Here is a 55,002-nt window from a genome sequence, read left to right as displayed (position 1 = left end):
GCCCGCCTATTTTATCGACTTAAGAAAGGTGTTCAATCACTACTAGGGTGTTTAAAAAAATATATAAAATAAAAAAAATATACAGAGAAAAGGTGATAATATGATAATTTAATTATATAATAAAAAATAATAAGATATTTAATTTAATTATATAATAATAAAAAAATAAAAAATATATTAGATCTAAAGAGAAAAGGTGATAATGATGATTTATATATAAAAAATAATTTTCAAAAAAAAAAATTGAAGTTAAATTCCTCGCTAATCTAACATTGAAAAAAAAATCCAAAGCAAAGATTTATAAGATTTAACAAAGTTTCTTCAAATTCTCTTTATATGATATCTTCTCTTATCATATCATGTAAAAACTCATTCCCATAATCATTATATAGATATCTTATGCATAACATCAATTCATTTATTAATTCATTAAAATCTCTCATAATTCATTCATAGTTAATTATGTTGATCCTTGTCTTTCTATTATTATTATACTATGAAATTGTCCTGATCGATGCATGGAGGAATTTAACACAAAAGAGTTTGATTTACAATATTTAGGTAAGGTTACATAATTAAGCATATCTAAAAGGAAATTATTACAATGACATAATAATGAAATTACATAGTTTATATACCTTGCAAAATAAAAGGTAATAACTAAAATCAGTATATTTTATGGAATGAGATAGACTTGCAAATAATATAGTATTTTAAAAGTAAAATTAGATATTAAGTTATTATTTTATAGTTGTATTTTCAAAATTAACACAATCTACTAAATAATTGTAATGATTTTAAATTTTCACCATTATATTAGAAATTTATTAAATCATATATATACTTCAAATCAATCAATCACTGCTAAATTATTGCAACCAAGATTTGTATCAATTTCTTTAATCAACATTCGTAAATGTGACTAAATATCTTATTCACTACTATAACTATCATTTATATAATTTACTAGATAATTTTAATTTATTTATTCAGTTATTATATGTAAAAATAACAAAAAAATCTTATTCGTTATTATAATCATCATTTACATAATTCACTAAATAATTATAATTCATCTCCTTAGTCACCATATGTAAAAATGACTAAATATCATTTTTACTGTTATAAACATCATCTATGTAATTCATTAAATAATTATAATTCATCTTTTTAGTCATTATCAACATGGTTAACTAAGTATCAAAATATTTTACATGTATGTTAATATATCACTTAATATTAATATCGTTTCCTTAGCTACCGTCAAAACAGTAAACTAAGTTTTCGAACATTTTACATGTTTCTCAATATATATTGATATTATTTTCTTAGTTACCGTCAACACGGTAAACTAAGTCTCAAAATATTTTTACATGTCTGCCAATATATATCAGTTAATATTAATATCATTTACTTAGCTACCATCAATACGGTAAAGTAAATTTCAGAACATTATATCAATATATATATCGATTTATATTGATGTTATCTCCTTAGCTATTGTCGACACAACAAACCAAATTTTAGAACAATTTTATATGTCTATCGACATATATCATCTAATATTAATATCGTTTTCTAAGCACCCGTCAATATAATAAACTAAGTTTCAGAATATTCTATCAATATATATTGATGTTATCTCCTTAGCTATTTTCATCACAATCAACTAAATTTTAGAACATTTTTATATGTCTATCAACATATATCATCTAATATTAATATTATTTTCTAAGCAATAGTTAATATAATAAACTAAGTTTCAGAATATTTTATGTATCTTTCAATATATATTGATTTTATTTCCTTAGCAATCATTAACACGATAAACTAAGTCTTGGAATATTTTTACATGTCTGTCAATAAAATCAACAAGTATGAGTGGGCATATATTTTTACATAATTAAATTCAAACCTTTATTTCATATCTAATTTATAAATTTTCACTCCAAACCAATTCATTCATAAATTTTCTTTCACACCATAATTCCCACAATTTTTATTTATAAGTTCAATCATAAGTAATAAAACATTTATGATAAACAATAAATATATAATAAATAATAAGATTTAAATAGAATAAAGTGTTACACACCTAACTATTTCTCTGGTAAATTTAATCATTATATTATTAAATAACTCTTGATACTTCTTCTAATTTCAAAAAGAAAATACAACCTTAATGAATACATCTTCCAAAACGACTTATATCCATAACAAACTACTTTCTATTTATTACTAATAAATTTTATTTTTCCTTGACAATATACTAAACACACAAATATCATATATTTTATCTATAAATCCTATCTTCATGAAATCTCACAACTCATAACCATGCAAAATCATATTTAAACCTTCCATTTATAATTTCTAACAAGGAAACTCACAAATTTCTTAATATATGAAATTAATTATTCTTTTTCAACCATTACTATTTTACTAATACTACAAGATTAATCACATTTGATAAAATTTATTACCAATTATCTAATTTTCTACCAATTATCTGTCATCAAAGTCATGATTTGTTTTTTTGTTTTTTTTTTTCAGTTAGCAATGCCTAATTATTACTTTTTTAGGTTAATTTTTTTTTAACGTCCGCGGCATATCACGGTATGGAGGAACGTTTACTGAAAGCATATTCCGTGAGTTATAGAGCACAAAGGTACAAAATAGAAGATAAGGCTTTCTAAAAAGTAAAGAGTAAAAGACTTTAAATGTTTAGAGAGAGAGAGAGAAGGAGTGTTATTCGTCGGTTTTAACTAAAGTTTCGGCTGTTTTTGTGTTGTGCAGGCAGCAAGTGGACATTGTTTAGAGCTTAGATGCATAGAAAGGAAAAGATCGGTCTCTTTTCTATTATAAATAGTCTTTACTTGTTCTGTCTTTGTATCTCGACCTCACTCTCTCATTCATCCCTTTCTTTATCTCTCTCTTCTTGTCTCTTTCTCGTCAAATCTTACTTGCCTAGACTCAGGTATTCCATTGTTCCCACCTGTGCTTCTCCAAAATCTGAACTTTTTTTTTTCTTGGCATCACATCAGTGTCCTCGCTTACTCCATTATTTCCATCTGGGCTGCTCCAAAATCTAAACTTTTTTTTTGGCATCACATATCACTGTCCTCTGTTTCTACGTGCATCTTATTGCTTTTATCACCCGCCATTTTTTTTTTTTTTATATACGAGGGTTTTCTATATTAAAACTTTGATTTTATTGGCCAAACTTTAGTGGGTTGCGGTCAGATTTTGGGATTATCGCTCTATTTTTTTTTTATCTATTCGTGTTTGTTTAACTTTTAATGTTGCTTTCTCTTTTTTTTTGCGTGCTTGATTGAAACAGAGAGTTCTTTTATGGCAAATACTAGGAATTTAGAGAAGTTGGCATCGATTGATGCTCAGCTTAGGCTTTTGGTCCCTGGAAAAGTTAGCGAAGATGACAAATTGATTGAGTATGATGCTCTGCTTTTGGATCGGTTTCTTGACATTCTTCAAGATTTACACGGAGAGGATCTCAAGGAAACGGTGAATATTATTGAACTTGACCTCCCATTTGTTTTTGTTTCTATCTTATCTTGATCATTATGTGCTCAAACTTGATTTCTCCATCTTGCAAAAGACTTGATGCTCCTTTGAATATGTTTTAAATTTGCGATATCTATTGATTTTTTTTTTGGGTTTTGCTGGGATTTTGAATTATTTAGCTTTCGTGTTGTGTATGATCGTACATAGTTACATCAGAATTTTCACGTACGTGCTTTTTGGGCCTTGCTATACGACATGATGAGTGATGTTTATGTACCAAGGTATATTAATTTACAGAACTTCTAATGTGTTCTACTTAGGTCCAAGAGTGCTATGAGCTTTCTGCTGAGTATGAAGGGAAGCATGATCCCAAGAAGTTGGAGGAGCTTGGAAGTGTCTTGACTAGTTTGGATCCTGGGGACTCCATTGTTATTGCGAAGTCTTTCTCCCACATGCTTAACTTGGCCAACTTAGCCGAGGAAGTTCAAATTGCGTATCGGCGACGGAACAAGTTAAAGAAGGGAGACTTTGCTGATGAGAACAATGCTACTACAGAATCAGATATTGAAGAAACTCTCAAGAGACTTGTTAGTGAAATGAAGAAGTCTCCTGAAGAAGTTTTTGATGCTTTGAAGAATCAGACTGTAGATCTTGTCTTGACTGCTCATCCTACGCAATCAGTCCGTAGATCTTTGCTTCAAAAGCATGCAAGGTTTGTTCTTTATCTTATTGTTGTGTTTTGTATTTCAGTTCTTGTTCTTTCTCACCGAGGGTTTAATTGTAGTTGTAGTGCATGTCTTCTTTTACTGTTCCTCAGTCGAATTAAACACAGCATCTGGGGTTTGCTTTGCTAATAATGGCGTCCTATATTACTTATTCTCGTTGTCCAGGTTACGGAATTGTTTGGCCCAGTTGTATGCCAAAGACATCACTCCTAATGAAAAGCAGGAGCTTGATGAGGCTTTGCAGCGAGAGGTAAATGCTTTCTTAAAGTCTGTTTTGATTTATCCGAAGTACAGGTTATTCTACACAGTTTATAAATCTTCCTTTCTGTTCATGTTATGTTCACCTGAAACCTGAAATTAGGATTTTCTTAGATGGGAGGAATGGTTTTGAAGGCCAGCAGATCTTTGCATGTTTGCAACGAGCAGTGCTTTATTTACTCCAACATACATAAGAATACATGCCCAAATGGCATTTTTCTAAATGTTTCTAAATGATGAAAGAACATATTCTTATTTCTGTTTATTTATATGGATATGAGTTTAAGCATTATTTTGCATATGTTTTTAACATTGATGTACATAAACTGGCCATAAATTTATCAAATTCCTGGACAAACTTTTTTGTACCTATCACGTGCTTCCTTTTTTCCCCCCTGACTATCTGGCTTCAGAAAGTGACTTTTTGTTGTTTTGAAGTTTTCCATAAGATCTAAGAAATAATTTGCAGCGTGTTCCTACAGATGCACACATACAGATCAATTATGTTTCACAAATTTATTGAAGCAATAGGATTGCTGATCTTCTTTTCCCTTTCATTCATTTTTTCCCCTCTGTGTAGATTCAAGCTGCTTTTCGTACAGATGAGATTCGAAGAACCCCTCCAACTCCCCAAGATGAGATGAGGGCTGGAATGAGCTACTTCCATGAGACAATCTGGAAGGGTGTCCCAAAGTTCTTGCGCCGTGTTGATACTGCTTTGAAAAACATTGGGATTAATGAAAGAGTTCCTTACAATGCTCCTCTTATTCAATTCTCTTCCTGGATGGGTGGTGATCGTGATGGTATGATCTTTCTCCTTCTATGAAATTGTTTCCATTCTCCGTGGGAATATTTAAGTTCTTTATATGAAGTCAAGTCTGTAAATCTCTCTTGCTTGTTGCTCAATGTTTCCTTGATATGAAAGTGCAGGTAATCCAAGGGTGACTCCTGAGGTTACAAGGGATGTTTGCTTGTTGGCAAGAATGATGGCAGCTAACTTGTACTACTCCCAAATAGAGGATCTGATGTTTGAGGTTTTTAGTGTCTGGAAATAATTTGTTGTAGCTTCATTGTTTATGAAGAGACCTTTTCTAACTTCTTACCTGTTGTTGTTATCATGCTAATTTCCTCTCAATGTTTTCCTTGGCAGTTGTCAATGTGGCGCTGCAGTGACGAGCTCCGTGTTCGTGCAGATGTACTCCATAGATCCTCAAAGAGAGATGCAAAACACTACATAGGTAACATTTGGAATGTCATTTATGAGTGAATTCTTATTTCCATTTCACATGAATATGTTAGTGAGCTTTCTTGTTATGTAACTGAGCGAAAAGAATTAATATAAACAGTCATAATGCTTTATATTTATCAGCAAAACATGTTTTCTATTCTTTTTATCTTCACTTCATTTGGAGATCAACAGGCTATGGGTTGCATGAATGATAGCTTCGCTATCCCATAAAACCTTCAACCCCATTGGCCAACCAATTTTGACGATGAGATATGCTTAACAAACATGGTCCTGATATTTTGTTAAGAGTAATGCCTTGTAGTTTTCCCCTGCTTCTAAGACAAGGGCATTTAGTATCCTCAATGAAGGGAATCCTACTAAAATTCTTAAGCATACTTTTGTATTTATCAAATGGAACTTTCTCTTATTTCTGTAATTTTGATTCTTATTCCACAGCAGTCTTTTACCATAAATTAGCTATATTATTGATTCCATAATCATTCACATCATTCTTGCTGCAGAGTTTTGGAAACAGATTCCTCCAAATGAACCCTATCGTGTGATTCTTGGTGAGCTGAGGGATAAGCTGTATCAGACACGTGAACGCTCTCGTCAATTGCTATCTCATGGGATCTCTGAAATTCCAGAGGAAGCAACTTTCACAAATGTTGAGCAGGTATCATATCTTTGGTTTCCTTTCTTTAATCCTTTTAATTGCAAGTGTATAATCATGTAGTCATCCCTGTTTGCATTTTGGTTTCTGTGTAGTATTCTGGTCTATCTGTTGCATACAACAGAAGACTATGAAAACCTAATCATAGTGCCCAACCTCAATCTCTTACTTATTGAAATTCTCTCCAAGCTGGACTTTTGGTCAAAATCAATAAAAACCTTGCATGGTCAGCTTGCCTATTAAGAGCCAAACCTGTCTTCAAATGATAAGGGAGCATTTTATTTTAGTTTGATATGATGTTGACTGATTGTGTTGTCAGAGTATCCTGTAGTGCATTATCAAGGCATACCAGGAACCATAAATTGGTTGTTTGCATGCATAGTGGTCATGAATGTAGAATCCATTAACTAAATCCAATCATGATGGGATTGAGGATTTGTTGTGTGTAGTTATATATGTAAACAACACAGCACTTATTGGGTTCTTAATTTTATGTAGTTCTTGGAACCTTTGGAGCTCTGTTATAGATCACTGTGCTCTTGTGGTGACCGACCAATTGCTGATGGAAGCCTCCTTGATTTCTTGAGGCAAGTCTCCACCTTTGGACTTTCATTGGTGAGACTTGACATTAGACAAGAGTCTGATCGTCACACTGATGTCTTAGATGCCATTACCAAGCACTTGGAAATCGGTTCCTACCGAGAGTGGTCAGAAGAACAAAGGCAGCAATGGCTTTTATCCGAACTTAGTGGCAAGCGCCCATTGTTTGGTCCTGATCTTCCCAAAACTGAAGAAATTGCTGATGTTTTGGACACTTTTCATGTCATAGCTGAACTGCCAGCTGATGGTTTTGGAGCATATATCATCTCAATGGCAACTGCAGCATCAGATGTGCTTGCTGTTGAGCTCCTGCAACGAGAATGCCATGTAAAACAACCATTAAGAGTTGTTCCGCTGTTTGAGAAGCTTGCAGATCTAGAAGCCGCCCCTGCTGCTTTGTCTCGGCTTTTCTCAATAGAGTGGTACAGAGATCATATCAATGGAAAACAAGAGGTCATGATTGGATATTCTGATTCTGGTAAAGATGCAGGAAGATTCTCTGCAGCCTGGCAATTGTACAAGGCTCAAGAGGAACTTATAAAGGTAGCTAAGCAGTATGGCGTGAAGCTAACAATGTTCCATGGTCGTGGTGGGACTGTTGGAAGAGGAGGTGGTCCTACTCATCTTGCTATATTATCTCAGCCACCAGACACCATTCACGGTTCACTTCGTGTCACTGTTCAAGGTGAAGTTATTGAGCAATCTTTTGGAGAGGAGCACTTGTGCTTTAGAACGCTTCAGCGTTTTGCAGCTGCCACTCTTGAGCATGGTATGCACCCCCCAGTCTCACCAAAACCAGAATGGCGAGCTCTGATGGATGAAATGGCAGTTGTTGCTACAGAGGAGTATCGTTCTATAGTTTTCAAAGAACCAAGATTTGTCGAGTATTTCCGTCTTGTAAGTAAAACATGTACCATGTTGTTAATAAGGTCATTTGAGTTGTTGAAGACTATATAAATAATGCTTATTTTTGTTATGATTGTAGGCCACACCAGAGTTGGAGTATGGGAGGATGAACATTGGAAGTCGTCCGTCTAAGCGAAAACCTAGTGGGGGCATTGAATCTCTACGTGCAATACCATGGATCTTTGCCTGGACACAAACAAGATTCCACCTTCCAGTATGGCTAGGATTTGGAGCAGCATTTAAACATGTCATTCAGAAGGACATTAGAAATCTCCACATGCTGCAAGAGATGTACAATGAATGGCCTTTCTTCAGGGTCACCATTGATTTGGTTGAAATGGTGTTCGCCAAGGGAGACCCTGGAATAGCTGCCTTGAATGACAAACTCCTTGTTTCCAAGGAGCTATGGCCATTTGGTGAGAAGTTGAGGGCCAACTATAAGGAAACCAAGAGCCTCCTTCTTCAGGTCAGTCACCAGGATAAATTTCTTCTTAATCTTTTCAGTGTGTGTGACAAATTAAAAGGAATATTTAGAAAAGATGAACACCGGACATCTTGCCATCCTTTTCTGTATTTTTCTAATATCTCATTCAAATTTGTTTGTTCACTGAGCCTTTCAATCATTCCTTTATTCTAATACAAAGTAGAATGTTGAATCAATCTCTACCAGAACTCAATGCGCACTGGAATTAACATCCCCTGTATTTGTCCTGCACCCAATCACAAATTTGTCCTGAATAGATACTAGCAGTTGTCAATTTAAAGCAGTAGAAAAGCCTAATGCTTTCATCTTCTTTTCAGATTGCTGGACACAAGGATCTTCTTGAAGGAGACCCATACTTGAAACAAAGACTGCGGCTGCGTGATTCATACATCACAACCCTCAATGTTTGCCAGGCTTACACCCTGAAACGGATCCGTGATCCAAACTACAGCGTTACACCACGACCACACCTATCAAAGGAAATAATGGAGTCAAGCAAACCAGCTGATGAATTGGTGAAACTGAACCCTACTAGTGACTATGCACCTGGTTTGGAGGACACTCTCATCTTGACCATGAAGGGTATCGCTGCCGGCATGCAGAACACTGGTTAGAAAACCCAGTAGGTGGTTCCGGGCTGTTTTCTTTTCGTTTCCTTCCTTCCACAGATGGATTTTGCCCAATATATATATTACTTAATGCCAGCGGGCAATGTTGCCCATCGTATGATCATGTATTATAATTTTGCTGCACTTGAATATCTTTTGAGGCCAATGGTATATGTTCTGGCCACTCAATGAGCTATGGTTTAATGCAAAATACAATATATATATATATATATATATATATATATATGCTTTAAATGCAATATGTTCTATTCGGCTATTTGTTGCCTGATTCCAGATTCCATGATACACTGCGAGTGATGATATAAAGAATTTTTGGTGATGGTGCTTGATCTGAGAATCTAACTTACTGTTGGATCCGTTGAGCTTAAATTAATCTTCTTCCACATGGAAAAGTGATAAAGTCGGAGTATGGGTACAATTATGCCATTATCTCCATTGATGTACTATCCTTGATCCAACTTTTGTTAAAGCAGAAAAGCATTCCTCATGATAAGAAAAGAAAGAATGGACAAGTGTTCTTCGATCTACAAAGGTGAACATGGTGAAAGTTCCTCCTATCCTAACTTACATTTTGTAAAAGACTTCGCAAGAAGTCTCCCTTTAGGCTCGAGCCCTTCCCCTTCAATTAAAAGAGAGAGCGATTGTAGATTATATTGTTATACAACAAACTAAAATATTTTAGTTATGTAATTCCAATTATTTCCTTTCTTAGTCCTTGAAATCTTTACTTATTTTCAGTTTGGTAATTAAACTTAGTTTCTTTTCTATTTCATCTTTATAAATTTTGTTTCCATTCAAAAAATTATAAATGCATATACAAATTATTGTGGATTAAAATAATATAATAATATTATATTTTTTTACCAATCTCAGCGAAAATCATTAGATCAAACAGTGGAGGTGATGTAGTGATTTTATAAGATTTACAAATTATTATCAAATTAATCGGAGATGGTTAGATCTTTTTATATTTTATAATATGATAAAATAATGAAATTATCTTCAAAAACATAACTTACTTAAAATGTATTTGTGAGTTTTTTAAATTTTTATTTTTTTAAACATAAAAAATAACTAAATTACTTTTTAAAAAATTATTTAACTGATGTTGATGATGAGATATTTTATATTTTCATCTTAGTTTTTTTTTTTTATATATATACACACACAATCAAGATAATTAATGATAATTTGAATTATTTAAAAAAATTATCGGCACCAAGTTTGTGCTATTTGGAAAGCATGTGAGGTGGCATTCGACGTGACTTCCAAAATGATGCCTGTCTAGAAAACTTTTGAGGCAACTCCTATTTGAGTACATTTGGTCAAGATTTTAGAGAATCCTAATTTAGAATTAGTATATTGATAAAATTGAAAAAGGGTATCCATTTCTCTTCCTTCTTTATCTCTTTAAAATTGAAAAAGATTTTTTTATTTTCTATTCTTTAGGCTCACACTTGATTTCTTTCTCATGCTTTTCTCTCTCTCTTTTTTTCTTTTCTTGAAACCAAAATAAAATATGCAAAAGAAAATAGCTAAATTCGTTGTGTAATTTCTCAAAAAAGAAAAAGAAGCTTTGTGCATCTATTATGCTATCCTTTTCCAATCCATGCTACTCGTCATTAAAATACTTCATAATTACTATAGCTGATCGTATGACATTATCTTACGTTTAAAAATGGGGCAAAGTTTGTTAAGTTACTATTCATGCTTGAATTGCAATGATTTGATATTGGTGTTCAAAGTTTAGATATAAGAATCGATCCAGTTTAATGGGTTAATTAATAAGTTTGGTTTAAGTATAGCCGATACTTTGATTTGGATTGATTTTATATTTAATTTTATAAAATTAGTTTAAAGATGAAATTATTTTATTATTTAAAAAATTAAAAATAATAAAATTTAGTAGCTTATGTTCACCAAACCTTATATTTAATCTTTATATTTTTTATTTTATTTACGATAATTTTTTTATTATTAGATATCCATCATCATCGATGCAATTACCTTGTAATATATCTTAAAATGTTTTTAGTAAAAAAAATTAATTAAAAATAAATTAAAGTAATATTTTTTATTTTTAACGTTAATAAATTAAAACAATAACAATAAAAATAAAAATAAAAATTTAATATCTTTTTTTTTTAAATAGACGAACCATGAAAAAAAACACTAAAAAGGTAACGCGTGGTAATTATTTTATGGTCAAATCAACACATGACTTTTGGTAGAGAAATTAACTTATGGTGGCCTCCCGTGCATTTTTGGTGGTGGTTTGCCTTGAAAATGGGCCGACAATAGCCTTAAACACGGGCCTTGGTCTCTTCTTGCTGGCCTGAATTTTGAGCAATAGAGAAATAAAGCGGGCCCAATAACAGTAAAAATAATCTAGAAGAAAGAGGAGCAAACAAAAAGTAAAAGCTGAAAAAGAAATCCATATTATATTTATACCAAAAAGAAAAGAAATACTCTAACATCACGCCACCAAAGTGAAGCTAGAAGCACTCATCTCCACTCCCACACCACGCCGGAAAAAGGAAAAGCCCCCTCCTCTATGGCGCTATCATTACCAACTCGGCAAAGACGTGGAGTAGCGTCTGATCTCCCATCACCGTCCTCCTCGCCATCAAAACCTTACGAAAAGGAAGACAAACGAAAGCGATCAGAGGAAGGGCAAGAACAAAAAGCAATAGGATGGTTCTTACCCTTACTCGCTTTAGGAATGTTGCGCTACTTGAGTGCTACATCAAATATCATTCATGATTGTGATGAGGTTTTCAATTATTGGGAGCCTCTTCATTTTCTGCTCTATAATTCTGGTTTCCAAACCTGGGAGTACAGGTGATTGAAATATCATTATTTTATCTCTTTTCTTAATTAAAATTTTATTTTAAAAGTGTTGTTGGTTTTGCAGTTCTCAGTTTGCGCTGAGGTCGTATCTATACATTAATTTCCATGAATTAGTCGGATTACCAGCTTCCTGGTTGTTTCCTGATGACAAAGTAAGATATTATTTTTACTTTTTGCTACTTCAATTATTCACTGTTTTTGTCGAGGGTTTGTTAAGGAGAGAGTTTCTTTTTTCTGTTTATGCGCGGTGCAGGTGAGAGTGTTCTATGCAGTAAGGTTTTTTCTAGGTTTCGTCTCAGTTATTGCTGATGCTACGCTAGTAGTAGCACTTTCAAGGAAGTATGGTAAACGACTTGCTTCCTATGCGCTCGCCATGTTATGTTTAACCAGTGGTTGTTTCTTTGCTAGCACGAGTAAGCGAGCATTTTGTGTTTTTGTTTCTATTATTCTTTATTTATTTTTTGGATATTGATGTGTTCATTTTGTCAATGTATGCTGTGTTGGATATGATTGGCAGGTTTCTTGCCGAGTTCGTTTTCTATGTATGCCATGAGTCTTTCGTCGGGATTATTTTTACTTGGGAAACCTGCTTTTGCTGTTGCCGTTGCAGCAGTTGGAGTAATTCTTGGCTGGCCGTTCTCAATTTTGGCTTTCTTGCCGATTACAATTTACTCTCTGCAAAGAAGATTTAAACAAACATTTTTAGCTGGGGCAGTCACTTCGCTTGTTCTTCTTGTAAGTGCCTTGTTGATTTGATTTGATTATTGATGTTTGTTATTGTTGCACTTTAAAGAATGTCATTCTTCCAGGTGCTCTCGGTGCTTGTTGACTATTACTACTACAAACGGTGGACATCATCTGTTTTTAATCTCATAGTATATAATGTCCTAGGAGGTGGTGAGAGCCACTTATATGGGATTGAAGGCCCTTTATTTTATCTGAGGAATGGATTTAACAATTTCAACTTCTGTTTCATCCTGGGTTTACTCTTCCTTGCATTTCTACCCATTGCAAGGAGAAAGTATGCTCCAGACCTGCTAATTGTGGTTTCACCTCTTTATATATGGCTGGGGCTCATGTCTTTGCAACCACACAAAGAAGAAAGGTTTGTTTTTCATACTATGGCCTCCAAATTCCTTGCAGAGCTCTTTGTGCCAGATTTGGTTGTAATCACCCAAGCTATCTTCCTGTATAAAGTATTGATATGGATTTGAATGTTTCTGCTAATCTTTCCATATTTTTGTGTCCTGGCATTCTTTATTCCAGTAATTAACTCTATTTCTCTCTAGTTAGCAATGTTTGTCTCCTTACCATTTATAATGTCCAGTCTTAACTATTAAGGAAATTCTAGTGGATAGAAAAGAAATCGTGTTTCAATAAATTTCTTATATTTGAGTTTGACTGACTTCAATGCCTGTTAAGTTTTCTTGCAAGGCTGACTTTTTTGTATCGCTGCATTGGTATAAGACCATTTGCTTTCAATTTATTGAAGATACTCTGTCTCAGTTTCAGGAAGTAGTTTAGTCTCATGATAAGGTTGAGGTTGTCATCTTTTGAGTGTAGTTGTGTACATGTTTTATGGTCTACTTTTGGTTACCATAAACTCTAATGCTGAATGAACCTCAAGTTAGTAGCAATTGCATTCTATTTGTGTTGCCAAATCGCCCTACTACATCTACATCAAAATGATTGGTATCGGGCAACTTTTTTAGAGTTGTAGTTGACTGGATGAATAATTTGAAATGATTTAGTATTCAGATTTCGTATTCTATGTGAGTTGCATTTGAATTTTATTATGAAGAGAGTTTGGGGGGATGTTTTCTAGTGCTAGAAAAGCAAGAAAGGGGGTTGGAAGTTAAGAATGTGTGTGAAGCATCTAATAGGGTAACTCTAGTTGAATTGAGTGGAAGTTTGTGAATTACACACGATGTTAAATTTTCCAATTCTTGGGATGCAATTTTAAAATAAAGAACAAAAGAGAAAGGTCTTGTCATGAATAGGAACTATGTACTTTGTTTTTTTCCAAAAGTCTATGGCAAAATCAACTCATATCTAGAAATGTCAGAGTGAACCTGATGGTCTTAGTTTGCTCTCCAAGAAGAATCTGAGTTGCCACTATGAGATATGCATTGGAGTGAGCTTGAAAGAGTCAAGGCAAAAACTTTCAAATAAGATAGATGTTCTGAGGATCATGTCATCCAGTCTGAAACTCTTCCTCTAATCAGTACTATATTTTGTGGATGAGGAAAGTCCGGGAATTTTATAAATGATATCCTGCTTTTGCTTCCTCACATGTAAATTACCCAACTGCACTATTAAATCTTCCCTGACAAAATTGAATCTGATTTTTTCTTGTCCAATCACAAATTCATATGTGATGCTGATAGAGGGCTTAGATCATGACACTATATGCAAACTTTATATCAGAAACCTGTGCAATGTGAAATACTTTGTCAAGGTTTGGATTGCCATCCTGCGTCTTTCTAATCTTTCGTTTGCATGCTGTTGGAAAATGTGCTGTCATTTTTAAGTTATTTGCTTTGTATAAAACAATGTTCTTTTGGTTGGTTCATATATATTTTATGGATAAAGAGATGCTTGATTATGTGTAGAGTGCAGATCTAAGTAGAGAAGAAATGGTCAAATGTTATGATGATTGATACATTTCCAACCACCACTGCAGGTTCCTTTATCCAATATACCCTCTTGTCTGTGTTGCTGCTTCAGCTGTCATTGAGAGCTTTCCTGATCTTTTCCGAGACAAATATAATCCCCATGACAATTCCTGGCCAGTTGTGGTAGGCTTCTCATCTATTCTTCTATATTTCCATGCCTATTTTATTAGCTTTAAACTTACATTACTTTTTCATGCAGATAGCTAAATTTGTTAGGCCTTTGGTTCTTGGCCTAATATTATCTGCATCCCATGCTCGTACATTTTCGTTGATTAATGGTTATGGTGCTCCTTTGGAGGCGTACAAGATTTTAGAGCACTATGATGATGTAGAAACAGGTATGATCTATTTTGGAGTCATACACTACTGGAACATTCCCACTTATCTTGTTAGTCTTGTATTTTTTGGGTGGTTACTGCTCTGCAACATTTAGTGTTGGAAAAAAGTTATCTGGTGATTTAGACCTTCTAACTCTTTTATATATATATATATATATCAATTGTCAAATTTTTGTTTAACTTTTCTGCTGTGGCTTATTTTGGTGTTGGAGAAAGTGAATTGTGAATATTCAACAAGTCATTTGTAATCGAGAATACTTATAAATGTAGTAAAATGCATGACAGTAGCTTCAGGATGGCACAAGAACCAGTTCTACTTGTAAAGATTTGCTGAACTTATTGCCCTACCTCTTGGGTCACCTTTGTATATATATAATAATGATAATGGAGAAATTACAGCATTAGTTGGATCAGGCTAATACACTCTCTGCAATTATATAATCAGTAAGAGATGATCCTCTGGCAATCTTGCTGGTAGATATTATTATTGGAGAGTTCTCTGCCTTGGTCAGGATTACCATTAAGTTGATGCAGATGATCCATTAAGTTGCAACTTGCTTTTCTTTTAAGGAACCGCTGTAGGACGTAATTGCCATCTGCTCCCCAAGTTTTGTTTAGAGAATTAATTATCACAGTTCTCAATATATTTAGGGCAATATAAATCTCATTTACATTTTTTTTGGAAGTAAACGCATCCTAGTTTTGGTTCCTGTATATTGCAGGTTCTACTCTTTGTGTCGGAAGTGAATGGCATCGCTTTCCTTCATCATTTTTTGTTCCTGAATACATCAGTGAAGTTCGGTGGATTGATGATGGATTCCGAGGTCTTCTTCCATTACCATTCAATTCTACCCTCGGTGGGACTGCAGCAGCACCTCCTTATTTTAACAACAAGAACAAGGCATCAGATGAGCAATTTGTAATTGATCCCACACCGCGTTTTGCTTTCTTTTCATCATCCTGACCTTTCTGTTATATAGTTAACAACACAAGTTTTGCATACAGATCAGAGATATTGAAGCTTGTACTTTCCTAGTTGAGCTGCAGCTTAATCGACCTTACCCTACTCGTGGAAGTGACTTGTCAACCTGGGAGGTATATATCAGAGTCCTCACCCTGTTCCCCTAACCTCTATTTTCCAGTTTTGACATTTTTATGTTCCTTAGAGAGTGTACTAAAACTGTATGCGTTGCAGCCAATTGCAGCATTGCCCTATCTAGACAGGGAGTTCTCACCTTCCATGTACCGGTCCTTTTTCATCCCGTATCTGTGGCAAGAGAAGAATGTTTTTGGAATGTACAAGTTGTTCAAAAGAGTATCAAAATGACATTAATGTGAGCTTGAGCTCAAATTCCTGTCCCCTGAGCTCCGAATTTTGCAGCCAAGTAGCTGTTCATAGCTTGACTTGACCCCCGGATCTGAAAAGAAAAGAAAAACTTGAAATTGAAAACTGGAGATGAAAATGTAGTCGCTGCACTCAACAGATATTTTTTTTTTAATTCCATGCAAAGTTTAACCTGATTGGTCCGTGATCTGTTGATGATATTCCGTAGATTAATTGTACCAAGATGCTGTTTTGGTTATGCGCAGTTGAGAAACTTGCATGGCTTTCTGCCATTCAGGAAAATAGGCTATTCTCCTGCACAAAGCGTGAGTTTGACCAGTTTCTCTTTTCGTAAACCGGAGCATGATAGATGCCATTAAGGAAAACTGGGATGGATTAAGTTTACGTTGCGTTCTCTCCATGAAAATGTTTCCTCTCTTCCATTATTGCATTCCATTGTAAACTGAAGCCAAACGCGAAAAAAAGAAAAAGAAAAAAGAAACAAAATGTCTAACCATTCATTCACGGTGGAGAATCTTGATGCATGACATACAGAAGGGCTTCGATGCGTGAAATTTTGCGATATCCTTGATGCACTGTTGTGAGTCTCCAGTAGAGTTGTAGAATGGAAATGAGCTGCTACATATGGTGTCTGAGCTAAGTCTAGTTAATAATGAACGGATTTACTTTGACGCCTCACATCCATTAACTCTTGACAGGTGATGATTTGCTGATTTCGGCGGTGCTTGATGCTTACCGTGTGGGGGCATTGCTTTCGGGTTTAAAGGCTTGTTTATGTTTTAAAAGTAATTATGAAAAAGTTTGAAACTTTTTTTTATTTTTTATTTTAAATTAATATATATTTTTAACATTTTCAGATATTTTTATATATTAATATCAAAAATAATTTTTTAAAAATTTAAAAAACTATTTTAAACTATTTTAAAATAAAAAATATTTTAAAAAATAATAACTAATATACTTCCAAACATTTATTTCCTTATTTTCTTCTCACGCAATCTATAAATTTTTCTACATTCGTGGCCCATAATTTTCTTTTTAACTTGAAAAAAAAAAATTTAGGAGAATATCATATTTTAAAGAAATAAAAGAAATTCAATAATTAAATTAAATATTTTATTAATTTAATAATACAATAAAAAAAATAAGGTAACACTAATAAAAAAATTATCCTCTGCAAAGCTATGCGAATACTTGAAACTCATAACTTAGACGTAAAATATGTTCAAATTACATGTTTATCGTACATTTTAGATCATGAGACTAAAATAATTCAATAAATAAAATTAAAATTAAAAAATTAAGAAACAAAAATATATCAAGATATTTAATATTGTAACACAGGTTATTTACTCAGTTTTATTTAATAAATTTATTTATTAAAATCAACTTGTAATAAAAATAAGCACACACATAAAATTTATTGAATTAAATAGAACAAAAAAAAAATGCAAGGCTGCATATGTTAAAAATATTATAAAAAATAAAAAAAATTAATTTAATATATATAAAAAATTATAAATGAATCATATTAACCTCTTTAAAAATTAAACATACCCAATATAATTAAAAAACATATTGCTATTTAAAAAAGGCTAAACAAGTAAAAAAAAATCAGAGTATTAATTAAAATATAAAATTATTTAAAACAAGATATAAAAAATGTATTAATTAAAAAATTAAAAATTAAAAAAAAAAAATAGAATGAGGCTAAGGGCTGATGGCCTGGTATGCAATGTCAAATGCTTAGATTATCAAGAAAAGACCCATGTGCACAAGTCTTCAATTATTTTTTTAAATATATCCAATTTCTTTGAGTAAAAAACAACATGTTATCTAGATTTTTTTAGATTTCGGTTATTGTTGTGGTCAGAAAAACAGGGTTCATATTTGTTTTCCACATAGAAACCCATTTTAAACCCATTTCTTTACCCAAAACACTTAAAACACATCCTATAAATATTAGTAATTCAATTCATAGTCTCCATAATGGCAAACAATCTTCTCAAAACTTGAAATCAACCTATAATAAAAAATCTTTCTAAGCTCAAATCTATTTTCTCAAACATTTTAAAGGATAAAAACACCTAACATGAATCTATCTCATAATACAAAAACATTTGATATAAAAATTAATTGTTTTGGTGGCTAAAATTGCTAACAACAACCTTTTTTTCACTGGAATATGAAAAACCTCTCTCTTCCCATTAAAAAAGACAAAATAAAAAAATAAAGTTTGACATAAAAATATAATTTTATAAAAATTAAAGAAATTGATCACCTAATAGCTAAACAAATAATGAGCTAAAATCAAATTTTCAGATAAATTTCAAATATGCCATTTATTTTATCCAAGTTTTTCATTTCAGTTATTAATTTTTTTAATTTAACACTTATTCATAAAGAAATATGTAATTGGATACTAATTTAGGCTAAAAAATTTTAATTGTACAAAATAAAAATTTAATGATCAAATTAATTTTTTTTTAAATCATTACTTTAATTTAGTGGGATGTAAGATGATGAACAATATTTATGCTACAGTGAAAGTAGGAGATCTTTCAAGCTAATGTGTACCCAAATAGATTTTTGCGTCGGAATACACCTTACAAAACAAATTGTTAATGTCACATGTACACAATTTTTTTTTTTTTTTGTACACAATTTTAAGAAGACTCGATCACGTCTGTTTCGGGATCAGAGTTTAAAATAAAAGTTAACCTAATACATAAACGTCATCCAGAGAATGAACGACCGGATTGAAATTTAAGATTTAAGTAACCGTGGTGTTGTGCTCTGCGGTCCGGATCAAAAGTTAATTCTAGAACAAAAACATGTGAGTATTTTTATTTTTTTTCAGTCGATAAAAAACTTGAAATGCAAATTGAAAACTTAATTTGTATATTTAATAAAATTAATTGATCATATATATGTTAATAAATGTTTTAAAAAATCATTAATAATAAATACAAATTAAATCATGATGCTAAGCAATAAATACAAATAAAAAAATATGATCTTGCATCGTGTCTTGCTATTTAACATCTTTATTTATTTATGTCTCAGCTTCTTTTTAAAAAATAAAAAGTTGAATCTAAACAAAATAACTACCTAGCACAATTTTTTTTTTAATTGATCTTACCTCGCCTTGTAATGTGCTTCCTTGCATGGCTTATATTTAAAATTCAACCGTGTTAGAGATGGTTCGGCATAATTCGCTCAACCTAGTAGGCCCAAACTCGTCCAGGTCTTTGTGTTTATGACCTAATTTGGCTCTATTATTTTTCAAGTTGTTATTCATTTTGATTTTTTTTTCAAAAAGTTTTTAAGATTTTTATACTAATGTAAACTCTCGACAAAATAAAATAGGGTTAAATTAAGATTTTAAAAAATTCCTTTTATACTTAAGGAGGGGAAAAAAATGTCAATTACCCTAGAAAAGAGTATAAAAATGGGAGATGTTCTTCTTTCCTGGCCAACAACTACAAATAAAGGGGAAGGGATGAAATTTTCAATTTTTCTCACCAAAATCTTAGAGAAAATCAAGGGATTTAGAGAAGAATTGAGGAAACACATAAAAACACCTTTAAACACATGATTAAGAAGTAAAGAGAAGCAAAATAATTAAGGAGAGGGGTTGTACATAAATAATTTAGGAGAAGGGTTGTACAATCAAAGAAAAAAACAAAAGATTCGAAAAAATTTTGACTGGTTGAGATTCAAAAACTTGAATAACATCTAGTAAATTGATAAATAACATTTACAATTTAATTTTTATTTGAACCTACACTAAAAATTCATACAATTCGAATAATATTTGAGGTATAAATCATGAAATTTAGGCTAGTGTTTATAGAAAAGTTTTTGGGAACATAAAAATTGATTATAAATTGATCAAATTTAATTAGATTAGGTTATATTTGATGTTAAATTTAATAGCACTGATGAAGAAAATATAGGATCCTTATGAGCCCAAGTGGTTGGCCAAAAAGGAAGTTAGGCACATGATATATAATTACATGTAATTAAGTGAAATTATTAATATATATTTATGTGGGGAAATGTTTTTTAAAAGAATTGAATTATTATTTAAGATTTTTTTTGAAATGTTGTTATGTAGTTGGAGATTTTGTTAACATATATACATTGATTTTAGATGCTTAAATAAAGATTTAAGTGAGCATGAAGGGTTTGTAAAGAATTTGAATTAATCATGTTGCAATATATATATATAATTTATTTTGTAACAAATATAAGAAGATAATTTGATATGTCTGTTGATACAAGAGAGGCTTTGAGTTGTGCTGCAGCAAAGAGATACTTTGAAATCTTTGATCGTAGATAGGTGTTCCAGTATTCCATATCTTCACATTTTATTTTGTAAAATTGTTGTTATAATATTTTGGATATGTTTTATTATGTTATTTTTAATTTGTAAAATATCTAAGTGGAAGAAAGTAATTTCTTGATGATGAGATTAATGCGGACTAAGAACAATAAAATTAATTATAGTGATGGGATTAATATCTAATAAGAGGAATATAATTAATCTAGGTGATGAGATTAATGCACAATAAGGAACAATATAAATTAGTATTAAAAATGAGAATAAGGTCTAGCAGTGGACATGAGAAGTTAATCTTTTCCAATATTAGAATTAATGTTTAGTACTAAGAAATGAAAATTCAATTTCTAAATGTAGGAGTTTTACCCACGGATGAATTGATAATTTAGATTGTTTATAAGTGGAAATAATATTTCTAGGCGAACTAAGAACTACCTAATGTTGGATACAGGTTAAAAAAAGCTTAATATAAAGATTATAATTTAGGAAAAAGAATGTGTATTGGAAATGATGATAAATAAGAAATATTAACATAGAAAATAAACCATATAAGTTAAAAATAGATTGTGTGAATGGTAATTGAATAAATTTTATGATGAATCGTGTTCAAACATGCCATTATATTTATTTTAATTGTTTAGGTAAATTATTATTACATATTTAATTATTGTTTATATATTTATTTATAGGTATCTCTTAGCTTCGAGTTGCATAATAAATATTTAAAGATCTTTGTTAATTTTGTAAGGGATTGTAATAATTATTTTTTTGTAATTGAATGTCAATCCACCTTAAATTATGTGATTATAAATGTAACTTAATCATGCTAGTGCATGATGTTATACTTATGCTTTTGTTGTTCCTTATACTAATAGTATTATATAATTTATGATTATAGATTTTAATTTGAATATTAAATATTATAACTACATACATGGCATTAAAATGAATTATAATGATTGTGATGAGATGTGTTGTGAAATAATAAATCCAGGCATTAAAATGAATTATAATGATTGTGATAAGATGTGTTGTGAAATAATAAATCCGGGATAGTTAAATAATAATTAGGCTTCTTGTAATCTCCTATTATAGAAAGACTTTGCTAAAAATTTGATTAATTCTTATTAAATTATAAAAAGATCATTTAAAAAATAGTAATTATTTATAAGAAATAAAACTTAAAATACATAAAAATATTAAGGTGTTGCAACCTAGATAAACTTAGATGAACTTATCATATCAATTTCAGACCTAATTGGTTTTATAATTTTTTTTTGATAAATAAAGTTTTTGATCAATTAAAAAAAAAATCACATAAAAAAAAAGTGATTGCATTAGATGTTAGGAAAAAACATATTATATGAGCTAGCCTATTTAAGCCATATGTCTCTTTCCTTTATCATTTTTTCTTTTTAGGGATTTTTATTGGGCTCAAGTGTGAGAAGACTTGAGACTAAATTTAAAAATCATTAAAAAAATCAAAAACTAATATAAAAAATAATTTAATATTTAAAACACACACATCAACATGTGACGAAAGCGATCACATAGGATGAGGCGTGTATGACTTTCCCATAGCTCCAATGGTGGCCTTCCCCGGTATCGGTAAAATCATCTCAATCGACGCTTACTTTAGGGTGGCGCGTGACGGTATCTTAATCCCATCGATCCATTCTTTGTTTCTTTTCTCTCTTTCTCTGGGTTTGCCCGCCTTATTCCTTGTCTTCTTTCCTTCAAAGATGAAGAGAAAGGGTTGCATTGTTTCCTAAAATCAAATTTTGTCTGTGGGAGTGTGTTATCTCGTCAATGTATACTGTGAGCTTCACTCACCAACCATCATATCCGACCCCACAAGCTGACTCCGAGCTTGCATGTCCTCACTGGCACAGGAAAATCCACGTCACCTATAAAATCAACGAAAGATGCTCACTTAGGTCTCTTCTAATTAGTATATTGCAGTTAGTGCAACTCAATTGGGTCCTCTTCTAATTAATCATGCACTGTTTGCCTCATGAAATGCTTACGACATTAATATTTTTTTAATTAAGAAATTGTCAAAATATTTATTTATTTAATTATGATATTATCATAGGAATCAGGTTTATTAATATTTTTTATAAATTATGCAAAACACAAGGCTGTGGAACTTATATTATGAGTATGGCAATAAGAAGGACCAATTGAAATTAAAAATAAATAGAAGGACCTCTAGAATGATAAAAAAGCTAATAGGGCCCCAATTGAAATTATAAATAATATTCAGAGGGCTGTATGCACCTTTTACTCGCTAATGAAACCCCAAGGAAAGAAAGACAAAGCAGGGTCTCTTTTTTCCACTCTCTTTTTTCTGTCTCTCCGTTCGGCTCATTTTGATAGCTAGCTGCTTTTTCTAGAGAGAGAAAGAGAGGAACGGACAGTGTTTGTTTGTGTGTGATTTTCTAGGGATAGATCAGAAATAGCCATGGATTCATCAAAGGATCGCGAGAACTTCGTCTACGTCGCTAAGCTCGCCGAGCAAGCTGAACGCTACGACGGTCGGTCTCTCCCTCTAGATATATTTATATGCGTGTTTGTTCTTTCTCTCTCACTCTAGATCTGTGCTTTCACGTTATGTTTTCGCTCATTATAGAACTCAATCGTACGACCGATCGTAGATTTATGGATTGATTAACAGGTTTAACTTACATTTCAATACTTATTACTTTTGATTTAAAAAAATTATTGAAATATATTCGTCTTCTTTTTTGGGAGATTATAAGTTAATCACGTTGAATTAAGGTTACGGATTTTAATTATTTTGATTGATTTCTTCTTTCATTTGCAACTACTTTGATGGTGCTTTTTCTTCTTCTTAATTTCACTATTATTATGTCTTTTAATGTAGGTTTTTGTGCTTAAATTTGGGATCTTTCAAAAAGAAAAAATTAACAATAGAGGAAATTTAGTAATTGCTGATTCAGTAATTATCAACTAATTAATTTGTTTATTTGTGATTGCATAGGTGAAAGGTAAAATAAAAATGGAATTATTTCTGTTCATCGAAATTAGTTTCTAGTGGAAATTCAAAAAAATAAAAGAAACAAATTTATGATGTTGATACTTTTGTTGAAAGTTGTTAGAAAACTGATAGTTTATTGTGTGATGGCATGTAGAAATGGTGGATGCCATGAAAAAAGTGGCGAACCTTGATGTTGAATTAACAGTGGAGGAAAGAAACTTGCTCTCTGTGGGATACAAGAATGTGATTGGTGCGAGGAGGGCATCATGGAGAATCTTGTCATCAATTGAGCAGAAGGAGGAGTCAAAAGGGAATGAAACAAATGTGAAGAGGATCAAAGAGTATAGGAAGAAGGTGGAGGCAGAGTTAACTGGCGTTTGCAATGATATCATGACTGTGATTGATGAGCATCTCATTCCATCATCTGTACCTGGGGAATCCTCTGTGTTCTATTATAAGATGTAAGGGTGGATTTGTTTGTGATTTTATTAATTTTTTTATGTAGATGATGTGGTTTAAATTGTCATGTGAAATTTTTGAAGGTATTTGGGTTTGGTGCAGGAAAGGTGATTATTACCGGTATCTAGCAGAGTTCAAGAGTGGTAATGAGAGGAAAGAGGCAGCTGATCAGTCACTTAAGGCATATGAGGTATGTATGCCTATTTTTTATTCTGTTTTCCTTTGATGCCATGATTAAATTCTAGGGTTTGAGAGCTTTGACTTGATTTTAAGCACTCATCTGCTCTAAACTGAGTCACAGATGGTTCTTTTCTCTCCCAGACAGTTGCACTTTTGCTGTCCGGATTATCTTGAAACGTGAATTTTCTTCATGTGCAACCTATTTTTGAAAACCCCAGGCTTTACATCCTTTCCTTGACATATATTTTCTTGTGTCTCTTTAGTTATTTCTTAGAAAGGAGAATGGTATTGAAACTTGCATTTAGGTAGCTGTAACGTCTTTATTTACTGTTAAATTGATCAGGGATTGCTTTCACTTGCATAAAATGTTGTACAGCTGTGTTTTGATGTTTTTAAACTGGCAGAGCCCTGTTTGATATCTACCAAGGCTCTTTACCTGTACAGATATTCTCCATGTGTTTTTCCCATGGGAGCATTCTTTAGTTATGGCCATTTGATTTTCTGCCAATTTTATATGGTGCTTCTTTTTCATTAAATCTGCCACCTCTACCCTTGTTTTCCTTTAACCTCGCCTCTTACATATCAGTTTATTCATCTGCATAAGGTTGACTATATAATTAGTTCTGCATGTTTGTTGGTTTTTGCAGACTGCTACATCAACTGCAGCAAGAGATCTATCTCCCACCCATCCCATTCGACTGGGTTTGGCTCTGAATTTCTCTGTGTTCTACTATGAGATTATGAGCTCACCAGAACGGTATGCAGAATGTGATTGCTTATATGTGGGAAAAGCTCTAGACTATAATTTTATTTGTGTATTGGAAAAGCTTATACATTTAAGTTCTTATTGCATTTTTGGGGTCTCTTAGGGCCTGCCATCTTGCGAAGCAATCATTTGATGAAGCTATTTCAGAGCTGGATACCCTGAGTGAAGAGTCTTACAAGGATAGCACTTTGATTATGCAACTGTTGAGGGACAACCTCACTCTGTGGACTTCTGATATTCCTGAGGATGGAGGTATCTGTCGATTCAATGCATGAAAGTTTGAGAGGGTTAAATTTTCATTTTATTTTATGAAGAATAATGGTGATCTGTTCTCTCCATTAAGTATAATACTGTACTTGGTCTAAAATGTATTGAAATCCCATTTTTGCTAGACTCTTTCTCCATAACAATAAACAAATAAATGGAAAAATTGATATACTTGACATTGTCTCATTATGAGGTTTGTGAATTCTTTAGATGCTGCATTCATGATTTCGTGTTTTTACTTGGAGCATTTGGGTTTAGTAGTATCTTACTAAATCAAATGAGCAGAGCAAAATTGAAAAGTGATGGCCCATGGACCAATTAAAATCTATATGCATTTGATTGTTTGAGTTCACAGGTACAAAATGCTTCAGATTCTTTGTAAGAAATCATAGTGGTTTTTAGTGGACATCTTCTTTAACCTGCACTTTTTGCAGCATGAATTGTCCGTTGTGCACATATGATTACAAATGTTTGTATACTGTAGGTTTTTAGTGGACAATTGACTTAGCTGAATTCTTATTTTGACAGAAGACCAGAAGATGGAAACCTCTGCAAAAGCTGGTGGGGGTGAAGATGCTGAGGTTGGTCATTTACCTATTGTGAATTGTCTGTTCTCTGAACCATTTATTTGGATTTGCAGATCTATGAACATTCATTGAATTCTTTTGTTGTGCAGTGATGATGCGACTGGAACTCTGACGTGTGAATGGGAGTAGGATGATTTTCCCACGTTGTTGTGTCATTGCTATACTTTAAGAGAGGTTTTTATGGTTTTCTCATTTGTTGTACCTTACTATTGTCACTTGGTATTAGTCTTGTTGTCCGTCAACTATGTATTAGCAGGAATATTTGTTGGGTTGTAATATGGATGGCCTACGATTATTGCTGGTTTTTAAAATTTCCTTGCAGGCCAATTATATTTCAATTGGTTGTTTTGGGTAAAGAATTCATCTTTTATTCAGTGATTACCACCTCTTCAGGATATCATGTTGGAGATCTCGGTGGATTTCTAGAAATAAACTTATGAATAGAGTTTTCTTACAAAACTGAAGTTGCGAAACTGAATAGAGTTATTCATGCTTGCAATGCTATTAGAGACGGTGAGGTCTATCTCAGCGTAGTGTTCGGGTCGCCAGTTAACTTTCGTAAGTGACCATGGATAATTCTGCTAGATAATATCATCTGTGTAGTGAAAGCTTCTGGGTGGATGATGAGTGTGTTTCAGCTTTACTGGTGTTGCATTAGAGCTGCTTTGTCTTTTGGATGAATCAGGAAGTCCTGGCTACATGTACGATCTTCATTTAAATTTCGAATCGATGCTGACGATGAAAAGAAAAGGCATATAAATGGGTAGCAAAATTATCCAGCAATGGATTTTGCGTTCTGTTGATTTTGATCATGATTCTCCATGACCTTGTACACAATCCAAAAAATAAGATCTATTAGTTGTATAAACCTCTCTTGGTCGCGGGATTGTACGCTTCTCGCCAGCTTCAATTTTCATGTGGTTCTCGTGCTCGTCCTTCTCTGATTTCTTACCCTGGAGGAATTTAGCGATGTTTTAGAGGGAGTTAGTGCTTTGAGTTAGCTATCGGACGATCTGATGGGTCTTAAAATCTTAAAATTTAAGATGTTTAGAAATGAAATAGTTGTCTCCTCGTAGGTGATGGGTCTTAAAATTCAAAATATTTAGAAATAAAATAGTTGTATTAAATAATGGATTAATTTCTTACTTCAAATAATTTAATTTATTTTTTTTAATTAAGATGTCTAATCACTTGATATGAAAAGTTTAAGTAGTGCCCGGTAAGTTTTACCGTTAAGATAATTGGTAGCTAATATCTACAAAAAGATTCTCATTAATGCATGTAGAGATTCTTTATTGCTTGATTTAATAATTTTATAGAGAAAGTACAATAATATCTCGGAGATATAGATTCTGAATATATGTATGCTGAAAGTGTTAAAAATAAAGAGATCGTGAACCTTAGATTTGGAGGATTTATAGTGCATATATAATCCATGAATCTTGTTTATTTATAAAAAAAAAGGGTTGGAGTGTAATTTTATCCTTGTGATATTTTGACTTGTACCCTACTCAAAATAATATGTATTAGATTAGTAAAAAATATTGAGGGACCTACGTGGGGTATTAGAAAAAATTCTAAAGGAAATGTTAGGCTCAGGCAAGATGCTCAAGCCAATTAAAAGTAAAAAATAGATTTAGGTGTGCTATCTGGACTTAAACACATTAGGCTCAAATGCGATAGCTCAAGTCCACAAGGGTGCTATGGTACATGACAACATCAACTAGAAAATATACCCAACAAGGACAGACGTGTCACTTTTATCACCAGTTAGGTAGGACGCATATCGCTAGTTGGGTGTACACTCAACAATAGGCATGCACCTAGATGGTGGGATTGGGCTGTCATGGCCAAGCCTTTGCTTAACAAATTAGTGATAATGGCGTAGGTGCTTGCAAGCCCCCAACTAATGAGTGATACATGATGTGTGAGGGTTATCTAACCTCATTAGAATGACATTAGACATGAGAGTTTTTCACTAGAGAGTAGTGTCAATTTAAGATTGCATTAGTGAATAGGTTTTTAGCATTATTTGAGAAAGTGCTAGTTCGAGACTACAGTAATGGGGGATCCAAGATCAACTCTTAGTGAATTGGTGAAATTAGGCATCATTTGAAGAATGTGCTAGTTTGAGACAACACTGGAGAATATATCATCTAAGATCAACCCCTAAATATTTTATGAGAGGTCCTTTGGCATCAGTTAGAGAATGTACTAATCTGATACTACACTAGAGAATAGGGGATCCAAGTTAAACACTTAACGAATTAGTGAAAGACCATTTGGCATCACTTGAAAAATGATGCTATTGCAATAGAGAGATCTCATACCAACCCTTTGAAGATTATAAGGTTATTACCCTAGAAAAACTAAGTTAATCCCCTTCAAAAAGAGTGATTATATTGCATTAAGGAGACCGAGTTAATCTATTCTTTGAAAAGTGTTTGAAAACCCCACTAAAATTTTTTAGTTAGAAAATGTATATCAAATATACATTATTTTTATTTTAAAAATAAACTTACATTACTATTATACATCCTGATGTGGTCTAAAAGATATATATATGGGTTTCTTAAGAGGAACATGTCTTGGAAGTGGTTCTAAGATGTTTGGTTTGACTACCTTGATAACTTTAAATAAGTGATTTTATTTTGATTCAAGAGAGTTATAAATCCTTAGGATATACGAAATGCTCATAGATGTATCCTTTATGGTTCTTCATTAAGCTTTTATTTATATTAGGAGAATGATCTGGCTTGAAAGGTCTCTCATGTTGGTTTTCCTTGTAAAAACAATGAGACCTATATCATAGCAAATCAGCCTCTTCCACATATATGTTATTTTTTATGACTTGCTTTACCTTGAGCAAGCTTCTATCTAGGAAGTCATAAAGTTTTCTCTAAAGAGCATATTTCCTTACCCTTCTTATTAAAGTCTCGAAGGCTACTCACTTAGGCAATTCTTCCACCTTGAGCATCTTTTCATTGAACCTCTTTATATATGCTTGTGTAGACTCGCTTTTTTGTTGGGTAACACCAAATAACATCATAGAGCTTTTCTTGATGGGTATGCTGGTGTTGAAGCATGCCACTAGCTTGGTGTAAAGTCATTAAACCCTTCGATGGAGTTTAGCTCCAAATTATCATACCAAACACACGCAGATCCTGGGAGGTTATGAGGAGGATTTTGCACATTTAGTCATTATATTGGATGACCAACTTTAAACTACAATGCACATTATATACATACTCTTTTGGGTCTGCCTGACTATTATAATTGTCCATACTCAATTTTATGAATTATAGTCCATTGGGAACCAAATGGTCAATACTCGTTTGGACAAGAAAGAACCCCTCCACTGATGGGGGTTCGTCATTCTTCTAGATATACTTATGTACAAACTGTTTCTTAATTCTTTATTTGTTAGGCTCTTGGGAGCTTAAAGAGTTTGGCATAGAATGATAATTATGGTAATTAGTGTCCATCTCATGGTAATTGGTGTCCATCTCATTATAGCTAAGAAAAGTATGTTCGAAGTACTGACTTTGTACATAAGTATATAATAGCACAAACGACCTCTTGAGGGATTCTTAAGAATGTCAATCTATTTAGTCTCTTTTGAGTAGTGTAATTGTTTACGAGTGCTTGGTGTGGTTAGTAGTTGTGGTGCTGGAGCGTTATGTGTTGCTGAGGATGTCAAGACTTGTTGGGATGACAAGGTTTGATTTTGCTCTTGGGTTGCCAACATGATCTAAATGAGGAGTTTCACTTGACTGATAAGTTATTGAAGGTTTGGATGAGTAGAGGTGTTTTGTTAACTAGTGGATTTGTTTTACTTCTTGACTCACATATGTCGTGGTTGTATGCCATGAAATGACATGGAAATGTCAAAAATAAGTTTTAGAAATTGATGCCTTTTCTATCAATTCCATAAATGGTGCCAATTAATTAGTCCTAAAGTCCGAGATACTTAAAAATAAGGCTAATGTGTTGGATAATTGATTGATCTCCTAATTTAAGTAATCTGATCAATTTTTTCTAGCCAAGGTGTCTGATGGCTTAATATGGAAAGCCCATATGATTGGTGGCTAGTAGAAGATGGTGCCTAGTGAGTTAAGGTGATTGGTGGTTGGTAACTGATACTTGCAAAAGGTTTCTTTTGATGGATGTAAGGACTTTTCGATACTTACGTTCATAATTTTATAAAGAGAAAAGTGCAATGATATTTTAAAGAGATAAACTCTGAAAATATGGATGTTGAAAGTGTTAAGAATGAAGAGATCGTGAACCTTTGGCTTGAAGGATTCATGATATATTTATAGTTCATGCTTTTTGTAAAGAGAAATGGTTAAAGTGTAATTTTATTATTGTGATATTTTGAGTTATATTCTATTTAAAATAATATATATTAGATTCATATAAAATATTAAAAGACCTATATGAAACCCTAAAAAAATTATCAAATGAGTATTAAACTTGAACATAAGTACCTGAGTCCATGTAGGTGTTGGGGTGCACACGTAACACCAGCTAGGTTTTACATGTCTAGTATGTTAAGCATGTATCCAGAGAGGAAGCTTGATCTTCCATGCTTGAGCCCGGGTGTATGCTTAAAATGGAATCAAGATATAATGCCTGGGCTCTGTATATTAGTTGTAGTTGGGCTGAGGTGTGGTAGTATAAAGTAAGCTGGAGGTTTTTGAATTTTATTGAGTGTTTTTGGTTTTTTTTTTATATTGTTAGAGAAGTTTTTGGGCAGTTAAATTTGATTCCATTTCCAGGGTTGGCTTCAACTTTCTCTGGAATCTCTTAGAAGAGCTGAGAGTGATAAATGTCTAAATATCTGGCTGCTAATCGCTTGAAAGTGGAGAAGGTATTACATGGCATGTGAATGTGCATGTCCATATGACCAGACACTAGCTTATATATTTTCAAAAACATCAACTTCTTGATTTATGTCAATGACGTTCTCTGGTTTTTTATCTCTCTCTCTCTCTCGCTTGCCTTTATTCATCGAATGGATGATGCCAATTTAGTGCCCAAAAAAGTTTCAGCAGCCACAAATAATTCTTCATTCTATTGCTAAAAGTTTCAGCAGCCACAAATAATTCTTCGTTCTATTGCTCTTGTTCATATCCTTCTACGACAGGAGTGACTTGAGAAGAAAAACGACGATAAAGAATGCAGAGATTGACAATGCTTGGAATCAGCACTGCTGAAGCTGCTACTATAGAAAGAATTGTTTTTGTCTTAGGAATGTTTTGGAGAGAACATCCCCCAGGAATTTCTTAATGTAAGGTTTGTTATCAAATTAATGATGATAAAAATGAAGTTTGTGAAAAGGCTTTGAAATAGGCGAGAGAGAAAAATGTGATCAAGATTCTGAAGTTAAAACTTCATGAATTCTTCAGTGAGCTTTATAAAGCCTAGCTAAGAAAGGAAAGAAAATTACCCATAAGACTAATTTATCAATCCTCTGTGCTGGTCATGGCTTGTCCAGCAAATGTTTCTAGAAGAACATGCACTGAAATTCTGAAAGGATAATTCCAAGTCTCTGCCTTTCGAAGACTATTCTAGTTGAAGAGTATTTAGCCAGCAAAGCTTGGACTTTTATGCAGCAATATAATTGTTCAACCATTGATCCTATAATCCGTGTCCTTATTTTCCACCATTTCTTCCATTTTCATCGTCCCAGAAAGCGTCCTTGAATATGTCAAAGTTTCACAAGTCGGGAAAACCAAGGAGGTATGCTGTCAACTTCACTTCATGTTAATGAGCATTGCCGCATGCAGTAAGGTATTAAGGCACGCATCCTTCCAGGATAGCTCCAAGGGACCTATAAATTTCTGGAATCTTGTTTTAGGAACTAGCAAAGTCCTAATACAAAGAGGAAAAGTACTCATGACAAACTTTTAATTCCAGTTACGAGGCTCTTTATAGAAGTCATTGCTTGCTAGCAGAAAGATTTGTTAAAAGAGAAGCAAAAGCAAACCTCTATTAAACCTAATTTACAGCTTTCTTGAAGAACTACATCATAATACATTAACATCTACCATCACAAAAACCTACAAAAATGTTATCCTCTCTGAAGAGCCAAGATACATCAAAAGTTTTCATCACGCTGGCCCCTATTGTCGCTTCTGCAATTCTTGTCTGAACCATTTATGAGGTCCGAAGACACTTCTTCGCCTCCAAATACAAATCTTCTCCCTATTTCTCTAGTCGAAAGACTATCATTATAGAGGAACACAAAGAGGACGACTTGCTTAACAAAGAATTTCAGGCTATTGATACATATTTGGTCAATGAAGTCAGCTCCTCTGTAAGCAGACTAAAAGTGAGAAAGGATGAGGATATGAAGAGATTGGTAACCAGCTTGGAGATAAACGAAGAGATAATTGATATTTTTAAGAATGTGGAAGCAAGATGGAGATTGATTTTCAAACATGAAATGTCGGATCAAGGTAGACATGCAAAATATATGAAATCTTATGAGCTAACTTTCAACAAGAAACATGAACAGATGGTGTTGAATTCATACTTGCCATACATCATGGAGCGAGGCAAGGCTATTAGAGAAGAAAGTAAGGTAATCAAGCTATATCCAGTGGACTTCGCATCTGGAGTCTCAGAATATACCTTCAATTTTGATCACCCAATTACCTTTGAGACCCTTGCAGTCGATTCGGAGCTTAAGAAAGCAGTATTGGATTATTTGAACACCTTTATGAACGCAGAGGAATATTACAGAAATTCTAGCAAACAATGGAATCGTGGTTACTTGATATACGGTCCTCCTGGCACCAACAAGTCAAGCTTGACCGCAGCAATGGCTAATCACTTAAAATATGACATCTATGACTTAGATGTATCAGAATTTTACAACAATCCAAATTATTTAGAGCGCTGGTTGATCCTTCGACTGCCCAGTCGAATTGTAGTCGTAGTTGAGGATATAGACTGCACTATCAAGCCACAAAACCAAGGTGAAAAAAAGGTGAGAATCAATATACTTCAATGCATAGCTATTTGAACACAGATGATTTCGACAATCAATCTACACATTCATGTTTGAAAATAGCTTTTAGATCAATAAAAATTTGATGTACACTTTATCTTATTATTACACCATCAGGTAAAGGTCTCAGATATGCTTAAACAACTTCGGTTGTGCGCTGGAGATGGACAGGTTGTTGTTTTCACAACCAATCACATAGACATGCTCGACCCAGAATTGTTGACTCCTGATCTGATGAACATGCACGTTCACATGCCATATTGCACCATTTTTGCTTTCAACCAAATAGCTTTCAACCATTTTAATATTTCCCATCACATACTCTTCGAGGAGATTGAAGGTCTTATAAAGAAGGTTGGAATTACTCTTGCAGAAATTTCAGGAGAGCTTCTGAAGAGTAGCGATGTTGAAGTTTCCCTCCAAGGCCTAATCAAATTTCTTCACAACAAGATTGCTGAATATGCCAAGTTCAAAGCTTAGAATCAGTTATGGGCATTGAAGCACAAAAGTAGATGAGTTCTTGTTAATTAACTTGTTCTTCTCATACATGTAATCAACTACCATATGATGTTATATCAACCTTTAGGCTGGAAGATCACTCAAAACTTCCCTAAACTTTTGTGCCATATTAGATTACATTGATTATCCAATTCGTGAGTATCTTCGATAGTCTATATAGATTCTAGCTATTGACATCAAGTTGAGATAGTTGTCCATAAACAACCTAGTGAGAGTCTATTAAGCACTACTTTTGAAGGCGGGTTCATTATCTATCCATGGTTAATGCTTAAGCCCAGAATCCAAAGGGTAATGGATCTTTTTTTTTTTCCTGTATTTGATGTGCCTTTATATATGTTTGATTTCTCTCTGAAATTTAATTTACGTTTTTATCTGGCATTCAGTTCAAGCTAATTAAGGGATTTAAATCACCAAAACTATAAAGCTGTCTCTCCATGGTTTCGCAACATAGAGTGCCAAGATAACATTTTCAAATATTTAGGCAGAGACGCAAGCACTGTATTTTTTATCTTCCCAATATCCAGTGACAAAACACCAAAATGGAGGCACACTAGACGGGATTTCAGACGATATCCTTTCATGTGTCATGGTTTAGGGACTTTCTACCATGGACCACTCTTTCCCAGATTTCCTTTGATTTGAGGCCAAATGAGCTCATAAACTTGGACCCTTGAAATTTGAACACTTCTTCGCCAAAAAAAGAAAGAAAAAATTTTGAACTCTTCCAGATTTCAACTAAACTATGCTGGTAAAAATTTTAAACTCTCCCAGATTTCAACTAAACTATGCTGGTTGACTCTTCAATGGCGTTGTTATGCAGCCTTGACTAGCTGAATAGATTAGAATATCTTTCTCTAAAAGCGCCAAAGAACTGCCTGGTTAAAAAGCATGTTGACTTCCAAAATTAAAGTTGGAAAAGTCGTCTCTACTCATGAATAGAATAGCCCTGAAATCAAGACTAGGAAATATCAAAACCTATAGAAACATCCATAGCAATGAAAGACCAATCTCAATGGAAAAGTATTGGAAGTATAATTTTCTTTGCCTAGAATTGTAAAAATCTCTAATGAAATTGATTGAGGAGCAAAAGCGACTTTGCTAAACAAGACCCTTTCTTTCGAGGCCGATATAAGCACATGCCTTGAGATTTGATAATTTGATAGCTGACAAACTTGAAAATGGTGTCCCTTCAAAACAGGGAAACTATCATTGTATTTGCCACTCTTGCTGCTTCCATAATGCTTGTTCGTAGAATTACCAGTGCCTTCATCCCTTTTGGTGTCCAAAAATACTTCTCCAACCTCCATAGCTTCTCTTCCCATTTCTCCACTCAATTACTTACTGTTGTTGTAGAAAAAGATCGAAGGCCAGAGTTTAATTGTTTCAGGTAGCTGATTTCTACTGGGGCACTTTAGTTACCTCATCAATAATCAGGGGTAGAGAGGCTGAGGAAGAAACTGCCGTCGACAAAGATGTTGAGATTCTTGATGCTTTTTGAAATGTGAAAATAAGGTGGAAATTGGTTTTCATAAAGGTTGAGCAGTTCGATATTGAGAAAATAAACACAACCATGCAATCAGGTAGAAGAACCTATGAGCTAACTTTTCACAAGGAACACAGAGATATTATGCTGAATCTGTACTTGACATACATTTTGGAGCAAGAAAAGGCCATTAAAGAAGAAAGAAGGGTTCAACGGTTTCAAAAGTACCGCAACAGACAGTGGGAATTGGACGACACATTTGAGCACACAACAAACTTCAAGATCCTGGTAATGGAACCATAGCTGAAGAAAATACTATTGGATGATTTGAACACCTTCATGAGTGCTCAGGAAAAGTACAGAAGAATTGGGAAAGCTTGGAATCGTCGGTACTTGTTATGTGGCCCTCCTGGCACAGGCAAGTCAGGCTTGATTGCTGTCATGGCTAATCACTTGAATTATGACATCTACCAGCTGGATCGAACATATTTTAATATTCACTACATCATGCATCACGAAGTCCCTAGTAAATCAATTTTGGTGTTCAAGGATATTGATTGCGATGTCGAGCTACTAGATCAAGAATATGAGAACGGACCAGAGAATTATGATGAGCATAAGGTTAGAACTTCTACCAGAAAAGTGTTCATTTAGAACTTGACTGATATGCACAAGTAAACATAATGCACTTAAGACAATGAAATTTGATTGTTAGTTCAGTGGATGATTGACGAACCCCACTATGAAATCTACAAAATCATAACCTCTCATTGCATGCTTTCCTTGGGCTTGATGTAGAAACTTTAGTGAGGCCTTCTAACTTCAATCTATATAACATGTATTATCACTTCTTTTTATAGTTCGAAAATTGATATAATGGGTTTTTTGTGTTCTTATGATTTCTGTAGAGGATGATGTCTATGTTCCTCGAAGCCACTAATGGACTATGGTTATCTTGCAGCAACGAACGCATTCTCGTTTATATGGCCAATAACAAAGCAATGCTTTATCCAGCTTTACTTCGTCGCACGGACATGCACATTAACATGTCATCTTGTACCATCTCTACATTCAAGCAACTAGCCTTCCAGTATCTAGCAGTTCAACATCATAAATTCTTTGAAGAAATTGAAGGGCTCATAGAGGATGTTGAAGTCGCCCTTGAAGAAGTTTTACGACAATAAATGAAGAGTAGTGGCATAGAAGCTTCTTTCCAAGGCCTTGTTAAATTCCTTCATGACAAGAAATTTAATCTTGAAAAACCTGAAACCAGCATGAAAACTGAATCTATAGAATAGAAACAGGGGATGAAAAGATCATCGGCTAGTAGATTGGAAAGGGCTATAGAAGGTGGAGACATCTCAAGGTTAAGAACATGAATGAAGTGGATTCTAAAGCACAGACATGCTCATGAGTTTGTTCAGTGGATGGGATGGTTCGAATTTGTTTATAGGATTTAGGGAAGAATGCCACAATGTAAGCTTGGCAAACTGGAAAACTATCTGAAAGCTCTAAAAGGAAATAATATGTGTTTTTTAAATTCAGATAATCCTGATATTTTATTGTTAAGATATTAATATGACTGCTTTTAATATTTGCTTTTGATTTTTTTTTGTTTTTTGAGCCAGCTGAGTGAATAATTTTTTATATGTATGAGAAAAATATAAATATTTAAATTGTTAATATGAATTGGACCATGTTTCTTAATAATATATATGTTGACTATTATCATTGTTATGATAAAGCATAATCAATTGTTGAGTTTGAATTTTTTATATGAGTTAATATATACTTTTGAATTGACTTCTGAATTACTAGCTTCTCATTTGATTGATGTCATAAGTTGAGTCTTGAGATATAAATTTATCTATTTGATTATGATATGAACTTATGATAAACCAGTTAGAATATCCATACTAATATGATAGTATTAGTCTTTGTGCATATCGTATCTGAAACTTTAGAGGAGTCACCAACTTGTGTAGACTGATCATCTCATAGTACAGAGTCTCATATTCATTGCATTTTGATTTTCTAACAAGTTTTATTTTATGATATTCTTGTTGTGGCATGTTTGAAAAACTTTTATATAAGAACCTAAAACCATATTTTTATATATATTCCTTATTGTTGTATTATACAGTATATAAAAACTTTTATATAAGAACCTAAAACCATACAGTATATATATATTGAACATTATCTACTCATTAAGTTGTTGAACTCGCTCTCTCATTATTTACCTTTTTCAAGCTTATAACTTGTTAGCAAGTTATTTGTATTGGATCTTCAGAAGTTGTTATTTTGATTGTAATTAATATTTTTTTATATGTAATTAGTGTTCTGCAACTACAAATTAGTATTAACTCTTGTATTAAGATAAACAATTTATATTATATAGTTAGTTTTGTTATTATTGTTGTATTAGACTCTAATTAAGTTATTTAAATAATAAGTTCATATGTAAATTTTGGTTCGCATAGGTATGGAACCCTAGAGAGGGACCTTACTTATGTGCTGGTCATAAATATGAGAATCAGATCGTGACAAACTTGATATCAGAGCATTAGGTTAAAAAACAATAGTAGAATAATTTTATAATAAGTGAGCATTAAGGTTTATTGTCTTTTAAATTCAAAATTCTCATCAAGTATGTCTTCTTCCTTTATGATAGACATGAATTCCTATAATTCCATGCTATTTCTTTTGGCACGATTTAAATGCTCTCATTTCTTATAAGATATACTAAGTAATAGACATGTAGCTCGTACTATTAAAATAGATGATAATTAACATGTTGAGTAGATACCTCTAGTAGTGGAGGAGGAGCCTCATGAGTTATAAAAAGACAATTTTGTTGGTAAAACATGTACATTGGTAGCAAACCTTAAACCTATTATAGAGTTTTAGCAGCTCAGCTAAGTAATGCAGACCTAGATAGAGTTTAATATGAAAAGAGATAGGAGAAAGAATAAAGATATACCATCATCATCCCATATTGTTTAGGGAGTCAATGTGCCGTTGAATAATTTTATGAAGTTGTCACCTCCTATCTTCATTGGGATGGATAGTTCAGAAGATCCTTAAAGGTTCTTAAACAATATATGATGACGGTGTGAAATTTTGGGATGTATAGACCACTGGACAATGAGTTTGGCATCATTCAGGTTGGAGGAAGATGTGACAATCTCTTAAATTAAGCCTGGGAAAAGAGCAAGGCCAGTAGAGGCTTAGTGTATATGAAAGGAGTGTAATATCATGTTCTTAGAAAGGTTTCACCATCAAAATGTTAGGGATGCTCAACTTTATAGGTTTAAGAGGTTACTTTAGAGGAGCATGACAATGAATGAATATAATATAAAGTTTACTCAGTTGTCTAGGTATGCAAAACATCTTCTACCCACTAAGAAGTGAAGAGTGAAAAGGTTCGTTAGAGGACTCAAATCCTCAATGTATGTGTTTATGGTATCACAAGTGTTTCAATCTTGCTCATCAGCTGTTGATAGCACGCGAGGTTGATAATGGTGCAAGAATTAGAGGATATGGCTACAAGCCAGCCTAAGAGGTCTAGAAAAAAGGGTTAAGTCTTTTAGACAACAAATATCAAATATAGGTTCAAAAAGGGTTAAGTCTTTTAGACAACAAATATCAAATATAGGTCCGTCTAGGGGGTCTAGGGGATGAAGTGACTATCAAGACTAATGGATTCCGAGGAGGTTTAGACAGAGACCTTCAACTAATGGTTCAAGTAGTCAAGGTAGTAGTAGTGATACTCAGAATTTAGTTCAGACTGCACCTCATAGCTCATTTGTTCCATCTGGAGATAGTTCTGCATGTTAGTATTATAAAAGAGGTCATACTATTGCAAAGTGCTCCAAAAGAACTGGGGCTTGTTTCGGATATGACTAAATAGATCATTAGATCAAAGAGTGTCCTAGAAGACAGTCATCAACTTCAAGGGCATTTTCTTCAGTCTAGCCTCCCATTCAAACACCATTGACAAGTTAGTCTATGGCTCCTGGTAGTAGAGGTTTGGTGGTCGTGGTTAGAAAGGTCTTCAATCAAGATCAAATCATCCAAAATAAAACTTTGAGGATTAAAGTGAATTTTTTTAAAATAAACAGGGTCATCCATAATGTTTCGTGAAGAGATGAATAATGTCGATTGGATAATATTCACCCCACACGTTTTAATTTTTAAGTAATATTTACTTATCTTTACAACAACTCATATCAAATTAAATCATATTTGTCTTTCCTCAATCAAATCAAATAAATATTCAATCCACTGAAATTGGATAAGTCAGATAAAATTTTTACACTTGTACTCACAATTCTATATCTCTCAATTTTTTTTCTATTTTGATCCAAAATCTTTGTATTATTTAGAAACAATTGTATTCAATTAACTTTGTATTGATGTTAAAGAGATAAGTGAGTGTGCGTTGCTTTGAGTGGATGTTAAATATTAGAAATTAATAATTTGTTGCATTGTCTCCTTGAAACACCAGTTTTTTTTATTTTAAAAATATTTTTTAAAAAATATTTTTTTTCTTTAAATTAATTAGTTTTTTGTTTTCAGATCATTTTGATGTACTAATATTAAAAATAAATTTTTAAAAATAAAAAAAAATATAATCATAACATTAAAATAAAAAAATATTTTTTTTTAAAAAAATATAATCATAACATCTAACATAGAGTATTGAGACTCCAAAATCACACCGACATATTTGTTTTAAAAAAAATGCATTCATGCATGTTTAGTGATGGGCGGTTGATTGAACAGTTGATTTACTAATTAAAAATTAATAATTTTTTAATTAGAATTAAGAATTATTTTTTAATGTAAAAAATATTAAAAAAATACTAATTTAGCTTATATATAAATTGATCCAAATCAAAACCCGATAAACGGTTGGCAAGGCAGAAATTGAAATATAGATAGAAGAAGGCACGGGCATAGCAAAGATGGTTTAATGGACTGAGGTTGAAAGGATATCCCTAGTGGGCCTGTATTGTCTGATTTTTAAAGCTGTTATTGGGCCCTAATAAAATTCATTGCTTCGGTTGATGCCCAAAAAATGTCCCGAACTCCTATTATAAAAAAATTATTTTAATATATTTTTAAATAAAAAAATTCTAAATAAAATTAATTTTTACTAATAATTATGCGAAAGAGATGGAAATTTTTCTGTCAATGCATGAATTAAAAAAAAAATAACAAACCTTATACCTATTATAGTGGACAAAAAAAGACAAAGCTTGAAAACATTTGTGATAAAACCGTATTTTCCGTTGGAAACCTTGGGGAATAGTCAAACCTGAATCACAACCACACAAAAACAAGTAGCTTCACCTCTCTTTTTCCCTATAAAAGGAATGTTAATCCATGCATATTCCATCGGAACCCTAAGAGTAATCATAGAACAAAATGGCAAAGGGTTTCACCGTGGCTGCCTTCGTTTCTACAGCTCTCTGCTTCTCCTCCGTTCTCATCTCCGCCTACGCTGCAGATTACTTAGATGTCGAAGGCAAGGTTTACTGTGACACTTGCCGGGTTGAGTTTCAGACCAAGATCAGCGACGCTCTTCCAGGTAAACGATGTGGTTAATAGTTTGATTATCGTTTATTAAGGTATCGAATTAATGCTCAGCTTTTATGCACCAATGTTACTATATTAAGAAGGCCATCAGTATACATATATATTGGTCTTGTTAACAAGCACTATCAAGTAATGTGCAATTTCGTTTTTAAATTCTGATTCAAAATTTTAGCTCCTCTTCTTATATGTGTGTGGGCGCGCGTGCATGGTGCAGGTGCCAAGGTGAAACTGGCATGCAACAACCGTGAGAATGGCACCTTGACATATACCGTGGAGGGCTCAACCGACAGCAGGGGCACATACCGCCTACCCGTGGCGGGAGATCACGAGGAAGATATCTGTGAGGTTAGGTTGGTGGAGAGCCCCAGAGCCGATTGCAATGAACCATTCAAGAGCGTTGATTCTGCTAGGATCCTCCTCACCAAGAACGTTGGAGTGGTGAATAGTCTCCGATATGCCAATGCTCTTGGGTACATGAAGAAGGTTGCTCAACCAGAATGTGCAAAAGTACTCGAAGAAATGGGTTTCCTTCCTGTTGAGGCGGAAAATTGATTGATTAAATCTTCATCATTATACTTCCTTTTTTGCCTCACCTGAATAATAAAACTTGACATGTAATGCCATTTTTCTCTGTTGTGTAGCTATCGACAATTGTAACCCAGTGTTTCAATGGATCTATAGCAATTATTTGATACAGCGGAAAATTTCTTCTTCTTCTTCTTCTTTTTTAACTATCTCATCTAGAATTGAAACACCTTTGGCACAAAAATGGTACGTACATGATCATACACAAGAACGAAACAATTTGCGAGCTAAAGAAAAAACCAAATTGGATATGTTCATACACTGAAGAAATTTAGTGGACGTTCCTTAAGATCATTCTCAGTGTTCATTCAAAATTGAAACCGGAACTAGTAACAATACCATGTACAATAATTGAGCGTGTCAAGCTATGTAAGTTCATAAATTTTTGTCATGTTTTGAACTCGTTGAACTTTTTTTGTCCCAGAATTCACTCCATGGCGGGCAAGATAAACTGGTAAAATATATGGGTTTGTTGAAATGCAGTCACAAGCTCATAACAATAATTTGAAATGCAGTCACAAGCTCATAACAATATTGTAGGCTCCTGCCAGGAACACCCCACCGTCCTCACCATTGTTAAAAGTCTCAGACAGACAGGTCCATGCCATGTTCGACCTGTTTGATGGAACAGTCCTGAACCGAGGAATTTCGTTTACCATGTCCAGGTTTGGACTTGTAATTTTAACCATTTGATTGACCAAGTCTGCCAACAGCGTGTACAACTTTTTATTTTTTCTTCATTTTTTGATAGAAGAACTTGTATAATTTAAGATTTAAGAAGCTCCAGACACGTTCTTTCTCTGGTCTTTGCTGGAAAAGGCAATGGCAAATGGCCATGTATCCTATTACAAAGCTTTTTTACATCAACATTTTGAAACAATAAGAAGAAACACTGAAACGTTAAGCCCGGGTTGGGTAGAGTTTATTTAGATCTGGACGCTTTCTTTTCTTATCTTGTGTACAGATAGCTAGATGGTAGTTTAGATTAATCGAATAATGAGGATTAGTTTTAATATGAGAAAATTGGCACAGCAATATCATGACCACTATATATAAATAAATTTGTGTATTGTTTGTCATGATTGGGTGCCTATATATTAGGGGTGAGTAAAAAAACCGATTAAACCGAGAAAACCAGAAAAAAAATAACTGAAAAAACCGAACCGAAAAAAAAAACCGATTAAACCGATTAAAATTTTGAAAAAACCAGCCGGTTCGGTTCGGTTTCGGTTTTATAACCAAAAAACCAAACCGAAACCGAAAAAAACCGAGCCAAAACCAAGCCAAACCGGAAAAACCGAGCCAAAACCAAGCCAAACCAGAAAAACCGAGCCAAACCGATTTGAACCGGTTTTTCCCCTAAAAAACCCGAACTGAACCGAACCGAAACCGGTCGGTTTGACCCGGTTTCGGTTTGGTTTCGGGTTTTTTTTCAAAAAAAATTTTTTCGGTTTGGTTATTTTTTTTTTATAAAAATCGAACCGAACTGAAAATGATCACCCATACTATATATAGATATATTAAATTCCCCATTAATTTATTGATGGTTGTTTTAACCAAACCCCTGCTAGCTGTTATATTCATTTAATTAATTCGTTGTTAAGTTTTCACACGAGTACTCACGAGTGTCTTCAATTTTAGCCAGATCTTGACACAAAATTGATACTTCTTGAATCATTTCGATACTCGAAATTCTTTAACAAAGATATTAGAGTTTAGTTATTGGTTATTGTAATTAGATAAAAGAAACAAAGATAGTTTTTTGAAGAGAAAAAAATAAAAATAAAAAACTAAAACTAAATTTATATCTCTGATAATTTTAGAGTAAATTTTTGCACTTCTAATACATCAGTTACAAAGCAACATATCTCTAAATATAATATTTTTTATTTTTATTTTTAAAATATTCAAATAAAAAAAATTTAATTCCAAAATTATTCACTTAAGATATGTTAAAATAAAAGTGATTATTTTCATAATTTTAAAACTCTTCTTGAGAATCATTACTAGAAAATTGATAAATACAAATAAAAATTACAATGAATTTTACTGTCGAAAATATTTTCTCAATATATAATGAGAGAATTATAGTGAAAAAAAATAATTAAAACAAAGTTAAAAAAATACGATGATATGACATTTATACCAACAGAATTATCAACAAAATTAATTTCATTGGTAAAATCATTGGTAAACTATTAACATTATCCATCATATCTAATATAAAGAAAATCACCGATGAAATTTTTCGTCAATATTTTTTAAAGAGTTTTGAAAATGTTTACTTTCTAATTGTATTGTTAATAATTGTTTTTTACAGAAAAAATCACCAAAAAATTAAAAAGTCATCGGTATTATTTAACGGATTTTAAAAAAAAATTCATTAAATTAAAAATTTAAATTAAATATTACATACAGAATCACCAACGAATTGAAAAATTGTTGGTGATATTTGTCGATTTTTGAAATTTTTTTATTAAACTGAAATTTTAAATTAAATATTACAGACAAAATCACATACAAAATGATTAAAAATATTAATATCTAATTATCCATCGATAAAATATTTTAACAAAAAGTCCAGAATCCCTCATTTCACAATAGATGAGCCTTCTTTTCTTCTTTTTCTTCTTCTTCTTCTTATGTAAGAAACATCAACTTCCCTTTCTTTTTCTTCTCTTCTCTTCTCTTCTTAACTCCTTTTTTTATCCTTCATGCTCAGGTATGTTTTCTTCTCTTTTTTTCTTTTTTCTTTTTAGTTTTTTTAATTAATATACTTTATGAATTTTTTTTTCTCTTCTCACATTCACTCGCAACTATATTAAGCTAAGATTTTTTTTCTATTTTTTTATATTTTTTTATTTTATTTTATTTTTAAATTTTTTTTGTTCTTAATAATTGTATGAATGTTGTTGTAGGACTCTTTTCTTTTCATATGAGATTAATTTTTAGTTGATTTATTTATAGAATTTTTGAATTTTTAGCAATCACAACTTCATTTTTTTCATATGAATTTTTTAAATTGATTTATTTTTGTGTTATTTATTTGTTTCAAATTTATTTGGGTTGATTTTCCTCCTTTTTTTTTCAAGCATCTCAATTCTAAGTATTATAGAGTGTTGATTTATATTAATTTAATTATTTTATAGTTTTTTAAAATAAATTTTTTAAATATTTTTAAATAATCACTGACGGAATTACATACGGTATTTTCTAAGGGAAATACCGACAGAATAAAGCAAGTACCTTTTTTTACGTGCTTTTTCCGTTAGTAAATTTATCGGTAATAATATTTTTTTATTACCAACAGACTTACCGTTGGACAAAAAATTACCTATGAAAGATTTTACCGACGAAGTATTTTTGTCAGTGATTATCAGTAAATTAATTGCCAACAGAATGAAAGTATAAATATCGACAAAAAATTTTGTCTGTAAATATAAAAATTCTGGTAATGAATAGTATAAATACCGATAGAAAATTTTGTCTACAAATATAAAAATTCTGGTAATAAATAATCTTTTTCAAAAAAAATAATGATTTTTTTACCCGAGTTTTGCCTATGATCTATCGAGTCGTGATCGATATGGGTTTCTCTTTAACCCAAACTAGTTTAGGTATTGGATCAATCAGGCCCCGAGTTAATACACCGTGTCAATTCATGTTTTATAACTAGAGTTATGATAATATTATTAATTTCAACATTCAATATAAATTATGATAAAAATAAATACTATCTATTTATTTTTTAAAATATGTAAGTTTGATAATAATATATATTAAAAAAAAATAGATAATTTTTTTTATTTTATTCTATTTTATCACCTACTAACCAAATAAGATGTAAAGACAATCATTATATTTTATATATCATTATCAAACTCAATTTTATTTTCATCTTTTATTTAGTCTTATATTCATTGTCTTAGTTGTATTTATCTCTTGTATCTTGAAATAGTATCAAAAGTTACATAAAAATCATGTACATGATACACAGAATATTAAATATTATAGCGTCTTCTATGTATCAAAAGGATGAATCACCCGACTGTCTAATTTTTAATGCTAATAATTAAATTTTAGAGTCATATGCTGTGTTCAGTTTCATGGAATTATTTTGCTTATCTCGCTTTTTCTTAACTAATAATCTATTCTAAAGGAAAGAAATAAGAAAATATATTTATGGAACAAAATCTTTTTCAATATATATAATAAAAAAATATTCATAATAAACTAGGTGAATCAAACCAGAACATATATATATATCTAGTTGTTAAATCTTTCATAAGACATAACTTGATTAAGTACTTGAATGTGAATTATATTGAGTTAATCCATGGATATAGTTTTTTTTATATTTTTTTAATTTAGTTGAAAAATATCCAGATAAAAAATATTGTTTTTGTTTCAATTTAGTTGAAAAATGTAGAAAACATGGTATTTTCAATCTATAAACATTTTTTATATAATTATCTATTTCCTAAAAGAATTTCTCAAAAACTGGATTATCCTCAACAAATAAACGCAGGCATAGTTTTCAACTTTGAAGCATGGGCTTGTGGGCCTGGGCCACCAAACAGAAAAGAGCGAGTAGCGTTGAACCACCGCAAAACACCCCACCCCACCTCCCAAATTCTAAAACTGAAAATTCCTCCCAGTACGGTGCCCCCGACGGAGAGAAGAGGAGCGCCGTCTGACTTCTATAATGGACCCACGCGCTTTCGCACATGAATTAACCGACACAACAAGCAATGGAGCAAGTTTAACTCACTCCATTGGCAATGTGCTTCTTGCTCCTTCAAACTCCAAGTCAACTGAGAAACTGGAATCAGAAACACAGCGTCATGATCCATGAATTGTTTTGTTCCTTTTAGGTTGCCTAATACACTTTCATTCGCAGTGTTTAGAAATGAATTTAGAATCATGTTTCTAAAAAAAATTAAATTTTTTATTTAAAATTATTTTTTTTATATTTTCAACTCATTTTAACATGTTAAAATAATTTTTTATATAAAAAAATATTTTACTGCATTTACAAATAAAATATGCTTTGAATACTATCTTATTCCCAAATACTTTATTACTCTATTTTAAATCATGAGAAGAATTTATAAGCTCGTGTAGCAATATAGTATTTTATTATTATTTGAATGGAAACCATTTTTTTCATGACTAAGAATGGACTAGACTGCACTAATAGGTTGTGCAATCTAAATAATATCAAGAGATCTATTAGAGATTCTAGTTTGCTTATTAACAAGAATTAGAGTTAAGAGGTTTAAAAAAAACTTTCAATTGATTTTTTCAAATACATAAACTGAGATGGACTTCAAGTAAATATTAAATAATAAAATACAAGCCTTGATTAATATAGTTCATGTTTAAGAAGGGTTTATAGGACATTCAGACATTACAAAAAAATTAAAATAAAAAGATTCAAATATATTAGTTTTAATCTTTAACTATTTTTTTGTCATAACTAGAGCTACATAAATAATTTTAATGTGATTTTAATGTGATTCTAAATATATTGGAAGGTAATTATACATAGCTATCCATTTATATATGAAAACTCCTCTAATAAATAAGAAGAGAGAGAACATTATATTTAAAATTAGGCTTCGATTATGTCAATAGATTACAAAAATAATTTTAGTTAATTTAAAATAGTTTGACTTTTGTTTTATTTGTCTTTTAGTTATTATTAGGCTTTTTTTTAGATATTAGGGTCGTTTATTTAAATTTAGATTCATTTAATTATTATTATTATGTATTAGGTTGATTCATATTCATTAGAAATATCCTATTAAACTTAAGATTCTTTCTAGTATAAATACCTTTTTGTAGAGATTTTTTTTTAAAAAAATATTATTAATAATAAAAAATTGACATTCTTGCTATCTTTTACGTAGTTGAGTAATTCTCAAACTAAGTTCTTAACTTAACATACAAACTATTTAAATGATTGATCAATTTCATTGTTATTTAATACCACTTGTTTACATTTCTTTATAGGTGTATGATGAGAGTGATCATCACGTATAATTTTGGTTTTCTAAGACAAGTTTTTATTAGATCAAGTTGCAAATCATTCAAATATGATTTTTAGTGTATCCTGGAATATGTCAGCATCAATTGGTATAAGAAATTATGCTATTATCAGGTTGTATCCTTTTAATATATAGTTTGTGTTGTTTCTTGATTTTGTTTTTTTAAGTTTCGACTGGGATCTTGTTTTTTTTTAAAAAAAAAAAAAACAATTTATTCTTCTCTTATTATTTCAAAGTTTGTGTTAAACCTTGTATTAAAAAAATCATCTTACTTAGTTTCTTCATTTTTTTCTAAACACATCAAAGAAAAATTGTTGTCTTCATCTTCATCTTTTATCTTTCTTAATTTCAACCTAGAGTAAAAAAACAATTAAAGGAAGATTGCAAGAATTGATTGAATTGACAAGTTAGGGTATAACTAAATACAAACCCTTAAATTTTAAAGTTGACCAAGATTTTCTTAAATATTTTCTTCATTTTGTCGAATAGGTAAATACCAAATCTTTGCTTAATTGAATTCTTAAAATTCTTGAAGTTGAATCTTTACTTCTTGAATTAGTTAGTTTTCTTTGAATCTTTAACATGAATCTCATTGATTTTATTTTGTGTCTTTTTTTTCATTATATTTGCTTAAATTTTCATTAATATTCATAAATTTATCCTTAAGTTTTGTTTTGATTAGTTTTATGTATTTCTTGATTCTTTATCATTATCAAATCATCACGGTGTTTTGATTGAAAATTTGATAAGTTACCTTTAAGAACCTAAGTGAAAGACTGATGAGGGAAAGGGAATAGCAAGATTATTATAGTGCAAAACTTGATTGAATTGTGTAAAACACGAGTTACTGATATTAAACAGAATCTAAACACATGAGAGAGTACGTGAGAAAAAAAATTTACTAATAAGCTTTATTACAAGTGTTCATAATGTCATAAAAAAGTATGACACAATTGAGGACGAAGAATCTTGTAGAAAGATAAAATAGATTAAGGTAATGATTGAGGTTTTAATGGGAAAGCTAGATAAATTGAGTGCTAAAATGATTAGTAGACTTGACATAATATTCTCGGTCATAAAGGAAATGAGGTTAAAAGGTCTACTAGATAAGGACTTTCTTTTCCAAATAAAAGTGTAGCTGAAAACTCCAATAATGATAATGATAAGGAAGAGGATGTAGTTAATCATGGAAGAAAATCTCGTACACATAAAAATCTCATATATGAGACATGACCAAAGACAAAGTTTGGTGGTAGTTTTCATCCAAGAATCTCGTATTTTGATGATCACAATGGTTTAAATCATAATTTAAGTATCATAAAACTTAAATTTCCAATATTTCAGGAAAAAAATGATCCAAATGCTTATTTGAATTGGGAAAAGAATATAGAATTCGTATTTGATTGCCATTGATATTTAGAGGAAAAAAGTTAAAAACTTGTTGTAGTTGATTTCACTAATTATGTTATTATTTGGTAGGATTAACTTATTATAAGTAAGAGGTATAACGGAGAACGACTCATTGACACATGGGAGGAGATAAAAATAATCATAAGGAAAAGGTTTGTCCCTAATCATTACTATAAAAAAATATATAATAAATTACAATATTTATCTCAGGGTTCTAAAAGTATTGATTAGTATTTTAAGAAGATAAAAATAACTATAATTAGAGTTAATGTTTCTAAAGGGAGAAAAAAGCCATAATAGCTAGATTTTTAAATGATTTAAATAATGATATTGTTAATATGGTTGAATTAAGCATTATTTAGAAATGAAAAATATGGTGCATATGGCTATAAAAGTAGGAAAATAGTTGAAAAGAAAAGATATTATATGACTAAAAAGTTATTTAAGATCCTTTCAAGATTGGAAGTTAAATTTCAAGAGAGAGGGTAATGCATAAATAACATCAATAATAGCACCTAAAGTTGTCAAACCCTCATATGTTAAAAAACATGTTACGGTGATGGTAGTAAAGGAAAAAATAATATTAAGTAGAAGGATAAGCAAGAGATTAAGTGTTTTAGGTGTTCAGAACTTAAACATTACGCATTAAAGTGTACAAATAAAAGGATTATGATTTTAAGAAATTATAAAGAAGTAGAATCAATTAATGATGAATCTAAATATGAAAATATATCTGGACTTCAAGACACTAGTGATGTTGAATATGTTGTGAATGGTGAATTCATTATTATAATGAGATCTTTGAATGCTCAAGTTAGTGAAAAAAATATTGAGTAACAATGAAAGAATATCTTTCATACTAAATGTCAAATCAAAAATAAGATATGTAGTATAATTATTGATAAAGGTAGTTGTCCTTGATATTACTAGCATAACTTTAGTTAGAAAGTTGAACTTGACTACTACTAAGCATGTTACACTATATAAACTTTTATTATTAAATAAGTGTGGAGAAGTTAAGGAGATGTAGGGATGAGCTTTCGTGTGATGTTATTCCTATACATATTGCATACTTATTATTAGGGAGATCTTGTTAATTTGATGGGAAAATCAAGCATTATAATTTTAAAAATAGTATACATTAGAAATGGATTGGAAAACATATATGTTTACACCATTGTCACCTAGACAATTGTATGAAAATCAATTGAAGTTGAAGAAAGCAGAACAAGCGTTGTTATAACATAATGGTGAGGCTATGAAGCTGAGTAAAAATAAAATTAGTCATAAATGTGAAACATCAAAGGGTAAAGTTTTGGCCATTAAAGACAAATTTAAAAGCTTTGATCAGAAAAAAAAAAAAAAAAGATGGCTGAGTATGGAAAGAAAATAGTAGAAAGAAAAAAAAAAGGGTAAGAACCTACACAAAGAACCAACCTCTTTTATTTTTCATTTAAATCATAAGCAATATCCCTTCTTACAACTTTCACAATTATTTTTCCTCTTCTAATGCAGCAACCTAAATAGCCTTATTATAAATCACTAGTAACTCCCTTATTGACTACCACACTATGAAGCTAGCACCACTTACTAGCAATAGCTCATTCAGAAAGGTAATCCTTTGATTTCCTACCTTTTAATTGATGTTATTGAATAGTATATAGAATATGAAATAATTCATGTTCTACAAATAACATAACAAGGTCACTAAATTGGGTTGGTGACCAAATTGTATCGGTTGGACTTATATTCAACTCGTATGGTTGGGTTGGGTTCAACTCGCATAATAATAATAATAATAAAAAAGTCTGTTGGGTTATCTTTTAACCTAAAAAATTAAGATGGGTTGGGCATGAGTTAAACCCATACACATAGGTTACATAGGTTTCAAAATTTTATGACTATTTGTTTTTGCGTTTCAAAAGTGTTTTTTTTAAAAATAATTCTTTTAAATTCTTTTCTTTGCTTAAATTATTATTTTTTTAGTATTTTTAAATTTTTTTAATGTGCTGATATTAAAAATAAATTTTAAAAAATAAAAATAATATTATTTTAATATATTTTTAAATAAAAAATATTTTAAACGATAACCACTATTACAATATTAATTAGATTATTTGATGGTAAGAGAGAGAAATCACTTCTTTAGAGGGTTTTCTGAGAGTGAATTTTAAGGTGGAAGTTGAATCAATAGATATACTAATGATTATTAAACTAATATTATGGCCATTGAATGACTCTGAATAATTGAAAGCTTGGGTAAAATATTATTTGTTGTGAGATGGTGAGCAATGACTCGTAAAGCACTGATAATTCCAACATTCTCAAGAACTACAACAATCCATTTCGTTATAGAGCCCATTAATGGAGGTAGAGTATGATGAGGTTAATAAAAATTGAAGAAAGTTAACTAACTAAAATAAAATTTAAATTTTACTTCATTGCAAAAAAAAAAAAGAACTAACCAAGGTAGATTACAATTTATTAGACATTTATGAGATAAATAATATTTTTAAAAATTCACATTAAAAAATTGATAAATAAATAATTTATCACAAATTTAAAAATAATAAATATTAAAAGTAAAATCAACTTTTTTGTATTTTGATATGCATCATCGTATGTATGTAAACGTATATAAACTTGAAATAAATAAAAAAAACTTGCAAATCACATTTTCAAGAGAAAAATGTGGAAAGGCTTGTTATAAAAGGCCCCCTCTCCCAGGAAGAAAGCCATCTACCAAACAAGGCCTTAAAGTAGTTTCAACGTATCGTGTTCTTTGAGAGAACAAGCAAGAAAGGGAAAGGAAAGCTCTTCTCTCGCTCTAAAAAACCCTTAAGAAAAGTAGCGTGGTTTGCAATCGACCTCGAGAACGAAATGGCCAGCAGTAATCTCCCTCGTAGAATCATCAAGGTCCGTCCTCGATCTCACTTCTCAATCTTCCCGATCCATCGCTTTCTCTCTGTTCCACAACGGAATCTGATTTCCCTAATTTTCAATTACTTAATATTTACTCTGTTTTTCAGAGATTTTCCTTTTCTTTTCGTTATTTTGATTTCTGTTAACTTTGGTGATTTTATTTATAATTGTGATCTTACAGGAAACTCAACGTCTCCTCAGTGAACCAGGTGGGAAGTTGACTCTTTTTGTTTTTAGTATTGTAGCTATGTATTGGTGTTTTTTACTTAAATTTGATTTCTTGAAATATTAATTTTTGGAAAAAGAAATGTGAAAATTATTTATGGGTTTTAGTTTTTTAATTTTGTGATTTATTGATACCGCCTGCAGCTCCAGGAATTAGTGCTTCCCCATCGGAGGATAACATGCGATATTTTAATGTCATGATTCTTGGCCCAACACAATCTCCTTATGAAGGTATTTTAGCTTAATGTTTTTTTATATTGTTTGTACTGTATAAATAAATTAGCATTCAAAACTTCTATTTTATCTTGAGCATCATGCTTTATATTCTTTTTCCCTTTAGTGTGTTAGCTTCTTATTTCATTTGGGAGAGTAAATTTGTCGTATTTGTCGAGATTGATAGCAGAATCACTACAGCACCTGAACTCTCGTGTCTTTCTTTGAGGATTTTGTGCCTTAAGTCTCCTCCAGCTTTAATTTGTTTATCCAATAGCTTTTTATGCAGAACTGAATGGTGCTAGTCATCTTAATGCTAGAGTGGTTGTAGGGTCCAACACCAACACGTAGTGTTATGAATGCTTGAGCGATTTGCTCTTTAAGGGATTGTCAATAATTTCTGTGCGCTAAATGGGAATTTTGTAATTTCCTTTATTATTGTGTTTTCTTTTGTAATTACTATTTGCAGCATAAAGAAACTAAACAAGATCTGGCAATTTCAATGCCATGGATAGAAATACTTGATTAAGAGAGCGCACCAGAAACTGGAAAAATAGCTTATCACGCCTTCTTCTGTATTTCCCTTTGTGCATACAGTAATGCTTGTGCTTAGTGATAATGAAAACTGATAGTTGATTTGAGGCAAATTTTGTATTACATATTGCAAGTTGATGTAAATGTGGCTGATGTTCTGTGAAAAAATTAAAGAAGTTTTTAGGTTCACGTCATTGATCACTATTTAGTTCAATCTATTGCTAGTAAAATTTGAGGTGGGGCCTTTTGCTTATTTGCTAGCAAAATTAAATAATCATATATCTTGCTGTAGTATACAGTAGCTACAGTTATTTACGAGTATAACTAGCATTTTTTCTATTCTGTGTGAACTGTGTGACATGTTGTTGGATAACAATGTAAACAAGGTCAAGGGAACTGGAAATCTTCAATTACTCATGTGGCGTGGAAATCCACAGTATGGGGGGATAGACTTTAATGCGCTGTGATATGACTAGTGTGAAATGATGTTTGAACAGTCATCTTGTTTTTTAGGAGTATTACATTAACCATTACTTCATGAGCATTGGTGTGCTGCCGAGGCCATATATGTGAAGATTCTTGTAGGAGTGGAGACAGGTGTTGGCTGTTAACAACTGCTTATTGGGACATGAATAGGCAATTGTACTGATTTGGTTCAACAACTTGGTTTTTATGCGATGGATAATTTTAGCTGTCTCATTACTTGGTGTGCTTGGATGCCAGCTACTGTTTAGGGTATTACTTTCATTCAGCATTTTAAGCATCAGTATCTAAAGCATTGTCTGAGTTATTAAAAACGAAAAGTTTTTGTCATGTTCGAAGAAAGCACAGTTGCATTTCCTTTGAAGGCAATCATTTACTTTTCTCCGGTGCTTAGAAGTTCCAGGAATAGTTAAGCTACCATTTGTGAGACTGCAGAATGGTAGGTTGGATTAGAGGTGCCCCATGTATGTTTTTGAGAATTTTACTTTAAAGTGAAGTAACTGTTTGTTCAGCTTCTTTTAGGGTTGAGTTTGAGATAAATAATTGTGAAGGGGATGACTGCAGTTGGACATTTGTTTAATTTTGCTATTTGCTTAGGACACTAAACTGTTATAGCGTTCTGGAAAGAAAATTTTATTTTCCTTGATATTATTTTAATCTCTTTTCTTTCCAGCTTTTGGGTTTTTCTGTTTTGATGGGTGCCTTGGTTTTGTTCTTTGTTTAGGAGGGGTTTTCAAGCTGGAATTATTTCTGCCTGAAGAATATCCAATGGCTGCGCCTAAGGTACCCACAAGTTGGTGTTTTCCTTTGTGGTGCTTTTTCAAAATTTCACTTTTATGTTTACATTGGATGATGAATTACAAATAATTGAGAATTTGTTGCTAAGGTTTAAAATGCTTGGTTCTTGGTCTGGTGGATTTTTTTTGAATCACAATTGTTTTTCATAATACTGAATTTGCTTATATTAGTGTATGGTTTAATGCATTGCTTAGTTTTTGGTTCTTAATTAATCACAATACCTCATCTTTTTTTATTTATTTTATTTTAACTGGATCTCTAAGTTTATGGTAAGGGTTATAGCTTGTACACCCAGTGATCCCAGGTGCATGTCAACAGAGTAGATTCTTAAAATTACAGATCAGGGTGGTTGGACTTGGAAGCCAACATTCTGGGTTGAAAAAGCATGGTGTTGGGAGAACTTATTAAGTGGCCCATGCCATTTCTTTATCCCTTTAGGTTGAATGGTAGCATGTGGATTTGTAATAAATATGTTATAAGAGATTTGCTTGAGCTTGTTACTAGGAGTGTTTTGGCCCCTTTGAAACCCAAAAATGGAAAAGAGCTGGAAACAACCATGGTCATCCAATTAATTCATTGAGAGAATTCAGACCTGAGTGACGTCCTATGTGGACAAATGTTTATCTAGCATCTTAACCTAGTTGATGTAATCTAATTGGTTAGTGGTGCAGTTTTGAATTCACCTTGAATCATACAAATCATGCAATCTTAGCCTTCTAATATTGCCTGCATATCCTAACATGGTCTAATTTACAAAATTGGTCATGCGGTGCTGCTTATGGTTCATGCAAGCTGGGATGCTCTATGTATGTGATCTTTCCCTGACTCACATTCTTGAGAATGTATTTTATGCGAGGAGTTCTCCGCCGTTACTTGTTTATCATAGTTTGCTCCAGCATTGTCTTTGCTATTTTTCTCATAATTATTCTGTTTCAGGTTCGATTTCTGACCAAAATATACCATCCTAACATCGATAAGGTAGGCTTTCTTACCTTTTCTTCCCTTTTTTTATAGGCTTAGCATTTGATGTTTCTTTCCTCCAACTCTGTAAGCTTTTTATGTAGCTTGGAAGGATATGCCTTGACATTCTGAAAGACAAATGGAGTCCTGCTCTTCAGATACGAACTGTGCTTCTGAGGTACTATGAGCTGTAGTTTTATATTGTGAAACTTGTTATTGAGATCAATCCCATGTTGAAGCTTTTGGGGGCAAGCATTTATGTTTCAATTGATTGAGGAACTGATCCCTAGCATTTAGGGACTGATGAACTAAACATGAAAGGATTCTAACCTAGTACTATTTCTTAACCCCCCCCACCCC

General features: G+C 32.1%; 7 protein-coding genes across 8 annotated transcripts in view; all 7 read left to right on the top strand.

Moving 5' to 3' along the window:
• The first annotated feature begins 2,868 nt into the window (after positions 1–2,868).
• On the top strand, positions 2,869–9,230 carry LOC105129276 (phosphoenolpyruvate carboxylase). Its single transcript, XM_011031267.1, has 11 exons — positions 2,869–2,977; positions 3,341–3,522; positions 3,843–4,234; positions 4,413–4,497; positions 5,086–5,308; positions 5,436–5,539; positions 5,656–5,743; positions 6,255–6,409; positions 6,905–7,903; positions 7,992–8,378; positions 8,714–9,230. Exons 2-11 carry the CDS (start codon positions 3,352–3,354, stop codon positions 9,008–9,010), a joined length of 2,901 nt encoding a protein of 966 aa, XP_011029569.1. The 5' UTR covers positions 2,869–2,977; positions 3,341–3,351; the 3' UTR covers positions 9,011–9,230.
• A 2,251-nt stretch (positions 9,231–11,481) lies between these two features.
• EBS3 (Alg9-like mannosyltransferase family) lies at positions 11,482–16,536 on the top strand. Its single transcript, XM_011031266.1, has 10 exons — positions 11,482–11,866; positions 11,940–12,027; positions 12,129–12,288; positions 12,393–12,610; positions 12,685–12,980; positions 14,559–14,673; positions 14,750–14,888; positions 15,611–15,807; positions 15,894–15,983; positions 16,084–16,536. Exons 1-10 carry the CDS (start codon positions 11,580–11,582, stop codon positions 16,213–16,215), a joined length of 1,722 nt encoding a protein of 573 aa, XP_011029568.1. The 5' UTR covers positions 11,482–11,579; the 3' UTR covers positions 16,216–16,536.
• Positions 16,537–22,891: 6,355 nt separating this feature from the next.
• LOC105129274 (14-3-3-like protein D) lies at positions 22,892–26,217 on the top strand. Of its 2 annotated transcripts, none has more exons than XM_011031265.1 (7): positions 22,892–23,115; positions 23,734–24,040; positions 24,141–24,228; positions 24,866–24,975; positions 25,088–25,236; positions 25,783–25,832; positions 25,928–26,217. In XM_011031265.1, exons 1-7 carry the CDS (start codon positions 23,043–23,045, stop codon positions 25,928–25,930), a joined length of 780 nt encoding a protein of 259 aa, XP_011029567.1. In that variant the 5' UTR covers positions 22,892–23,042; the 3' UTR covers positions 25,931–26,217. The 2 variants fall into 2 exon arrangements, with proteins under 2 accessions (XP_011029567.1, XP_011029566.1); XM_011031264.1 differs by having other exon boundaries at positions 25,780–25,832.
• Positions 26,218–31,790: 5,573 nt separating this feature from the next.
• LOC105129272 (mitochondrial chaperone BCS1-like) lies at positions 31,791–33,514 on the top strand. The gene is made up of 2 exons (XM_011031263.1): positions 31,791–32,835; positions 32,974–33,514. Exons 1-2 carry the CDS (start codon positions 32,194–32,196, stop codon positions 33,334–33,336), a joined length of 1,005 nt encoding a protein of 334 aa, XP_011029565.1. The 5' UTR covers positions 31,791–32,193; the 3' UTR covers positions 33,337–33,514.
• Positions 33,515–34,951: 1,437 nt separating this feature from the next.
• On the top strand, positions 34,952–36,374 carry LOC105129271 (probable mitochondrial chaperone bcs1). Its single transcript, XM_011031262.1, has 2 exons — positions 34,952–35,479; positions 35,767–36,374. Exons 1-2 carry the CDS (start codon positions 35,198–35,200, stop codon positions 36,040–36,042), a joined length of 558 nt encoding a protein of 185 aa, XP_011029564.1. The 5' UTR covers positions 34,952–35,197; the 3' UTR covers positions 36,043–36,374.
• Positions 36,375–40,275: 3,901 nt separating this feature from the next.
• On the top strand, positions 40,276–41,160 carry LOC105129270 (olee1-like protein). Its single transcript, XM_011031261.1, has 2 exons — positions 40,276–40,454; positions 40,677–41,160. Exons 1-2 carry the CDS (start codon positions 40,292–40,294, stop codon positions 41,012–41,014), a joined length of 501 nt encoding a protein of 166 aa, XP_011029563.1. The 5' UTR covers positions 40,276–40,291; the 3' UTR covers positions 41,015–41,160.
• Positions 41,161–51,230: 10,070 nt separating this feature from the next.
• LOC105129269 (ubiquitin-conjugating enzyme E2 35-like) overlaps positions 51,231–55,002 on the top strand; it is a 4,560-nt gene continuing 788 nt past the window's right edge. Inside the window, exons 1-6 of the mRNA XM_011031259.1 lie at positions 51,231–51,423; positions 51,611–51,638; positions 51,799–51,885; positions 53,609–53,667; positions 54,619–54,660; positions 54,747–54,820. Of these exons, the coding sequence (XP_011029561.1) occupies positions 51,388–51,423; positions 51,611–51,638; positions 51,799–51,885; positions 53,609–53,667; positions 54,619–54,660; positions 54,747–54,820 (326 nt within the window). The 5' untranslated portion in view covers positions 51,231–51,387. The remainder of the gene's footprint in view (positions 51,424–51,610; positions 51,639–51,798; positions 51,886–53,608; positions 53,668–54,618; positions 54,661–54,746; positions 54,821–55,002) is intronic.

The sequence above is a fragment of the Populus euphratica genome, unplaced genomic scaffold (genome assembly GCF_000495115.2).
Source record: "Populus euphratica unplaced genomic scaffold, PopEup_1.0 scaffold86.1, whole genome shotgun sequence".
In the NCBI taxonomy this organism is placed as follows: domain Eukaryota; kingdom Viridiplantae; phylum Streptophyta; class Magnoliopsida; order Malpighiales; family Salicaceae; genus Populus; species Populus euphratica.
The sequence above is the reverse complement of the archived record's forward strand: the minus strand, read 5'-3'. Positions and strand labels throughout refer to the sequence as shown.

Coding starts and splice junctions, on each gene's coding strand:
- LOC105129272 (XM_011031263.1), top strand. CDS start 32,194: ATGAAGAGATTGGTAACCAGCTTGGAGATAAACGAAGAGATAATTGAT. Junction 32,836..32,973: donor AAAACCAAGGTGAAAAAAAG/GTGAGAATCAAT, acceptor TTACACCATCAG/GTAAAGGTCTCAGATATGCT.
- LOC105129276 (XM_011031267.1), top strand. CDS start 3,352: ATGGCAAATACTAGGAATTTAGAGAAGTTGGCATCGATTGATGCTCAG. Junction 4,498..5,085: donor ATGAGGCTTTGCAGCGAGAG/GTAAATGCTTTC, acceptor CCCTCTGTGTAG/ATTCAAGCTGCTTTTCGTAC. Junction 5,744..6,254: donor AGATGCAAAACACTACATAG/GTAACATTTGGA, acceptor TTCTTGCTGCAG/AGTTTTGGAAACAGATTCCT.
- EBS3 (XM_011031266.1), top strand. CDS start 11,580: ATGGCGCTATCATTACCAACTCGGCAAAGACGTGGAGTAGCGTCTGAT. Junction 12,611..12,684: donor TCACTTCGCTTGTTCTTCTT/GTAAGTGCCTTG, acceptor TCATTCTTCCAG/GTGCTCTCGGTGCTTGTTGA. Junction 14,674..14,749: donor ACAATTCCTGGCCAGTTGTG/GTAGGCTTCTCA, acceptor TTTTTCATGCAG/ATAGCTAAATTTGTTAGGCC.
- LOC105129270 (XM_011031261.1), top strand. CDS start 40,292: ATGGCAAAGGGTTTCACCGTGGCTGCCTTCGTTTCTACAGCTCTCTGC. Junction 40,455..40,676: donor GATCAGCGACGCTCTTCCAG/GTAAACGATGTG, acceptor TGCATGGTGCAG/GTGCCAAGGTGAAACTGGCA.
- LOC105129274 (XM_011031264.1), top strand. CDS start 23,043: ATGGATTCATCAAAGGATCGCGAGAACTTCGTCTACGTCGCTAAGCTC. Junction 24,976..25,087: donor ATTATGAGCTCACCAGAACG/GTATGCAGAATG, acceptor GGGGTCTCTTAG/GGCCTGCCATCTTGCGAAGC. Junction 25,237..25,779: donor TGATATTCCTGAGGATGGAG/GTATCTGTCGAT, acceptor TTATTTTGACAG/AAGACCAGAAGATGGAAACC.
- LOC105129271 (XM_011031262.1), top strand. CDS start 35,198: ATGAGTGCTCAGGAAAAGTACAGAAGAATTGGGAAAGCTTGGAATCGT. Junction 35,480..35,766: donor AGAATTATGATGAGCATAAG/GTTAGAACTTCT, acceptor TGATTTCTGTAG/AGGATGATGTCTATGTTCCT.